At 45.3% G+C, this 67802-nt stretch overlaps 1 long non-coding RNA gene across 2 annotated transcripts; it reads right to left on the bottom strand.

Annotated features, from left to right (window-relative positions):
• Positions 1-14810: 14810 nt before the first annotated feature.
• On the bottom strand, positions 14811-43859 carry LOC144233141 (uncharacterized). Of its 2 annotated transcripts, XR_013335604.1 has the most exons (7): positions 43417-43859; positions 42108-42222; positions 39889-40156; positions 21158-21226; positions 20389-20474; positions 16401-16568; positions 14811-15292 (listed from the first exon to the last, which is right to left on the bottom strand). It is a non-coding gene; the product is annotated as an uncharacterized LOC144233141 (long non-coding RNA). The 2 variants fall into 2 exon arrangements; XR_013335603.1 differs by lacking the exons at positions 39889-40156; positions 42108-42222; positions 43417-43859 and adding exons at positions 28867-29102; positions 30720-30823.
• Positions 43860-67802: the final 23943 nt, after the last annotated feature.

Below are 67802 nucleotides of genomic sequence, written 5' to 3' on the forward strand. Positions count from 1 at the left end.
GGCCCCATTCATTTCCCTTTATCCCAAGGAATTTATCCCAAGGAAATAATCAGATAAGGTATGAAGATGTGATATGCAGACATTCGTATCAATAATATCCAAAGGAGATGAAAATTTGCATACAACCTAAATATCCAACTGTAGGACATTGGTCTACCTAAATGAATAGATAAACATATAATTTATGACATGCCTGTATTCTGGGCTTTAAAACGAGGATGAATAGAAGTTGGAATGTGTACAACGGCTTAGCTACAGTGGTGTTTATTGCAGCTTTCTTTCAAAAAGCAAAAAGAGGGGCTCCTGGGTGGCTTAGTCGGTTAAGCATCCGACTTTCACTTAGGTCATGATCTCGCGGTTCATGGGTTCAAGCCCCGCATCGGGCTCCGTGCTGAATGCCAGCCCAGAGCCTGGAGCCTGTTTCAGAGTCTGTGACTCCCTCTCTCTCTGACCCTCCCCTGCTCACGCTGTCTCTCTCTCTCTCCTAGAAATAAATAAAACATTAAAAAAAATTTTAAAAAAAGCAAAAAGAATGTAAAGTTGAATGTCCAGCAGCAAGGGTTTAGGTTTGTAAACACACTGGAAAATTATATTGTTTTTTAAAGTAATGGTGCAGGTGGATATTTATGGACATGAAACGAGGTTGGGGCGCCTGTGTAGTTCTGTCAGTTAAGCGCTGGACTTTGGCTCAGGTCATGATCTGGCGGTTCTGGGTTCAAGCCCCACGTTGGGCTCCGAGCTGACAACTCAGAGCCTGGAGCCTACTTCAGATTCTGTGTCTCCCTCTCTCTCTCTGACCCTCCTCTGCTCTCACTCTGTCTCCTTGTCTCTCTGAAAAATAAATAAACATTTAAAAAGAATAAAAGAGGTTGACAATATAGAAGTTAGGTAGATGATTCAGGGCAAAGACTATGCATAGCATGGTCTCTCTCTTACACTCTATAGATCTGTAAGAATATATGTGAAAACGTTTATAAGGGTTATCTTTGGATGATAAACAATTATAATTAAAAGTGTTTATGATATGATAATAATTCTTATCATCATGCTTGTACTACGAGTTCTGTGTGTGTGGCTGTGTGAAGCTCACAGAACTGATCTCTTCTGAACGCAGCCCAGCCCCATGAGGCATGTATTACTGCATGAAGGGGATAAGGACCCCAAGCATGGGGCTGGCCTAGAAGGATGATGGAGAAGAGGCAGGAAGGTCCCTAACTTTGACAAGCACCCGCTCTGTGCCAGGTACTTAATATACATCATCACATGAATTTTGCACTGACTATTCAGAGTAAGTGTTACCTCCCACTCACATATGTAAAAATGGAATCTCAGAGAGGTTGAATAACTTCCTTGAGGTCACCCAGCTTGCAAGCCAAGCCTGTGTGGCTCCAAAATGCACAAAATCTCCACCTTGCTCTATTGCTCAGAATATCTACTTCTCCTTAGCAACAAGGCCATGGCCAAACCCACAGACAAGCAGAGGTGCTAGGGGTTTGGTAGGGTCTGTTTCACATCGAGTCCAGCCTTGCTGTACAGTGGAGCTGGAGGAATGGTCTGGTGTGGGATCTTAGTATATCCTTATGCTGAGCCCAGCCTCTGTCCTCTGGGGCGGTGGTAAATTTGCAGCTCCCCAACAGTGCCTTTGATTTTGGAAATGGAGTCATGGTAGTAACACCAACTTTGCATAACAGTGAAGATGGACCCTACCTCTTCACCTTGCTGGGTCCCCTGATAATCACTTTACCTCTTAAAGCCTCAGTTTCTTTACCTGTAAAGTGGAGTCCTAATAATTGTCTTTATGGAGTTTTCACGAGGTCAGAAATAATATTTGCAACAAACACCTGACACTCATAATTTACAGGGGTTTTTTTTTTTCATTCTAAAATTATAGGGACGATAACCCTCAGGGAGTATATACCCTTCTGAAGCTAGCAACGTAGGCTAGGCAGATATGCATGTGTTTTGGAGCCCCAAGGAGAAGCACTTCAAATCTTCTTTGCCAAATTAAAGTCAGTTCCACCTTAAAATTTTCCTCTGCAAATGCTTGCGAAGATGGTATTTAATTGATCATAACATCCTCAGACTCTCAGGCAGGCTCTTTCCTCCTCTTGCTCATCACTGCTGATTACTCAAGATATTTTATGTAAACAGAAAATGGTTCCTGCATAATTAGACCCATCCACCCTCCCGCTTCCCCCCATTTGCTCTGCTTCTGGCTTCCTGGAGCTGCCCAACCACCTCTGAGGCTCTGATTAGCCTCAGAGGTTGAAGGTCTGTGAGGCTGCTGAGATGCTCACTGGAGGGGCCATCATCTGGGACCATGGAGGCTGCTAAGAGAGAGGCAAAACTCTGCACCCTCTGTTTCTCTCTCTTGGTTCCCTCCAGTGCAGCCACCATGACACTGCTCCCTGTGCCCAAGTGCATCTGTTACACCCATCCAGAGAGACTCTCTTTTCAAACGCACCTGTCCTGTGTCTCTGACTTTCTGTTAGGTAACTCCAGAGGAGAAGGTGTTAATCCTAAAATAAGCGATTCTCTGTTTGTGGATTACATCTAAGTGATGTGTTCTTTCCATGGTAGCTTCCTTGGGCATACACAGCATTAGAATTCCTTGTTTCCATCTTGGTCTCCCTGGCCCCTGCCACCCTGCTAGACTGTTCCATAGACCTCATGATATCATTTAGGGCAGGGGGTGGACTGTACTTCCTCTTCATCCTCAGTTCTGGGGATTAATAGGTGCTCTGTTTGGGGACTTCAAGGAGTCTAGTCCAGAAGGTGTGGTCTACACAGGTAAGTGAGATTGGATTGTTGAGAGGTTTGGGCTTCATCTCAAAGCCCTTGAGGAGTTTTAAGTGGGAGGAGGGTGAATAACCAAACTTGTGTTTTAGGAAGATTGCACTGGCTGCTTAGGCGCAGAGCAGGCAAATGGAGACATGAGGACAAGGAGGTTGTTACAATAATTCCAGAGACTGTGGCCTGGATGGGATGGTGGTCCAGGTGCAAGAGCTTCCCCCAAGCTTTGCAGCCTTCTCTGCTTACTCCAGGCAGATGCTGTCGCTATCGACCCACATCCTCTAGGCCTATCCCTTAAACTGGGCAGTTTCTGTGCGCTCTCATGACTTCCTGTGTGCTCCGATGACTTCCTGTATGTTCTCATGCCTTCCTGTATGTTCTGATGGCTTCCTGTGTGCTCTGGTGACTTCCTGTACACTTTGGTGACTTTCTGTGCACTCTTGTGACTTCCTGTGTACTCTGATGCCTTCCAGTATGCTCTGGTGACTTCCTGTGTGCTCTGGTGACCTCCTGTGTGCTCTGATGCCTTCCTGTGTGCTCTGATATCTTCCTGTGCACACTGGTGACTTCCTGTGTGCTCTGGTGACCTCCTATGTACTCTGATGCCTTTCTGTGTGCTCTGATATCTTTCTGTGCACCCTGGTGACTTCCTGTGTGCTCTGGTGACCTCCTGTGCACTCCTGTGGCTTCCTGTGTGCTCTGATACCTTCCTGTGCATCCTGGTGACCTCCTGTGTACTCTGGTGTCTTTCAGTGTGCTCTGATGCCTTCCAGTGTGCTCTGATGCCTTCCTGTGTGCTCTGATGCCTTCCTGTGTGCTCTGGTGACTTCCTGTGTGCTCTGATGCCTTCCTGTGTGCTCTGATGACTTCTGTGTCTCTCAGCCTGAGGGTATCCTCTGGCTATGGCAGTGTGCTGGTACCTCTCAGAGGAGGCAGGAAAAGCCAGAGACATCTCAGATGTATCCCTCAACTGATGAATAACAAAAAGATATAGACAAATAGCCCAGCTTCCTTGCCCCTCAGTGGGACAGTCTTGCAACATGTTTCTACCCTGCCTTCTAGAAGTCCCAGTCTACCCAGTCCGTCTAGAAGAAGGACTCAGCCTCAGCAACCCACAATAGTAAACAGCTCACTAATGTGCTCCATATTGCTGTCTTCCCTTCCCTATCTCATGTCCCCCCTCTCTCATTGTGCCTCCTGGGATCATTCCCAAATCAACTCCTTATACCCAAATTTTCATCTCAGGGTCTCCTTTCAAAGAAACCCAAAATACAATGGTATTTTATAATGAATGGAGAACTATTCATATACATTCATTCATTCAGTCAGTCAGTCATGCTATACCTCGGTATGTGTATTTTAACATCTATGATTCCTTTAAGAAGAGTAGTAGACAGTTGTCCAGGACCCTAAGACCTACTCAAACTTTCTCATGTACAGCACTTAAACGTTAACATGATCATCATGAACACATTCCGAATGCCAGGATGAAGCACAAAAATGTCCCTGGTTTTAAATTTCAAAAGTTAAGATGCAAAGGGTTCTGAAGAAATGAAATGCCCATTCCAGGAGGCCCCACTGATCAGCCCTGCTCAGTGATGTTGGGGCAGAACCTGATAGAGGGTAGGACCTGATGGAGAGCAGAAGTGAGGACCTGGTGACGGTGTCACCATTTAAGCTTCCTTTGCTTGGAAGAATGCAGATGAATTGTCTAAAAAGAGTGAACTTAATGGGGAGTTGATATTATTTCCTTTTTGTTTCTTAGAAAGTACCATGGTCTTTAAAAACAGGACTCCACGGATACCTGGGTGGTTCAGTCGGTTAGGAGTCTGACTCTTGATTTTGGCTCAGGTCATGATCTCATGGTTCATGAGATCAAGCTCTGTGTCAGGCTCTGTGCTGACACCTCAAAGCCTGCTTGGGATTCTCTCTCTCTCCCTCTTTCTCTCTGCCTCTTCCATGCTCATGTTCTCTCTCTCTCTCAAAATAAATAAACATTTTTTAAAAATGACTCCAGTTACCCCAATGTTAGTGGCAAAGGGATGCTCTATATTTCAAATTTATTGGGCAATTTTGTAGGGCTGGGATAAGAATGTGTCAGTCATCCAGAGTAACCCATGGTTCGAAGAGGGATGGCTTTGCTCCCGAAGGACACTTGTCAATGTCTGGAAACATTTCTGTCATAACCAGATGGAGATTCTGTGGCATCTAGTGGGTAGAGGCCAGGGACGCTGCTAAATATCCTACAAAGCACAAGCTGGGCTCCATAACAAAGGATTATCCACTCCCTAATGTCAATACTGAGAGATGCTGCTCTAGAGGAATTTCTGCATCTCAGCTTCTAGTTTTCCATAGAGGCTTTGGGGGTGGGGTGGGGGAAGGACCGAAATCATGGGGCATTTCTGGGGATTCCAGCAAGGGGCAGTCGAGGATGGTGCTCAGGCAGTAATGGTGATGGTGGGGGTGGGGTGGACACAGAGCCAGCATCATTGTTAAGGGGCTTGTTTGTTTCAAGTTGGCCTCAACTGTGGGAAGTTTTAACAGCAACTGAAGCTTATTATAAAAGGAAATTTGATATCATTACCATAACTTAAAAAAGCGAGTCACTTGTCATGATTGGAAGATATTCACAATATGAATCCAATGAAAGATTCAAATATTATTGAACATTGGGGAGCTGAGCAGGCTGGGAATCAGAAAGTCCTGGGAGAGTCCCACTGCCATCCTGGGTGGTGGTGTTCTCAGCTATAAAAAGGGACTTGGCCAGAATAGCATTTCCCCAAAAGTGGTAAAGATAAAACATTTTGTGCAGAGGAGATAATTTGTGGTTATACATGGAGGCAGTGTTAAATAGCAATGAATTGCTTGGTGAGAAATTAATCCCCTTTTTTATTTTTATTGTTTTTTTATTTTTATTTATTTCTAGGAGAGAGAGAGAGAGACAGCGTGAGCAGGGGAGGGTCAGAGAGAGAGGGAGACACAGACTCTGAAACAGGCTCCAGGCTCTGAGCTGGCAGTCAGCACAGAGCCCGACGCGGGGCTCGAACCCACAAATGGGGAGATCATGACCTAAGCGAAAGTCGGACGCTCAACCAACTAAGCCATCCAGGCGCCCCTATTTTTATTGTTTTTAAAGTTTATTCATTTATTTTGAGAGGGAGAGTGTGCCTGAGCACACACGCGCTGTTAGCACAGAGCCCACCATGAGGCTCCATCCTAGATCTCTTAGATCATGACCTGAAATCCAGAGTCTGATGCTTAACGGACTGAGCCATCCAGATGCTCCATTAATCCTCCTTTTAAAATTTCCTTTCAATCCATCTAAACACAACAAGGAAAAAAATCTCAGCTTTGGAGCTTACCTGTCTTTAACATCTTTAAAACACTTGCTAATTTTTCCTTTCATGAAAGACAGAGGAGTCCACAGAGTCAGGGTGTTGGTCAAGTTACAGTAATCAGAATTTATTAACATTCTGTAATTTCACTGTATTTATTTTATGCTTACCTTCTATTCCTGTAAAGTGGTACTGGTTTTCCATTTATAGAAGGTTATAGAAGCTTCCTCTTCAAACACATTTATTTAAGTTCTGTATGTTAATCAATTTAAAAATATTAAAATAGAAATGAATAGATGGTATGCAAAAATGGGAAAGATCGTAAAATTAGCAGATATTTTAATAGGAGGAAGTCAGGCTGTCCCTTCTAGGGATGACCTTAAAATTGCTCTATTTTTTAATTTCAAAGTTAATAATTTGCAAATAAAATGCAAACACCTGTGCTTTAAATATTATCTTAAAATTACATAGGACTTTTAAAGTGAGCCAGACTCTATCCATGAATGCTGCTAGCTATATTAGCCACCCATCCCTTACTGGGCTCATTCACGATCTTTTTTTTGTGAGAAGTACTTTTCCTAGACCTAACACAGTACTTGGCACACAGTAGATGCTTAATACGTGCCTGTTAGAAAAAACGCGTGCAACCGGGAATCAAAAAAGAAGCTTTCATTTCTTTTTTTTTTTTTTAATGTTTTTTTTTATTTATTTCTAGGAGAGAGAGAGAGAGAGAGAGAGACAGCGTGAGCAGGGGAGGGTCAGAGAGAGAGGGAGTCACAGACTGAAACAGGCTCCAGGCTCTGAGCTGGCAGTCAGCACAGAGCCCGATGCGGGGCTTGAACCCACGAACTGCGAGATCATGACCTAAGCGAAAGTCGGACGCTTAACCGACTAAGCCACCCAGGCGCCCCAGAAGCTTTCATTTCTGCACAAAAAGAAAACAATCAACAAAACTAAAAGGCAATAGATGGAATGAGAAAAGATATTTGTAAAGGACATATCGGATAAAGGGCTAGTATCCAAACTCCATAAAGAACTTACCAAACTCAACATCTAAAAAACAATCCAGTGAAAAAATGGGCAGACGTGAATAGACACTTTTCCAAAGAAGACATCCAGATGGCCAACAGACACATGAAAAGATGCTCAATGTCACTCATCATCAGGGAAATACAAATCAAAGCCACACTGAGATACCACCTCACACCGGTCTGAGTGGCTAAAATGAACAAATCAGGAAACTACAGATGCTGGCGAGGATGTGGAGAAACGGGCACCCTCCTACACTGTTGGTGGGAATGCAAACTGGTGCAGCCCCTCTGGAAAACGGTGTGGAGGTTCCTCAAAAAATTAAAAATTGAACCAACCTATGACCCAGCAATAGCACTCCTAGGATTTTACCCAAGGGATACAGGAGTGCTGATGCATAGGGGCACATGTACCCCAATGTTTATAGCAACATTTTCAACAATAGCCAAATCATAGAAAGAGCCTAAATGTCCATCAACTGATGAATGGATCAAGAAGATGTGGTTTATATATACAATGGAATCCTACGAGGCAATGAGAAAGAATTAAATCATGCCATTTGCAGCAACGTGGATGGAACTTGAGGGTGTTATGCAAAGTGAGATAAGTCAGGCAGAGAAAGACAGATAACGCATGTTTTCACTCATATGTGGAACTTGCAAAACTTAACAGAAGAGCACGGGGGAAGAGAAGGGGAAAAATAGCTACAAACAGAGAGGGAGGGAGGCGAACCATAAGAGACTTTTAAATACAGAGAACAAACTAAGGGTGGATGGGGGGTGGGGGAGAAGGGAAAATGGGTGATGGGCACTTGTTGGGATGAGCACTGTATGGAAGCCAATTTGACAATAAATTATATTTTTTTAAAAGAGAAGCTTTCAGTTACTAAGGACAGACAATCCACCTCAACCTGGTTAAACAAAAAAGGGGAGTGTTCAGAAGTAAGGTGGCTGTGGCATGTTTGGGTCCATAAGTTCATGGTGTGATCCAGGCTATGACTTCATTTCTCTACAATTGTCTCAGATTTGCCATCCTTTGTGTCCTTGTCCTCAAGAAGTCTTGCCTCATTACAGTAAAATTAGCTGCTGCAGAACCAGGTCTCATACCCACACACCACAAATCCAGGGAAGAAACGTTTTGAGATTCACTCCAATTGGCTAATTGGATCATCTTGGGTCACATGTCAACCCTGGAATCAATCTCTGAGGCCAGTGGGATGGAATTCAGTGATTGGCTTCTCTCAGGTCACATGGCCTATGCTTATAGCCAGGGATGGTATCATCCTCCCCAGAGAAACATGGGTCCCCAGATGGGAATTAAAAGCAGTTGGAAAGAAGTGAGAGGAGGAAATAGATGCCAGGACAGCATGGCCACATGATGGATGCCAACTCCGTCCGTGAATGGGGGAAAACACTGATAGAGTCTACATTGGTTTGTGAACTGCTTGTTATTTGCCATGACAAGGTAAACACAGAAATCAAGGGTGAGCAGTTAGAAACATATAGAGCAATTTAACGAATTGTGTGATAAGTAGACTCATTATGTTGAACAGAGTATAGACCACAAGTATTGGATTATAAAGGATTAGGAAGATGAATTAATCTTTCACAATAATTTTAGAAGCATTGATTTAGAAATCACTCTTTTAGCAGGTTGGAAAGTCTGAGCTGAAATCCCCAAGATTCATATAAAACGGATGGGTGCAGGACATTGGAAATTGGGGTTTGAATGAGCCTAATGCCAAGATGTTATGAGCATCATGACTCATCTAGAGCTGTTTCCAGACACCCATAGGTAGGTGCTGTGGATCACAAGATGCCAAGGACCTAGAGGAAGAAAGCATCAAGGAATTGAGAATGATTGGGAATGAAGTCTGGATTTTCAAGCTAACTCCTTTTGTCTCTTCCGAGAATGTCCTTTATGTTATTATGGGTTGCTATAGTGACAGCAGAAGTAAAAGGGATTGTTCAAGGTGGCATCGCAGATTAAGCTTCACAAAACGTGGCTTAACTTTCTTTGTGGGAGTTTAGATTTAAACATCTTGTTGCCTGCTGCCATGATACCATAGGTTTTCCTGAGGACAATAAAGCCTCCTAAAGTTGTGCTGATATGTTTGCCTGTGTCCTCATTTGTCAAAGATCAAGACCTGGTAAGGAAAGGTCTGGATTCTGCTAAAACTAATTGTTATTTTCTTGGGGCTAATATTCCAAAGAATGTTCATTGAGTTGAGCCCAAAGCCATTGGTGAGGTTGGCCCAGCATTATAGAGAGAGACAAAGAGCTACTTCTGAAACCAGGGGGAACTGGAGAATGAAAACTCCCATAATCCTGAGTTCCAACCACAGAGAGGACTCCCATGTGCAAAGGCAACGTGTTAAAAAGGGCTTCCTACTTCCGGATGAGTGGGAAATCCTCCAGAGGGTGGGATATAGATGAAACGAACTTGGCCAAATATGATGGGTATGAGGGATTCATTATGTCTTTCTTTTATGAATCTTTGAAATTTCCATAATAAAAAGTTAGAAAGAGGCTTTAAAGTTCTAATTTTTTCACTAATGTAAACAATACAGAGACTGATAGTCATTTAACAAATAATTGTTGAGGGTCAATTATGCACCAGACCCTTTGGCGCTGACCTTCGGGTGATCTCCCCGCCCCCCCAGCCTGCCCCCATACACACACCAAGAAGATAGGGATAGATTCCTATTTGGTCACCTTTTATAAAGTCCACTAGTTGAAAAATCCTGTGAACAAGAAAAAAAAACAATTGGCTTTCTAGTTTTTTAAACTGATGAATATGTTACATGACAATATTATTTATTTATTTGGAGAGAGAGAGAGAGAGAGAGAAAGAGAGCACGTCAGAGAGCAAGAGATCAGGGGAATGGCAGAGAGAGGGAGAGAGAGAATCCCAAGCAGGCTCCGCACTGTCAGTGCAGAGCCCGATGCAGGGCCCAAACCCAAGTACTGTGAGATCATGACCTGAGCCGAGACCAAGAGTCAGATACTTAACCGACTGAATCACACAAGTAGGTGCCCTTGTTACATGACATTATTATATGTTAGGACATACAATGATTGGCCAACATTTAAAAAAAATCTTTAACATGAATATACAAAATTAACACACAGAAATCAGAAACTTGATGAAAACAGAGATGACAGAGGAACAGAAAACTAAGTAAAACAAAAATAAAAGTAATACAAAATTCTTTTTTAGTTCAGAGAAGGTACTACATCCACAAAACAAGAAAATGACATTATCAAAAGGATCAGTAAGAGTTAAAGAAGGAGTTACTGAAGTAATTTAAAAGAAGATGGGTGCGTAATGATGAATCGCTGAGGTACATCTTTGTTTTGTGTACTTTTCAATATGTATGTTATATTTTACAACTTAAAAAAGGCTTGGAATAAAATGTACTGCTAAAAAAATATGGAGAGCTGGAAATTAAGGAGGAAGAAGTACAGACATTAGAGGTTTAGTCTAAAAGGTTCAAATTCCAAATAAAAGAAGTTCTAGAAAAAGAATATTTATTTACTTATTTAAATATAATTTATTGTCAAATTGGCTTCCATACAACACCCAGTGCTCATCCCACCAAGTGCCCCCCTCTATGCCCATCACCTACTTTCCCCTCTCCCCGACCCCCATCAACCCTCAGTTTGTTCTGTGTATTTAAGAGTCTCTTATGGTTTGCCTTCCTCCCTCTCTGTAACTTTTCTCCCCTTCCCCTTGCCCGTGGTCTTCTGTTAAGTTTCTCAAGATCCACATATGAGTGAAAACATATGGTATCTGTCTTTCTCTGCCTAACTTATTTCACTTAGCATAATACCCTCCATTTCCATCCACGTTGTTGCAAAAGGCAAGATTTCATTCTTAGAAAGAGAATATTTTTAAAAAGAGTAAGATCATTAAATAAACAGTGTGAGAAAATTTCCAAGAACCATAGGATATGAGATCCAGATTAAGAGGGTCTATTGAGTGATCTATCACAAAAGGGAAAATATATCCACACTAAGGCATAACACTGTGCTGTTTTAAAACTGAAGGGATGGGGCATCTGCGTGGCTCAGTCGGTTAAATGTCCAACTTCGGCTCAGGTCAGGATCTCATGGTTCATGGGTTCGAGCCCCTCATGGGGCTCTGTGCTGACAGCTCAGAGCCTGGAATCTCNCCCTCTATGCCCATCACCTACTTTCCCCTCTCCCCGACCCCCATCAACCCTCAGTTTGTTCTGTGTATTTAAGAGTCTCTTATGGTTTGCCTTCCTCCCTCTCTGTAACTTTTCTCCCCTTCCCCTTGCCCGTGGTCTTCTGTTAAGTTTCTCAAGATCCACATATGAGTGAAAACATATGGTATCTGTCTTTCTCTGCCTAACTTATTTCACTTAGCATAATACCCTCCATTTCCATCCACGTTGTTGCAAAAGGCAAGATTTCATTCTTAGAAAGAGAATATTTTTAAAAAGAGTAAGATCATTAAATAAACAGTGTGAGAAAATTTCCAAGAACCATAGGATATGAGATCCAGATTAAGAGGGTCTATTGAGTGATCTATCACAAAAGGGAAAATATATCCACACTAAGGCATAACACTGTGCTGTTTTAAAACTGAAGGGATGGGGCATCTGCGTGGCTCAGTCGGTTAAATGTCCAACTTCGGCTCAGGTCAGGATCTCATGGTTCATGGGTTCGAGCCCCTCATGGGGCTCTGTGCTGACAGCTCAGAGCCTGGAATCTCCTTCAGATTTTGTCTCTCTCACTCTCTCTGCCCCTCCCTTGTTCGTGCTCTGTCTCTCTCTGTCTCAAAACTAAGTAAAACATTAAAAATGTAAAAAAAAAAAAAAACCTGAAGGGATAAAAAGAATATCATAAAAGCATCCAGAGGGAAAAAAATTTTTAAAGCATAGTTGCATACAAGAATCTGAATAGGATGTCAGCCAACAGCAATATTGGAAGATTGAAATCAATGCATCAGTGTCTTATAGGGAAAGAAATGTGAGAGGTGGTCACGATGTAAGAGAATTCTCATCCTTCATAATATAAATATAATAGACAACGCTTACAGTTGATAAGCCAATAAATAGCAGTATTGGTATGTTAAAATATGGAGATAAGTACCAGAAAAGACAGCCCCAAGTATTGAATGTAGTTACATGGAGCAGGACTGGGGTGTTATGGTAAAGGAGGAAGCAGAAGGGACTCCTGAAAGTTTGTCATCGATTTTATAATAAAATTGGACTTTGTGTACATGCATTATTTGTGTTTAAATAAAAGTCAGTTTTATTTTTAAATATCCCCTCTAGGTGCTGTGGGGGCCGTGGGCTGCAGGGAGGGAAAGTGGAGGCAGAAAAACCAATACCATCATTTTGAGTCTTTGCCAGAAAAAACATACTCTCTTACCTTTAGCTGTTGTTGTTGTTATACTTTTTGGCTTTGTCGGTCAACCTTGAGTTGGAAATCACAGACCGCATTAATCTGCTTTATGAACAGACTTGGTACCCTGCCGCCTTGGTCAAACCTGGGATCCTGCCATCCCTGAGCTTTCTTCTCCATTACACTTCCCTCACAGTCACCAAAGATCCCTGCCATGTGAACAGAAGGCATTGAAATTCCAGTCGCGTCTCTCCTCAGTGCGGTCTGATTTTCCGAAATTGCAGTAAATCAGTGGCACTGAAAATTGGCCTATTTTTTTTTTTCTGGGGGTGTTGGTTTGGCTTGATGAGAAAGCAAAAACAAATGGAGTTTATAAATGTAACTAATCAGGAAGTTAAAGAGAGGTTAAACCTAATGGATTAATCAAGTTTTTCGGGGAAGTGGGAAGGAAAGGTGAGAAGGCGGGAGGAAGCGAGTGAGGAGCAGACTTTTGTCCAGACTGATGTAAGAAGCCCTTCACTGACTGGAGTCAGTTCTTTGAGGGTCTTGGGTTTCTTTCTCCCTCTCTCTCTCTCTCTCCCCCCCTTTCTCTCTCTCTCTTCCCTTCCCTCCCCCCCTTTCTTGTTGGGAAGCAGAGAGTCTCCCAATGGTTAATGGCAGGCATGCTGAATGGAGAGAACAGGGTACCACCTGCTAGGAGACTCAGCCCTCATTTCTGATTCTGCCGCTTACTAGTTGCGTGACCTTAAAGATATCCCGTCACTCTTTGAGCCGGCATTACTCTTCCCGTAAAATGGAGTGAGTATTCTCATTTTCCAGCATTGTAAGGCTTGTCAAGGTCAACAGAGGTAATTCAGTAGACTGTGAGAGCTAGATGCGGTGATGGAAGTGGGTGGTCGGCCGGGGCGCCTGGGTGGCTTAGTCGGTTAAGGGTCCGACTTTCGCTTGGGTCATGACCTCGCGGTTCGTGGGTTCGAGCCCCGCATCGGGCTCTGTGCTGACTGCCAGCTCAGAGCCTGGAGCCTGTTTCAGTCTGTGACTCCCTCTCTCTCTGACCCTCCCCTNAGATAGGATGACCCATTCCACATGTTCTTTATGCCCTAGTGGCTTTCAAATCTTTAGCTCCGTTCGAGCCTTTTCCCTCAGTTTCATGCTTGTGTATCCAGCTATCCTATAGTTCATATTGTTGTTCCCCAGACACTGAAACTCAGCATATCCCCAAACAAACTCTTTTCTTCCCCAGATCCAACTTCCTCTATCCCCCTCCACCTCCCAGGGTCTCTTTGTCAGTGGAAACCGTGGCAGAAACTGCTAGCTTCCTCCCAATATCCGTGCTCCCTTCATTCTCAGTAACAGAATCTTGAGCAATATGCCTAGCAAATCCCAACTTATTACATTTCCCCACCTCCCCCACAAGTAAGTGTGGCCATGTGACTCCATTCTAGTTGATGAAGATACACATGGAAACTTTGCTTCCAGGAAAGCTCTTGAAGGGGGCTCCATTTTGCACTTCCACTTGTTCTCCTTCGTATACTCTGAAACACAGGTGTGATGGCTAGAACTCCTGCAGCCATTTTGGACCCTGAGGATAGAACTAATGTGACAGGGTGGTGAAACAGGTAGAAAGAGCCAAGTTCCCTAAATATTGAAGATCTGTCAAAAAGCCTTGGATTGTACAGAGAGAGAGAGAGAGAGAGAGCTGAGTAAGATTCTTCTATCTTGGTGAAGCCCCTATAATTTTGGGTTTCCTGTTACTTGCAGCTGAACTTCATCCCAAGTGATAGCCAGAACCCTGGAACTTCTTCCCTATATCTAGTCTTATACCAAGTCCTGACTTCTGGCTCTCTTTCCAATCCATCCCCTTTTCTTATTCTTGTCTGAGCCACATTATCTCTTACCAGAATGACTGCAAGAGCTTCTTCACTGACTCCCTACTTTTAGCCTCTCCTCGCTGATACCTACGCCCAAAGAATTTCCATTTTTTGGTTAAGTAATCTTTCTAAAATTCAGATATGACTGTGTGACTTGCAGGGAATCATGGAATTACGGACACATAATATAAAGAGCTTAAAGGGCCCTTAGAGGTCATTTAATCTAGGTTTCTTACTGTTAGTTTGGCTTGATGAAGCAAGAAAAAACAAATAGAGCTTTCTATGGGCCTTCTGCAATAATTTATATACTATTCCATCTATAAAAAGTAGAAGTGCATTCCTCTGGAGAAGACCCAGAATTCTTTTTTTTTTTAATTTTTTTTTTAAATTTTATTTATTTCTAGGAAAGAGAGAGAGACAGCATGAGCAAGGGAGGGTCAGAGAGACTCCGAAACAGTCTCCTGGCTCCGAGCTGACAGTCAGCACAGAGCCCGACGCGGGGCTCGAACCCAGAACCGCGAGATCATGACCTAAGCAAAAGTCGGACGCTTAACCGACTAAGCCACCCAGGTGCCCCAAGACCCAGAATTCTTAGCAGCTTCTCATAGGTGTTCACCACAAGTTAAAAATCTCTGGTAAGTCTGACTGCCTTAGTCTGTAGATGGGGATCTCAGGTCAACAGAGGTTAAGTGACATGTCCAAGGTCACAGAAATTCAGTGGCCGAGCTGGAGCACAGGCTCATGCTGTCTTCTTCAGACAAAGCTGCGAACTGGCAGTCGATGCAGAGTTAGAGACTTCATATTCCTTTCCTCGAGGACTGAGTGTCCATTTTCATGCAGACTATGCAGATTGGACTCACACCGATAAGGACCGGGCTGTGGTTAGAACCTGTGAATGGAAGAAGCCGCAACAGAATTGTTAATTTCTGTTATATACATTTCTGTTTACAGGAGAATAATACTGTTAGCCCCATTAAGCACCATTATCAATGTGTGATCTAATAATTTCAACGTAATGAAACTAATACATTTCAGAGTAATGGAAGGAAATATTCCACATCTGCTGCAAATTGGATTATTCTGGGCTAGGAAGTCCTTGAGGCAGTATCATTAATTATTCTGATTTTCGTCACATCTAATTGGTACCGTGCTTTACAGTTTACCTGTCATTTTCACATACCTTATTATCTTATTTCGTTATTCAAGAAATTTGGGGGCGGAGTAAGGCAGAGCATGCAGAGTGTGCTGGTTGGGAATATTGTGGTTGCAGGCAAGAGAAAAGTCCAACCCGTACTAGCTCGGGGAAGAAAGACACTGGGGAACGGGGTTGGGAAGATTGTTGGCTCATATAACTGAATTGCTCTGGGATATTCTGATTCAAGAGTGGTTTGATCCAGGGGTTCATGCTGTCATTAAGGCTCTGGCTTTGTTTCTGGATGATTCTCTGTGCTGCCTTGTTGGCTTCCCTCTCAAATGGACTCATTGCAGCCTCCTATTTACATACCCTCACATGGCAATGCCCAAAAGGGACACAAATGAGTTGTTCTGGTAAGTCTCTTGCAGGGCAGAGCACTTGTCAGTCTCCCAAACCTCAGAAAACCTCTCCTTATATCTTATTGGTGGGAACTGGGTTAGAGGTCTATCCATCAATCAATCATAGTACATGGGCAGGTAGCATGCACTTGTTGGCTCACGCCAATCAGGGTCCACCGTAGAGCTGAGAGTGGGATCAATCTCATTGGAAACAAGAGAGCTGAAGACAGTGGGGTTGAAGTTACTCACAAAAAGAGGTGAATGCTTTGGTGGAAAAGGGGGAAGTGATCTGGGGAAACAAAAGGAAGTATTCGTTACGCGGTAGCTCAGAGAGGTTAGGAGACACACAGACTCTGGCTTTTGGGACTAAGATACAAATTCAGGGGTTTGGTCTCACAGCTAATGCCATAAACGCCAGGCCTCTCTAGAAACCTGAAGAATTATCCAACCACCTTCATACTTACCTACTAGCTCCGTTCTTAAAAACAACACCGGGAAACTGGTGACCATCATTCTGAGCCAGGAACTTCCTGTCCATGCCCATTCCAGACATAGATCCCAAGCTCCAGATAATGAGGGGAGTGATCCGGTACTTGACATTGTCTTGAGTGCATAGGAATTCCAGTGTTGTCCTGGGAAGTAATATGGAAGCAAGTTTCAGGCATTTTGTTTAAGGCCCCACACCTAAGCTTCTAAGTCAAGTTGACTCAAGTTTAAGGTGGCACAAATGAATTCTTATGTCACAAATCAGATCACTGTGACTACCACAACCCCCACCCTGGCCACACTGCTTTTTCCAGGATTCCAATTCACCTCCATAAAAATCTCTTATGCCTACAGTGCCTGGAACTAGCTAACAATATACCTAGCTACCGATAAGGTAGGTAATATTAGCACCTCTATTCTACAAATGATGGCACTGTGACACATAGAGCTATAATAGCTCTTCCAAAATCACTTCCTTAAGAAAAATCCCATTTTCCCCTCCTGTATGTTTCCTTTACTACCCACATGGTGCACTTCACCTCAGACACTGTTGGTCACTAAATATGTGGAGGTTTCTCCCCACACCAAGCAATTCTCTATATGACACCAGCGGGGTGTCCTAGTATTTAACTCCGTTGTAACACAACTACCTGGATTTGGTGTCAGATCCCACAGGTTAAGGGCACAGTCCCACAAGACTCTCCCCAACTGTTGGGAGCCATTCTGAGCCTACTAGTCGAGAAAACTCCTGGTGAGGTTAAAGCACGTTGCATAGTCTCTTGCCATCAGATGATGACCAATATCCACCCCCACTCAATTATTTCTGCCTGAGCACCGACCCCTAAGGTACCTTGTTGATCAATACCGGGAGTGACTTGTCCCCTTATTCTGGCCCTGGTATGACGACTGCACCTTGTGAAAGAACTTATTGTGGGAACTTCTTCTTTTATGATTATGGGAACAGACATCGTGTCTCAGGCAGGTCCTGTTTTCCTTGATACTTCCCTTGAGCTCTGAACAGACGAATGCCCCTTACTCATAAAAGATTGACCTTTATGTATACAATTCTGCTTCTACTGTTGCGTTAGTACAAGAGGTTCATACAGCTCAAATCAACTAACCAAAAATGTTTCTCATGCCCTAGCTATTCAAGAAATTGTAGACAAAAAACTAGACACAAAGGTAAATGTATTGGAAATGAGCTAAACTCTTTAAAGGTATGGTTGGCTCTCTGGTGCCATAAAGAATATAACTGGACAATTAAGTCTTGCCTGGAGACAAAGAGCTTAACTTAGAGAGAAGGAACAGATAAGGGCAGAACATAAGTTGCTACATATACCTTTGCTAACTGATGATGTATAGCAGTCCCTTTCCTAAGGCCTACATTCCACAAACACCTTCCCTTACACTGGCAGCTGTGTTGAGGATGGATAAGAGTATCTACAACTTAGCCCATGACTTAATCTTAGCATTATTCAAATGTGTATGTTATCCTGTTTTTCACTAAGAACACCTGTTATTTTCTTAGTTACTCAACCTCACTATAATTGGGGCAGTTCTGTAAGAATACTTCTGTAAAACCTGTTTCTGTACATTTTCCAAAACTTCTTATCACAGAGAACAAACCATTGTAAAAATTCCATTTCCTGATGCCATGTTAATGTTTGACCTATAAATAAAGGCACCAAAACCGACAGGACAGAGATGCCTGCTTGTGATCAGAAAGAATCTCGGGGCTCTCTCGCTCTCTCTTGCCGACACCGTCCATCCTTCAGGGACCCCTGGACCCGGACAGAGCTGGACTCCGGCACCCAACCTACTTCAGATGCCGACCACAAGTAGTAGGTCCCCAGGTTACCCACAACATCTATTGGGCTTGGCTGTAAATAGGAGATTCCCCTGACTTCCTCCTCAGGTGTGATTAATTTGGAAGAGCGGCTCCCAGAACTTGGGGAAACACATTTATCGGCTCATTAAAGGACACAATAAAGGGTGCAGATGAAGAGACACACAGGGCGAGGTGGCGAGTGTTCTAAGTGGCTTGCGTCACTCCAGCGTGTGATGGGTTCACATCTGGAAACCCATCCTTCCAACCTCCAAGCTCCCCAAACCCCATGGGATTTTGTGGAAGCTTTCTCACGCAGGCACGCAGTTAATGATTAGTCATTAATTCTGTTTCCTGATCCTCTCCCTTTGCTAGACAACGAGGGGTTGGGGCTGAAAATTCTAAGCTTCTGATCATGGCTTGGTCTTTGTGGGGACCAGCCCCCATCCAGGAGCCCATCCAGAGTCACCTGATTAGAACAAAAGATGCTCCTGGTGCCCTTAGCGCTTAGGAAATTACAAGGGTTTTAGGACCCTTGTGTCAGGAGCTAGGGGCAGAGGCCAATATATACGTATTTTCCATGATCCCATAGCCGCTCCACTTCTGAGTGTTGAAGGTTGGATTTAAGCTCACGTGTGTGGCTCCCACATGCCCTGCTCATCACCAGGCGCCCAATGCAAGGATCTATCTTGGTCTCATTCGGAAGCGGGCAGAAGACGGTCAGTTGCCCAATTCTCTCCTGCCCGGATTTGACATCAGAACTCCCTTTCCTGTTGTCCATCGCTCATATCCAGGAATAAAAACTTTGATTGAAAGGCTTGTCCAACAATGCAGCCCTAACAGGCCTTTCTGCTCAGGACACAGAAAGTACAGACAGGAAACATCTGCCCTAGAAACACTGGAGCTTCTGTTGATTGAAACGTACAGAGAAGCTGTCCTTGAGGCCTGGGAAATTCTGAGCTGAGATTACAGTATTGTCAGCCATACCCCGCCAAGACTGAAAGTGAGAGAAACTGGGTGGTGAGAAGCAGCTGGGACCCTCTTGGTCATAATAACAACCAATCACCGATAAATACTGTTATGTGAAGGAGTTTGGAGGAGCCCTGGGGTGTTTTGCCAAATGGGTAATTGAATTCCCATCGAAAAGAGCAGCAGTGGCTTGGCTCATCTCACGTTGAATCAAGGGTGGTGTTTCCTGAGTAAACCATGCAGAAAAGCCAAATCTGCAGAACATTTTTATTTCTGTGTGTGTGTGTGTGTGTGTGTGTGTGTGTGTGTGTACCCCCAGGGTACTTCAAATAGAATTTGGGTTACAAAATCAATTGGGGTTGAGTTATCTGCAGACTTTCAGCAGTATGCATACTGGGTGAACTTTCCTCCTTCCGTCAAAGGGGATGAAAATGGAGCGATTGAAGGAAGTTTGCATATAAATCGTGCCGTTTATTACCGACTGCCCAAGAAACAATAGCCACTTGGCTTCTCTAAGCCCAGGTTTACTGGACTAAAAGCTACCCGTGGGCCCTGGTAAAAGTGAATTCTAAAGATATCATTTATTTCAAGAGGAAACCAAAGGGATTGTCACACTCTTTTCCATTCCTGGCCTCATTGCAACCTGTAGCTATACACTGATTGGTACAGTTCATGGTTTAATGCTCCGGCCATCTGGTTGACCATAAACTCCCTGATGGCAGGGACTGTGTCTTCTGCAGTTCTTTTCTGTACTCCCAGCACCCAGCAGGTTCTGGCCATATAGTATGTGTTCAATCATGGAGCCAGACTGCCTGAGCCTGAGTCAAAATCTGGGCTTCTCTATTCACTAGCTGTGTGACCTTGGTCAAGTTACTGAACGCTTCTGTGCTTTATTTTCCTCCTCTACAAAGTAGGAATAGTATCTCCCACAAAGGCTTGTGTTAAGGGTTAAATAAACTACTATTAGCCAGTCTAAGGCACTGCACCTGGTTAGTGCTTATGAGAGTTAATGATTACCATCACTACTCTGATATTGTCTCACATTTAATTAATAATGTTATGGGATGCCAGCACAGCACACAGGTATGAGCCTGCCTCTGCCTTCGGGGAGCACTTGTTTCTGTGAATCGTTCGGAGAAAGATCCGAGTTTGCAGAGAGCCCGGCAGCTCACCTAAGCAGAAAAGTAGAAGCCAGAGTGATTTCTTGCTGGAGGTTCACAGGGGCCCCCTGGGTCACCAAACAGCCTTTCTCTCTCGCCTGGAAGAAATGAAAATTGATTTGAGGCTTGTCCCATCTGAAAAGGTCTGTCGGTAGCCAGCACCACTGCATGTTGTCAAGGATGCTTTGGGTTTTTGGCCCAGGGAGGAAGTGATTCACGATGATTCGCTTTTCCAGGGAGCGAGACAGACCCAGTGGAGACACAGAATGAGGTCCCAGGGGCCCACTGGTCTAGACTGCTTCCCTGAGTAATAGCAAGAGAGGAAAACTGAGGGGCTGATAAGAACTGATAAATGAGGAGAGGGGAGACCCACCGAGAACAATTTCGGGGGATAAAAGGGAATATTGTGGGGGCGTCTGGGTAGCTTGGTTGGTTAAGCGTCCGACTTTTGCTTAGGTCATGATCTCACGGTTCGTGGGTTCGAGCCCCGCATTGGGCTCTGTACTGACTGCCAGGTCGGAGCCTGGAGCCTGTTTCAGTCTGTGACTCCCTCTCTCTCTGACCCTCCCCTGTTCACACTGTCTCTCTCTCTCTCTCTGTCTCTCCTAGAAATAAATAAAAATATTTTTTAAAAAATTGTTTAAAAAAAAGGGAATATTGTGCAGAGGGGACAGAGGATCAGAGAGGGACGGAGATAACAATGTAACAACAACAATGGGAATAATAATAATTGTAGCTGCCACTGACTGAGCACCTACTGTGTGCCAGATATTTTACACACCTTAGCCCAGCTGATGCTCCTGGTGAGCCTATGAGACCACATAGCCCGTGTGTGTCAGGCCTCATCAACCTGTGGACGATAAAAAAGGATCACACTTTCTGTATTCATTCATATCATACCTTCATTTATTCATTCAACAAACGTTTACTGAGCACACAGCATATGACAGGCACTGTTCTAGGTGCTGGGAACACAGCAGAAAAGCAGACAGACTGGAAGACCATGTTCCCTGCGCTCCTGGAACTGGCATTCTCATGGGCTGATGGTCCATGGATGCTAACAAGGACGTCTGTGGTATGTTAGGTGATGAGAAACATAGAGCATGGGATGGGGGTGGCCAGCGTGGGGGTAGGGGGAGGTTGCCTTTGAAGTGTGGCCAGGAAAAACTCCCCTGTAAAGGTGACATCTGAGCAAAGACCCGACAATATTTGTCAACATTTGGGTTTCAGTGTCAATTCCAGCATGGGTGGGCGGGGGTTACCACACACCGCTAAGTGATTCTCAGATGCCAGCAGGGTGTCTGAGGATTCAACTCAGTTGTGACACTATCCACCATCAGATCCCACAGGTTAAAGTTTCAGTTCTACGAGGCTGCCCCCACCCCTCTTTTGACTCCAGGTCGTTACCCTTACTTCCGATGTAAACCAGAGGATCCCAAGGCCTCCTGCTTGGGTTTGAGTGATTTGCTAGAGCGGCTCCCAGAACTCAGAGAAACATTTTACTTACTAGACCCCTGGACTATTATAGATATAATAAGCAGGGACAGCCACGATGGAAGAGATACATGTGGCAAGGGTTAGAGAGAGGATGTTTATGCTCTTTCTGGGCATGCCTCTCTCCCCAAATCTTCATGTGTTCATCAGCCTGGAAGTTCTCTGAAGCCCCTCCTTTTGGGTTGGCCTCACTACATAGGCATGATCGATCAACTCATTGGCCACCGGCGATTGATTCAAACTCCAGCCCTCTCCCCTCCCTGGAGGCCATGGGTGAGACTGAAAGTTCCAACCCTCTGATCACACGGTTCCTTCTCCTGGCAACCTAAGGTGGGGGTCCGAAAGGTACCTTGTTAACATAAAAAAAGGCAGCGGGAATAGTCTCATTACTTAGGAAATTCCAAGAGTTTAGGGGCTCTGTGCCAGAAATGAGGATGAAGACCAAATATATGTATTTCTTATTATAAAGACAAAAAGTGAACCATGGGGAAATTTTGGAGAAGAGTATAACGGAAAGATAAGAATAGCAGGTGCAAAGGCCCTGTGGTGTGGTTTGGGGACTGGAAAGGAAGCCAGTGTCCAAGAACATAGTGAATGATGGGGAGAGTAGTGGTAGGTGGGGGCAGAAAAGGCACATGTGTGGGCCTCATGGCTACTGCAAGGACTCTGGCTTTTATTCTGAATGAAATGTTGAACCGTTGCAGAATCTGCAGTTGAGAAGTCATTCTGTCTGATCTAGGTTTTAACAAATCTGGCTGCTGTGTTGAGAACAGTCTATGAGAAGCAAAAGAGGAAGCAGGAGGCTGATGCAAGATCCAGGTGACAGATAATGGTGGCTCAGACCAGGTGGCCACAGTGGGGGTGATCGTGGAAGAAGCGGTGGGGTTCCATATCCATCCTGGGTCGGCAGGAGTCCCAGCCGACTCACACAGGATAGAAAGCCCCTGAGCCGTGTTCTCCAGCTCTAACCTGTGCTCAGAAGCCCGAAGGGCAGGTTCATTCAACACAGGCTGTTCTCTTCTGTTCTGGCTCCACATGCCCTCAGCCACTGATGCCCCCCAACGTGGTGACATGTCCCCGATGTGCTCATTAGGAGAACATAACGTCCATGTCAGGGATGCACCTCAAAGCTTGTGGCCTTGGAGATGCTAGGATGGCAGCGTGTGCCACGCAGAGACTGGGAGAGAGGCCTCTGGGCCTCGCAGCTGTTCTGACTGTGCTCACGTAGCACAAACGCTTTTATCAATGTTTCCATCAGCTTCTGGCCTCGGGTTCTGGGGGGGGAACCAGACCCCTGGTCATCTTCTCCCGCCTCCCCGCCAGCTAAGCTCATCCTGCTTCCCTGGGTGTGAGCAACAGATTCTGGACGATGGCAGAGAGGAGGAGAGAGAGAGAGAGAGGGAGAGAGAGAGAGAGAGATGTGTGATGTGGTGGGAGCTGAAGAAAGCATCCTGGCCAGTTTACCGGTGAATTGATACAAGCTCAGAAAGCTTGAGTGGTTTGCCCGAGGCCATCTCTTGTGCATCCAGGTCCCCTAGGACTCCCTTTTCCTTCGCAACAGAAAGACCCCAGCCCCATACCACCCATGTTCCCCCAGATCCAAAACGGCACAACGTGATTTGCTAATAGAACAGAATATGCAAAACCGAATGTTTGCGTTTGCCACCTTGGATGTGCTATGTCTGTATCTGTGGCCGCCATTCATTAAAGTAAGCCAGGCTTGAGCCACCTAGAAAAGGGTCATGTGTTCCAAAATAAAGGATTGAGATCCATGCAGNTGAGGCCATCTCTTGTGCATCCAGGTCCCCTAGGACTCCCTTTTTCCTTCTCAACAGAAAGACCCCAGCCCCATACCACCCATGTTCCCCCAGATCCAAAACGGCACAACGTGATTTGCTAATAGAACAGAATATGCAAAACCGAATGTTTGCGTTTGCCACCTTGGATGTGCTATGTCTGTATCTGTGGCCGCCATTCATTAAAGTAAGCCAGGCTTGAGCCACCTAGAAAAGGGTCATGTGTTCCAAAATAAAGGATTGAGATCCATGCAGTTCATGGGGGTCGGGTAGGGACAGGCATATTTTGACCATAAAACAGAATCTTTGAAATCCAAGAAATCTGGGGGAGGGCTATTTGGTCAACCTTCTGTCCACTCAGCAGACTGGAGCTGCCTGGAAACTGGGGAATCCGATTCATCATCTCAAGACTGTAAATCCCCCTGAGGTTGGAAATGGCACTTTCAGAAACTTCTTTTCCCTACAGGACCTTGAAAATAGTTAGAAGCTTCATACAGAGACAGGCGGATTCCTGTTAATATTAACGGCTAATGTTTATTGAGCACTTGCCGTATTCCGGGAACCACGCTAAGTGCTTTAGTAATCATTACCTCAGTAAATCCTCAAAAACAAAATGAAAAACAAAGCCCAGATGGTAAGTGCTATTGTTATTTTATATTATTATTACCATGTTATAGAAGATAAAATTGGGGGCTCAGGAAAGTTGAGTAAATAATGTCCAAAGTCACAGAGGTCTTGGGGGGGGGATCTGAACCCAGATTTGTGGGTGTCCCTTCTGTTCTTCTGACAGGATGCTGACCTTGGCGTCAACTTGGTTTGGGTCAAAGCTCCAGCCTTCTCGTCTCTGCTGTGTGACCTTCAGCAAGTCACTTACCCTTTCTGAGCTCTATTTCCTTCTTCCGTGGAATAAGAATAATAAAACATCCCATCGAGTTGGTGAGAGAAGGAAAAAGAAAATATGGAAGGTGCCTGGCATTGTATCTGTCAACAGCGGCCACTCCCAAAATATTAGCTCTTTCTCAACACTTAACAAAAATTGATTGAGAGAATGAAGACTCCCCTTTCCGGCATGCAGAGGGTTAACTCAGAACCTCAGGCTGTTAGCATTTCCTCTAATCTTGGCACTAATTATGTACAGAAATCACTTTGTTTCTGCCACATATAATGAAAACGATTGTACAGAGATGGAATTTATCATGCTATGTGTGTTACGACTGGCTTTGTTTTGTTGTTGTTGTTTTTTAAATACTACCTCCATTTCCCCACTTTTCTTCATTTCCCCCTCTCCTTGCCAGATAATCAAATACAAAAGTTATATTAACCTCCCAACCACTTCAATTAAAATGCTCATCCAAAATTTGAAAACAATTAAAAAACCCATTATCTCAGATTTAACGTTCTCTGATTCCGTGTCTATTTTCTGCCGTGGCATGAACGGCAGGTAACATTATCACAGTAGGTGCCTTCTAGGAAGCAATGGCTCATTCTCTGCCAGTCAGTCCCGTGGCTGCTCCCCCCACACAGGCCTTATTAAAAACCCACATGCCCTGGTGTACTTTGTCATGTCCAAATGCATCAAAATAATTGATTGTTTTAATGAGCCCTCCATCTGTCTTATTTTCTTCTGTCTTTCTCTACTTGGTAGTGGGTTTCAGAGAGAAGAGAAGACAGCTCCCCTCCTGGGAAGTCGTGGACTCAAGATGGGAGGGTCTCTGATGTGGAGCCACACCCAGGGGCTTCCATGGTTCTCTGAGGAAATTAGAAATGTTTTTTTTTTTTTCAGAGAAGACCTTGCTGGGAGGTATGTTAGGGGCTGTGGTGGCTGCAAAGAACACAAGAGCCATCGACTGAGCTCAAAAGAAAGAAGACTCTTCAATCACTCCTGGTGATTTTGGTTTGGGTCAACAAGCATGTATTGAGTGCCTGCTGTATACTCAGCCCCAAGCCAGACAGTGGAGATATGGTCTGCAAGATCTGGTAGAATCAATCAAAACACAAACAAACAAACACACACACACACACACACACACACACACAAAACCTCCTTGGATCAGACACATTCATATACTACTGGTGAGAATATAAATTTTTGCAAACTTCCTGGAGTGTAATTTAACAATATCTATCAAAAGATTTAAGAGATGTGCATGCCCATTCACCCAGCAATTAGCCTTCTAATCATTTATTATAAGAGGATAATCACTTATGTGTTTGAAGATTTAGCTACAGCTGTGTTCTTTGCAACATTATTTATAAAAGCGAAAGATTAAAAAAAACCCTTGAAGAAACTAGTTGTCCCTGACAAGGAATTACATAAATTAATGATGGCGTACCCTTAGAATAAAATCATTTAAAAGCATATCTGAGAAGAATTTGTATCGAATGGCAAGAAGTCTATGACATATTGGTAGGTGAGAGAAACTCAATAGAATAGCAGATAGTATGACCTCAGTGTTATGGGAAAAAAAAAATATATATATATATATATAGTGCCATTCTGAGAAGATGAGAATGAGGGTTATTTTTACATTCTTTCCTGAGCTTTTTCTGTTCTGACTTTTTTTTTTCTGTTCCGAAAAGGAAAAGTTATTTCCAAAAGGGATACGTGTGAACTGCAGCCAGAAATGGAATAAGGACATTTGGGAATTGAAGCCGCTTTAGGAACTAGCTGAGTCCTCTTCAGGCACGGCTTCTTTTCTCTGTGTTCTTCTCTCACTGTGCCTTCCGCTTACCCATCATTCTGCTTCCTCAAAGCCTCTTCCTGCTCCTGGTCCATCAGAGCCTCCCCTCCCCAGCCAGAGACCCACCCCCACTACTCCAAGGCCAACGTCTGACTATTTCAGTCTCTGGATATACGTTAGTTAGTCCACATTTCCAGGAGAGAGGCTGTGAGGTGGCCCAGCTCATCTCATTTTCAGCAGACTGTGGCCCTGTGTCACCAGCCAGTCTATATGGTCAGGTGGAGTAGGTCTAATCAGGTGTGGTCCAATCAGCAGACCAAGGTTGCCCCGGGTCCATCTCTTAACCAGGGGATGGGGGAGAGGCATTTCCTTTTATGAGGCTCTGTGGCTGGGCAGTCACAGTGATGGACATCTTCCACGCAACGGTCCAATCGAAGAACATGAATAATTCAGAGCCCACGTATCTACATGGGAACCAGATCTTATATCTCTGTGCTCTGCTTTGATCAACTAAATTAAACCATTGTTGATCCTGATGATCTCTGGACTGACATCGGCTCACACAATTTGTTTGGGGTGGGCGTGGTCAGGGTATACCCTGATACAAATATCTGACCGAGGCTTTATTGAAGCTATAGATGCAGACAAGGCAAAAATCGCACCTGGATCACGATCAGAGGAGTTGGAGCAGTATAGCATTGCATGTTAATAATACTGACAGAGCCATTTTTCATCCAATGGCATGTAGTTCACTACACACCAGGCACCAAACCTCACAGGTGTCATCCTCGTGACTCTTCAAGCAACCTCGCAAGCCAGGTACTCCTGTTAATTTCATCTCATAGAAGAGGAAACTGGAGGTCAGGGAGTCCAAGTAATTTATCTCAGGTGTAGCTGGATCAGAATTCAAGCCCAAGCCTTTTCTAATTTCAAATCCTGCAGCTGTCACCACCCCTTGATGCCACCCAAATAATTTCTGTTCCAATTCCTTCTTTTGTAATATTAGCAATAACTATTGCCACCTCTTGCCCCACTTGGCTTTTTTTTTTTTTAATGTTTTATTTATTTCTAGGAGAGAGAGAGAGACAGCGTGAGCAGGGGAGGGTCAGAGAGAGAGGGAGTCACAGACTGAAACAGGCTCCAGGCTCTGAGCCGGCAGCCAGCACAGAGCCCGACACGGGGCTCGAACCCACGAACCGGGAGATCATGACCTAAGCGAAAGTCGGACACTTAACCGACTAAGCCACCCAGGTGCCCCCCCGCTTGGCTTTTTATCCAGATCAAGACAAGGCTCTGTGGCTCAAGACCAGACAAGCCAGAGAACTGTAATAACGACAATGCTTTTTGTTTACAGACGATGGGAATCCAACATGAACTGGGAATTCAGTAGTTCAACCATTGAGCAGCCTTCTGCTTCTAGTGAGGATGGGGTAACAGGGTTGGGATTTATCTTTCTGCCTAAAAGAACCAAAAAAAAAAAAAAGGGTATAAAATATGCTACAATGATCTTCCAGCTATTGGAGCTCAGGAAACAAAGCATAGTGACCTGCGGGAGGCAGGAAACGAATGACGAATGATGCGAGCCCTAGGTGTGCCCCAGTTTCCTCCGTGACGGGGTTTCCAGGTTGCAGTATGGGGAGGGGGTGCCCGATGAACCCCAGAATTGAGAAGACAGAGCTGAGAGTCTGGGGAATCTGTAGTGGGTAGAGTTCCTAGCTATAATACTGGAGAAACAAGGGTCACACAGAGAACTTCAGAGATGAGAGAGGGTTACTGATCAGCCCGTGAGTGCAAGGAAAGTACCCAAGGCCAGAGAAGCACCATCTGCAAGGATCAGAGATAACAGTGCTGGACATTGACATTGGGCTGAGACCATGATGGTTCCCACTAGGCAGAATGGAAAACCTCGTGAATCTCCAGGCACTGGAGAGAGTGCAGAAGGGTCTGGACTCATTGGTGGGGGATAATTAGCTCTTGCAAAAAAAAAAAATCTGTCTATAACGTCGGATCCCCACAGCTGGCATATTTAATAATAAAAGACTGCATTCTTTCACCTAATAGCAGAAACAAGACAAAGATGTCCCTACCCCTTGTCTATTTAACAATGTCCTTGCCAGGGAAATAAGGCAGAGACAAAGAAATAAAAGACATTCTAATTGGAAAGGAAGAAACAATGATCTTCACTTGCAGAAAACAGGATCATCTATGCAGAAAATAATATGGAATCTGCAAAAACGCTCCTATATTAATAAGTGAGTTTAGCAAAGACCTATTAACAACACCAAAGAATCATCTGGCCTAACATATCAGTAGTTTGAAGGTGGAGGAATTCTGTTCTAGAAGAATACATAGGAGGAAACTTTTGTGACCTTGGTTTAAGCAAAAGCTTTCTTAGACGTGACATCAAAAACACAGTCTATAAAAACAAATGAACAAATTAGACTTCATCAAAATTAAAATCTGCTGCTCTTAGTCTGATGGGGATGTCATAACAAAGTACTACAGACTGGGGGACTTACAAACAACAGGAATTCATTTCTCACAGTTCTGGAGGCTGGAAGTCCAAGATCAAGGTGCCAACAGTCAGCTCCTGGTGAGGACCCACTTCCTGGTTCATAGACTGTACCTTCTCAATGTGTCCTCACACAGGGGGAGGGGAGGGGGAGTTGTCTTAGAGAAGTGCACTGATCTCATTCATCAGGCCTCTGTCTTCATGACTTCATCACCTCCAATGATGTGGAGCTAGGATTTCAACCTATGAATTTTAGGAGGACATAAACATTTAGTTCACTGCACACCCTTCAAAGGCACTGTTAAGGAAAAGACAAGCCACAGATTGGAAGAAAATATTTGTAAATTGTATATCTGATAAAGGATTTGTACCTAGAATATAAAGAACCCTCAAAACTCAATAATAATCCAATTTAAAATGGACAAACTAATTTTTAATTAATTTTTTTTATTATTTTTAAGTTTATTTATTTTGGAGGGCAGGGAGGAGCAGAGGGAGAGGGAGAGGGAGAGAATGCCAAGCAGGCTCTGCTCTGTCAGTGTGGAGCCAGATGCAGGGCTCAAACTCATGAACTGTGAGATCATGACCTGAGCAGAAACCAAGAGTCAGACACTTAAGAGACTAAGCCACCCAGGTGCCCCTGGACAAACTATTCGAGCAGAAGATCCAACATGGGGGAGAAGTGCGGGGACCCAAAGTTCCCTTGTCCCTCAAACACAGCAGTGTTGAGGCCAAAGGACTTTGAATTCCAAGAGTCTGGGTGTCAGAGTAATAGAGACTTCTCCAGGGGCCCACGGGGACAACCTAGTGGGCCATAGGTGCCGGATTGCAAACTGGGAGAGAGAAAAGGGGCAGTGTAGGCACGGAGGGGAGAGCTCCCCTTCTGCAGAGAGACAAAGGGAAGAGAAAGACAGGCTATGCACATATAGGACTATATTTGAACAGACAATCCACCCAAGAAGCTATGGGCATGGCAAGGATACTCAGCAACAGATGCTCGACATCACTAGTCATCAGGAAAAAGCACTAAAAAAACAATGAGATACCGTTACACAACTATTAACGATGGCTAAATTCCAAAGACTGACCCTACCAAGCCCTGACAAGGAGTGAAGGAATTGTAACTCTTAGATGCTGCTGGTGGGAATGTGACATCACACAGCTTTTTGGGGAATAAGTTGGGCATTCTTAAAAAAGTAAATTATACCTATTCTATGATTCAGCTTTGTACTTCTAGGCATTTACCTAAGAGAAATGAAAGCATATGTCCATGTCGAGACTTGCCCATAAATGCTTGTAGCAACCTTGTTTGTAATAGCCCTGAACCGGAAACAACCCAAGTGTCTGTCAACAGGTGAACGGATGAGCAAACTGAGGTATCCCTATGATGGTACAGTATTTAATCATTGAAGGGAATGGTGTGTTGATACACGTAACAGAGATGAATCTCAAAATAATTGTGCCGAGTGAGAGAAGTGAGATGAAAAAACAAAAAGATATATACCGTTTGATTCTTTATATAAAATTCAGGAAACATAAAGCTTATCTTTAGTGATAGAAAGCAGATCAGTGATTGCTCAAGGCAAGGGGTGGGAGGGAAGGATTAAGGCAGGCGGAAAGAAACTTGGGGGGTGATGGATAATGCTCTTATCTTGATTGTGGTAATGCTTTCCCTGCTGTATGAAATATATTAAAATATCAAATTGTACTCTTTAAATCTATGCTGTTTATTGCATATTATACCGCAATAGAGCCCTTAAATTAAAAAAAGAAAAAAATGTGAGTACACAGATTTAAAAAACTTGAAGAGTCAAGAATCAGGCTCCAAGAGTGTCTGAAAGAAAAAAAAAATGAGCTCACATGATATCTTCTTTGTGTAATTTTCTGTCCTCTGGTTGTGCGGCCTCTCCCAGAGGGGCCCACCTCATGTGGCCGACGGGGCTGCCATGACTCCTGGACTTCATCCTTCTACATTCAGACCCAGAGAAAAGAAATCAGTGTGTTTTCCCCAAGGGTTGGTCCTCCTGCAGCTCAGAAACTCACTCTAATTGGACCACTTAGGTCACATGCCCATGAACGTGCAGCCAGGGGACCGTGATGCTCAGAGTGTCTCAGATCTGAGTTCCGTTGAGTGAGAGCAGGAAGGGGACACATTTTTAAAATGGTTCGGGACTGTGGTCACAAGAAGGGCCATGGGGACGGTGGCGATTATAAGCATGCACCTCTCAGAGCTCTGGCTGCAGGGAGCATGGTGGATGAGCGGCTGTGCTCTGAAATCCACGGTCTTGTCTGTGCCTAGGTCCTGTTTCCCTGGGGCGGCTCCCAGCCAGTGGCTGAGTGCAGAAGGAATACACAGCCAGGCTCATTCCCAGCTGCTTTTTCGGGGCACCTGGATTAACACAGGTGCCAGGGAGGCAACTAACAAATCTCTACCTTTCATCAAAAGTTCTTGGCTTTGCCCAATAAGTTCTTCCCCCCATATCTTATTTGACTTGTGGCTCTGGTTACAGAAACTGCTGGGGACGCAAAAGCCTTGAAGTTGATATAACAATATTGACTTACTGGCCGATAACCCTGCCTACTATTTGCCAAGCACTCAATGATTTACAAAGCCCTTTAAGGTACAGAGCTTCATCTGAGCCTTACAAAAATGCAGTGAGGCAGGTGGAGCTATTTGATGTTAGTCATAGGAGACTGGTATTCCTAGAGGTTAAGATGAATTGTTTAAAGTCCCGTACATTTATGGCACTATTGTGCCTAAGAAATTTTCAGTGGCTTCTCACTGCCTTCCAAATAAGCACCAAGCTAGTAATGTGACACAAAATAGCCCTGTGCTTCAGCACTAGACATATTGAGCTATGTTCGGTCTTCCAAAAAGGCCACACACGATTTGGCCTCCTGGCCTTTGCACGTGCTGTTCCCCCTTCCTGAAATCCTGTTCCATACCTTTTTCTGGTATCAACTAACTCTCTTCCTCTAAGAAGATATTCTTTTCTTTATTTTCTTAAGGTTTATTCATTTTTGAGAGAGAGAGAAAAAGACAGAACACGAGCCGGGGAGGGGCAGAAAGAAAGGAAGAGACACAGAATCCAAAGCAGGCTCCAGGCTCTGAGCTGTCAGTACAGAGCCTGATGCGGGGCTGGAATCCATGAACCATGAGATCATGACCTGACCTGAAGTCATATGCTCAACTGACTAAGCCACCCAGGTGCCCTAAGAAGGTATTCTTTTAAGACTGGATCATGTGTTCCTTTGGGTTCACCAGCAAACTGGAATTATCCATTTCATAGCACTTGGCAAAATATATTGTAACATACCCTGTAATTGCCTGTTCTCATAACTCCACTAAGTAGGACTGATTATTATCACTTTCCAGAGGAAGAAGCAGAATTGGGAAAGTGGAATGCATTAGTCAGTGTTCTCCAGAAAAACAACCAGAAGGAGATAGATAGATAGATAGATAGATAGATAGATAGATAGATAGATAGATAGATAACACAAGGAACTGGATCATGAGATCGAATTCGGAGGCTGAGAAGTCCCAGGGTCTGCCATTTGCGGACCGAGGAGAGCCAATGCGTAGTTCCAGTCGGGAGAGCCAATGATAAATGTCTAGCCTGAAAGCTGCAAGGCTGGTGATCCAAAAAAGCTGATGTTTCCATCCAAGTTCGAAGGCTACAAAAGACTAACATCCTGGTTCGAACAGTCAGGAAGGAGGGGTTCCCTCTAACAAACTTTATTCTGTTCAGGTCTTCAGTTGATTGAATGAGGCCCACCTACACTGGGGAGGGCCCTCTGCTTAACTGAGTCGTCTACTGATGCAAATGTTAATGTCACCCAGAAACACCCTCACAGACACAGGTGGAATAATGTCTGGAGAAATGTGCCGGCACGCAGTGGCCGGTCAGGTAGACACATACACTTAACTATCACGTGGAGTAATTACCCAAGGTTGCCTGACAGCCAGTGACAGAGCTGGATTACAAACTCTGTCTCTCAGGCTTGTTTTATGCAGGCACGGTGCTGTCCCTTTGGACAAGACAGCCTTGGGCGGGTGACACTTGCATGAACCATCTGCATTTCCTAAGGATGTACGAAGCGTCAGGCTGCGTGCTTGGCATTTTACTTATATCCCCGTGACCTTGGACTCTCGTTGCTTCCAGATGCATGGATATTTGTGGAGTGAACAAATCCCATTTGCCGGAGAGCGTAACCCGCGTATCATGGGATTCAAACCCAGGACCGTCTGACTCCACAGCCAGTGCTCCTGACATCGCATTGTCCTTCTTGAAAAGGCTTTGTTTTTCCAACCTGATTCCTCCCCTCCCAGAAACATGTCCTTCTGGGGGCATGACTTTGGCCCTCCAGCGGGCTGTAGGCTGGGCAGTGCCTATGAGGAGGTCCAGGAATTAAAATCACAGCTGTCCCAGGAGCATGCCTAGCAAGGATGCAGCATCCCTTTCCCAGAGCAGATTTCCCCAGCGCTCCATGGCGTTGCAGACTAGGCAGGTGACTCGACCCTGGGGGCTGGGGCCTGGCCACCCACCTTGCAGGTCAGCTGGCTTGTGATTTGGCCCTTTCTACCCCAGGATCCTCAGGTGCACGGGGGTTTGCTGGGTCTGCAATGCCAAGCAGGAGCTCTGTTAAGGGGATTTATATTTTTCTTCTTTTCCTTTCTCTTTTAAAATCTCAACAGCAGCTGCTTCTCTGTCCATGGCGGGTTCTGAGTATCTCAGAGAGGCGTCAATATTGACAGAAGAGGCCCCACTGCCCAGCAGGGGATGCAGTTTCAGAAGAGGAGCTAAGCAAGCTCATTAGGATGGTTTCTCGGCACCCTTTGGCAGCCTCAATTACTTGGCTCTGAGCAACATGAATATGGATCAGAGAGAGGAATGGGATCATGTGGATTAGGTTTTTTGTTTTTTTTTTTAAACACATAGACAGTATGGAGTAGGATTTAAGGTCACTAGTTTTGCAGTCAGAGAGACCTGGCTTCCAATTCCATCCAATTCCGTTGCTACCCATGTGACCTTGGGAAAGAGCATTTGCTACTCTGAACCTCAGTTTCCTCATCCGTAAAATGATCCTTATGATAATAAATACTGCAAAGGTGTGTTATTAGGATCACACACCTTAATGCATTTAGCACAGGGCCTGGCGCACTGTGAGTGTCCGATAAATATAGCGGTTCCTCGTGTTCCGGCGAGAAATGGTCACGTCTGAGCAACTGGTTTCTTCCCTGAGAGTGAGGAAGCCTTTGCCATGAGTGTCCCCGCATGCAGACTTTCCCTCATGGTTCACTGGTCAGAACTGGGTTCTATGCACATTCCTGGGCCAGTCATTTGCTAGAGGAAAAGAACTTCTATGATTGGCCCAGGCCAGTGGATCACATGATCACTCCTGACAAAATTAAGTCACATGACCACTTCTGACTGACATCCAGTTGAAGGTTACCAAGCATGGCAAGAGGCAGGAGAACACAATTCATGATGAGACAAATCAATCAACTGAAACGGACCCGGAGCAGACACATATGTCAGAATGAGCTAACGAGGACATTAAAACACATGTTCTAACTGTATTTCATGAGTCTCAGATGTTAGGCAGGAATATGAAAGACATAAAAAAAGGCCCACGCTGAACTTTAGAGATGAAAACTATGTGTGAGATGAAAATCACACCGAGTGGAATTAAGAGCAGATTAAATGCTGCAGAAGAAACGATTCATGAAGTTGAAGACTTCAGCGATAGAAATGATCTAAAGTTGAACACCCAGAGGAGAAGGAATTTTTAAAAAGTGAACAGAGCATCGGTGAGCTGTGGCATGACTTCAAACAGCCTAAAATATGTTTAATTGGAGTCCTTGAGGGAGAGTAGAGGATTATTGAAAAATATGAAGAAAGAAGGGCTGAAAATTTGCCCTAATTAGATGAAAAGCTTTGGCATCCAGTATGGTCAAGCATCCTGGCTCAAGATGTCAAGTATGCCACTTGACATCTGTGTGAGCCTGGGCACATTAGGCTCCTGTTCTGAGCTTTGTGCTGAGTCTGGATTCGCTGAGGAACCTACCTCACAGGGTCGCTGTGAGGCCCACAGAGATGCGGTTTATGAAGCACTTTGTCAAAGTGCCTGCACATGATGGCCCCTGTTACTGGTCTGCTATTACTGTATTACAGTGTTTCCAAGCGCTGGCCTGTGTGGTTTGCAGAGATTCCAATGTTGATCCTTTGGTTCATTTAATAATAAATGACATTTATGGGGTGCTTATAATAGCTCAGGTTCTGTGCTGATTGCTTTATTTGTATTAACTTACATGCTTACACCAACCCCTGAGGAGTGTCTGTTTTTTACACCCATCTCCATTCTATAGATGAGAAAACTGAGGCACACAGGGTTAAGTAAGTAGCTTGTCTAAGGCCACAGCTGGTGGAAGACAGTTATCTCTGTCAATGCCTCAGAGGCTCTGACCGTATCTGGCTCAGCCTCCTTGTTTTATAGTTTATTAAACTGAGGCCCAGAGAGGCTGAAAGTCTTGCCAGAAGCTGCACAGAAAGTCAGTGGGCGAACCAGGGCTAGAACCGCATGCCTAGTCCAGAGTTGGTTTCATTCCCCTCTAGGAGCCCTCTAATAGCGCTTTGATTCCCAAACCTTCTTAATCAATATACTTGTCTACATCTCTAACCAATTTCCTGAGCTCAGGCTGGAACGTGGGGCAAAGCGTCCTTCCTTTCCTTCACTCTATCTTCCAGGGCAGTAAGCAGCTCACTTAATGTCCTGTCTTCTTCAGCCAGCTTCCAGGAGCCTTAATGGAATAATTCATGCAAACATCTTACTTTCAGGGCCATTTGCATTCAAAAGCACTGCTGGGAGTGAACAATACTTAACCTAAAGTAATGAAGTTCCGGTGGCAGGATTTGAGGTATCTGTGCTGGAGAAGTTTTTGTGATGGGCCTGGAATCTCACTGGCACCCCTAAATCACACTAATCATTCATTCCCTCTTACTTTATTCATTCACTTTTTTTGGTTATCTTTCTGGACACTTCCAAGGGCCAGGGACTTTGCTTGGTATTGGCAAAAAGGAAGTAAACATGGGTAGGGGATTACCCCTGCCTTTGGGGAAGGCAGGGAAAGGAACAGATGACTACAACTGTGGTTGAGTATTATGACAGAGAATGGACTGCCTATCTCGCTACTTGGGCCCATCAGGGCAGGCTTCCAGGAGGAGGTGACCTGAGTTGTGTTGTGTTACTCCCTGCAATGTGAGACAAAAGCATTACTCAGAGTCCATTGTTTGGGACAATGAGAGGCCCAGAAGGACTCCACCAAGAACTCCCTTAAGCAAGAGAGGGCTGGGTGCAGCGCCCATCTGGTTAGTTCTCTTGTATTTACTGAGGATTGAACAATAGAATGTGGAAATGAAAATAATGTGGACATGAAAAATAAGTTATGAGGCACACTATGACTCTACGTATGTGACCTCATGCATATACGTTAGCAAACTCAGGAAGAATGCATGGGGCGTCGTAAGGGGTAAGGGTGGGCTCAACATTCCTTAGTAACTAAGTATTTCATCTTGGAAGGAAAAGCACTTCTCCGGTTTTCAGCATGCCTTGTTTTTTTCTTGGTTAAGCAGCTACTGTGCTGCATGTGCTGCGTTCAGCATGGACTGCTCTTGCCTTACTTTATTGTCTCTCTGTCCTCTGTATGCTCGCAGAGTTGAGTTTTGAAGGACTAATGCAATGTCACCTCTTCCCACTAGAAAACGAGCTCTATGAGAGTAGAGGCTTTGAGTGCATCCTTAGCAGGCACAACAATGCCCAGCATTGCAGGTGCTCTGTAAGGATCTGTTGAATGACTGCACAGAAAAATAAAGGTCCAGGAAGGGATTCCAGGCAGGAGGAATAGCCATGTGCAAAGGCATGAGAGTGCAAAAAGATGCAACACATTTGGGAATGGCAGGAAGCTCACTGTGGCTTTAGCATTGGGTACATGCTGGGGACGGTGGGCGGGGGGTGGGGTGGGGAGTGGTGGATGAGTCAAGGCTGTGGATCTGAATAGGAAGGTCTTTGAATCATAGACTGAGTTTGGACCTGGGTATAGACTTGGCCCTGAAGGCAAAGGGAAGATATAGATGAGTTTTAAAGCAGGGCAGTCACATGATCAGCTTTGTGCTCCAGAAGGCTCATTCTGTTTACTGAGTGGACAAGGAGATGGGGGTAACGGAGAGATGGGGTGTGGGGCTGGAAGCCCAGAGAAACATCTGTTCTCCTAGTTTGCACAAGGACCCCTAGCAAGAAAGCCAAGCTTGACCGAGAAAGCACAGGATGGGGTGGCTAGCGAGGCTTGAGAGAGGCCAGTCCCAGAGACAACTTCCCTGGCTTCCTGCTGGAAGGCATGTGGTCATGCGGAAAGCCCATTACCATCCCACCAGGAGAAGCTTCCCCTTGTTAAAATTCTGGGCCACGGTGTCTTGTGTTAAAGCTGATATTAAGCCATAAAATGTAATATGTTATGACACCATAAAATGCAGTGTAATTGCTATAAAACCATAAAATGTAATGTAACAGGCACAGTGTCCATTACACTGTTTCACAGTCTAAAACAGTTAGCTTCCACTCTGCTTTTAGACAAACAAACAATTCCTATTCATGACTACCTCTGGAGAAAGGTATAGGAAAATCAACCCAGATGAGCATGAATTGTAACACGAACATCGAGGGAGGAGGCAATGTGCTGTGCAGGAAAATCTCCAGGCTTTTAGTAAGACAGAACCTAGCTTCCAAAGCTGTCCAGTCATGTCTAGACCAGGATCCCCAAAAGCAGAACGAGAGATGGGAATTCAGAGTAGATTTCTCCTGAAACCACATGTGCCCAGCTCCTTCCTCTGCGCAAAGCTGCTCCTCTCACTCGCCTTCTCCTGTAAAGTAACTGGTGGGCTCTTGTACCCCCACAGCAGTCAGCAGGTGGCCTCAGAATCTCCCCCCACAAAACGGATGCACCTTCCAGGCATCTCTGAGCAAGGCGTGCAGGTGCGAGCTGTTAGCAGCCAACACTTGGAGTAGCTGGTGACCACGTGTGTGGGAGGAAGGGTGGTGTCATCAGTACAAGCAACAAACTTACAATTTGTAGCTTCCTTCTGGCTGAAAGACTTTCCCCTCTAAGCATGTACTTTGTCTGTGTAAGTTGAGGAAAGTACCATCTTATTGTAAGGGCCTGTGCAAACTGAATGAGATTCTAAGGAATCCTGTATAGTTCCAGGCCTATACGAAGCACTTTGAGATGCAGACAGCCTCTGATAAGTATACCCACATACATGCAGTGTCATACACGTGTACTCAACGTATTTAGAAATCACATAATGCACATAGTACGGGAAACACTGACCATGTGTGTTTAGAGAAAGAAGTATGCGAATAGAAATGAATGCACATCTAAATATGCATATAGAAACTATATGAGGTACTTAATAAAGCTGTGCTAACTAATGAAAGGGGTGTCTGGATAAAATAACTCAAGGCAGAGTCAATCTTCTGGATTGGTGTGCTACAAGGGATTCAGTGTGGCTGCATCAGAGACTCAGGTATCTTGCATCTGTTCATCCTGAAACAGGAGGAGGAATCCTCGTGGGTAGTCAAGGGTACGTGATAGATGGCAGGTGCTTGTGCTGGTGTGTGAGGAAGGGATGGGCCAAGTACTAGCATAGTACTGGAGAGGCCTCCAAAGAGGTGATGGGGAGCTCCAGGAGTCTGCAGTGAAGATCCCATAGCAATTAGGGAGTGGGGGAATGACTAAAATACAGGATAGCCACCCCGATTCCCCACCCTGAAGGAACTCTGTTCAGGTGGAGATGCCTTACTGAAGCATAATGCAAAGGACTGTTGTGTGTGTTTGGATTCAGGGTATATGTGTGATTGACTCATGGGATGGCGATTGATCGTGTAGTATCTTTCCCTCCTCTTCTACTCTTTTAAAAAAAATTTTAAAAGCATTTTAAAATTTATTTTTGAGAGGGAAAGAGACAGAGTTGAGCAGCGGAGGGGCAGAGAGAGGGTGGGGGAAGGCACAGGATCCAAAGCAGGCTCCAAGCTGTCAGCACAGAGCCCAATGCGGGGCTCGAACTCATGAACCATGAGATTGTGATCTGAACCAAAGTCGGACACTTAACCCACTGAGCCACCTGGGTGCCCCGCTTCCCTCCTACTCTTAACCGTGCAATATGGTGGTGCCTGTTGTATCATTTAGGATCCCATTCAGCTGCAAGGAACAGAGACAGAAAAATATTGGCAAGCACCAGTTAGAAGTTTACTCCCTTTCACAAAAAAAGAAGCCCAGGGGGAGAAGAGTCCAAACTCCAAGTTCTAAGGGGACCAGAAAGTAATGTAAATAAGCCTATCTAAAGGGGGCAGTGGCTACCCAGATTCACCCAATTGCTGCCATGAGGCATCACCTAGTTTCAGCGCTGCCTGATCTTTTGATCTTTTAAGAGAAGCTTAAAACCTGGATTTGGTATGTGTCACCGGACTTCTAAATGTTGAAGCACCAAGAATCCAGTAAAATCCACGAGTGTGACATATTTAATCCAGGGCTGCCAATTTGTGACTGCTGATCTAGTCAGAACGATATAGAAATTCACGTGTGTGCACATACACGTGTGTGCATCCTGTGTGAGTACATCAATATTGTGACGGAGGACGGAGCTTTCTTACTGAGCTATTTTCAAGTGGTGGGTGCACCCTCAGCCTTGGGGATTCGGCAGTGAACAACTGCATTAACCTAAAAGTTGAGAGCTGGACTCTTGTCTCCAGAGAGGTTCCAGGCTCTGCCACAGGTTGGAAAAGCAGAACCATGATGAATTATGAGTAGACCTTATGTGATGATGGGAGTTGTCAGGGCTGCCCGTGTAAATCTGTTGCCCCTGAATGGGTGCTGAGCCTAAAGTCAGCGGGGCTGCCAATCAGAACATATGTATGTGAAATGCAAGATGGCAAGAGCAAAGTCAAACTCATGAAGATGAGCTGGGATCCCCACCTGTCTTTCTCTGGGACCCATGTACGGCTCTCGGTGCGTCCAGATGTCAGGGCTGCTGTGATCCTTAGGAGGACCCTGGAGCTTCACCCAAATCTGACCTGGGATTTGGAGAAGGTAGAAGAGAAGATCTGGCAAGAAATGGAGGCGCCGCCCACCTGCTGCCCCCAAGCCTCCATCGAGATGGGCCACAGGCTCCATGACTGTGGGTGGTAGTAGCAACAGCACTGAACTTGCATTGATGCTCCCAGCACAAACGGGATGGCTGTTGCTTCATGTTGTCAAAGATCATTAAAAAAAAAAAAAGTAAAACCAATGAATTACTTACCTAGTAATTGCTGAAAGTTTCTTGTACTCCCACCAAAAAGATAGTTTGCAAGCCTGGAGCACTTAAACCAAAACATGTAATGAGGTTCAGGGATACATTGTTATAACTCAGCCTGTACAGTGTGCAGGCAGCGAGTGGTTATTCTATACACTGACTGGGCACAATATTAGAATTCTCTTAAATAAGAGTGAGTTGGTTAGTGGTTACCTCCTATAAATTTGGGGGAAATACTTAAGGGTCACTTATGACTTTCAGAGCCATGAGCAAGAAATGACCCAGGTCAAGTTAACCCCACTTGACTTGCAAAATAAGCTGAATTGAGCTTTGCTTCTATGACTAACTGCTTTTGTCTGCTCGGGGAATTCTCAAGTGTGGTCTCTGTGTTTGCCTTTAACAACGTTCACCTTTCAAATCTCCCCCAAGTCTCTCCTACTCAAATGCAGAACCCTACAGGGAAGGTAATTTGGGGAAAAGGCTGGCACTTAACTAAGACACCATGCACGGCCACTGCAGACAGGGAAGAGAAAGGAACTGGCAATACCATTGGTGAGAGTTCTGGAAGACGGAGGGAGGGGGCCTGTGGGCACTTACCCAACAGAGAGCAAGAAGTGATGCTAAACTGGAGGAGCAAGGGGGAGGGAGGAGTCAGCCCCGTGAGATGGGTGTAGTGGAAGCAATTCTTATATGGAGGAGGGGGAGACAAAGCGGGAGGAGAAGAGGAGGAGGGGGAGGAGGAGGGGGAGAGTAAGAGAAAAAGGGAGAAACAGAAGAACAGAGACAGTGAGAGAAAAGCATACAGAGAAGGCCAGAGAGATTGGAAAGAATTAAGGAATTTTAGAAGCACGTGTACTTAGCACAGAGAATGGAAGAAGAGTGGTATGAAACAGGCTAGAGAAATAAGCAGGGACCAGTAATATAAACATATGCACATGTGCATAGAGATCATTACGTGTATATAACACACTTGGATGTGCACAACTCACCCAATTATCACATAGTATACATCCACATCTGTCCATACAGAGACTCAAAAAGACCTAATTCCTCCACTGATTCCCCTCCTTTCCCCTCACACCCAGAAGCAGTGGGGCTAATGGTGGTCAGATCCTGGAGGTGTTTCTGCCACTGACTTGGCTGATGGAGAGGTGGTGTGGACACTCAGCCAACCACAGCCATCCCGCGGGTGGGTAGCCCTGTTAGACATCTCGGTTTGTTCTGGGGGAAAAGCTGGCCCTTCTGACACAATAACAAAGCCCGACTGGCAGACTCAGGCTTGGCTGCTGGAGGCCTCGACATAAGACCTTGTTTCTGATACATTTAATGGCTCACTTTATGGTGCTATTAACGAATATAACAGATGATAAAAGCAGGGAGGAAATGAGAGAGCAGAATGTCCCCACTGTGAATTTGGGTGAGACACCCAAAGCATCGGTGAACGGGAAGGTCACAGAGCCGTCAGCCAGGGAAGTGTTGCTGGGAGCTGGATTTTCAAAGCAGAAAGGAGCAAACCCAGGCTCTTCCATCACAACTCTGCTGTCTGCATGCCTGAGTGTGTGTCCATGAGGAAGAATCATGTGGATGCACATCTGTAGGTGCCCATTGTGTCCGTATTTGTATCTGAGTATATGGGAGAGGGAATCTAAAACCCCAGGAGCACACTCAGGTTTTCTCAAGCTCGAGGAAAATATATTTTCCTCTGCACCACCAGGTCCCTCCCTTCTGCTGACAGAGGGAAAGGAAAACAGGATTTCAAAATTTCTGCTAATTCTTAACATCAAGGTGGAGACCTGGGTTAGGTGGGTCTTTCTTCTCTGAGGATGTGCCACCAAGAATTTTGAATAATGCCACGGAAGGTCCTGGAGCTGTGTGTGATGGAGATGGGGAAAATACTCACTTGCTTTGCAAAATAGAATAAAATTTTGCAGATGTCCCCTGACGCCGGGAGGTTGGAGAAGGATGTAGATCAGGGGAATGAGAAGCCGTAAACAGAAAAGGTATCAGGCAGGGACCTACGGGGAAAGACAGTCTGTGAGACTTTAAGGAGATTTAAGAATGGAGACGTTGAGTGTTACATATTTGGTTGTTTCCTGTTCCACACTGTGCTGGAATTCACTCCTGATATCACTAAACCTTCCATAGAAGTCTGTGTATTAGTTGAGGTAAAGGTTAAGCGGCTGTAACAAAGAACCCCCCAATGCAGTGGATTAAAGAAGACAGAAGTTTATTTCGTATTTGTGAAGCTGTCCTGAGGTGAGTGGAACTGGGATATGTCAGGCCTTCCTCCACACCCTCGGTCAGGGACCCAGCTTCCTTCCCTAGCATTGCCTTTATCTGTGTGGTTCAGTTGCATCCAAGCACATTCCCTAGGCCTTTGTATAAAGGGGAAGGAAGTAAAAGAACATGATGTACAATTTTCTTTTAAGCAAATGTGGCAGTGCTAAACATAGCACTGCCATGCACATTCCATTGGCTAAAACTTAGTCACGTGGTCCCACGATGCCCCAGGGGAGACTGGGAAATGTAGTTTTCAACCTAGCAGCCATGTGCTCAGCTCTTATTATGGAAGAAAGGGAGAATGGAATTTGTTAGAAAACTGACAATATCTGTTGCAGTCTTAGTCCTGCTCTGAATCACCATAGTGCCTTACTTGGATTATTGTAATCGTCTCCCACTTGCACTCTGGCTCTGTTCAGTCTATTCTGAAAGCAGCAGCTACAAGTCCTGGAAAAATATGTTATTCTCTGCTCAAAAATCTCCAGTGGTCTCCCATATGTTCTGAGTAAAAACCAAAGTCTTTGGAATTGTTTACTAAGCCCTGTATGATTCCTAAATCCCACCTACTCCTAACTTCATCTTCTAATCTTTCCCTCCAGGCACACTAACCTCTGTCTTCTTAAAAAATGTCAGGCATGCTCCCACCTCAGGGCCTTTGTACTTGCTGAACCATCGCCTGAAACACTCTTTCCCAAGATATCCATGTGGTTCATCCCTTCACCTCCTCAAGTCTTCACTCAAATGTCACCTTCTCCTCCAGGCCTTCCCTGACTGACCGCACTCCATTTAAAATGACAACGTTCTTTCCATTCTCTTTAACTCTCTTCCTCTGATTTTTCTCCACAGTACTTACCATCACACTATACATCATATAAAATGTACGTGTTTATGTGTTTGTGGCACAAGAATGCACATTTGACTGTCCTCACCATTCGAATATAAGCAACAGAGGGCAGGGATGTTTGTTAGATCCACGTGTTCATGCCTTCAGAGTCATACCAGATGAGGGTGAAGAGGCTGGGTCTTTATGCTCTTACAACGGCCAGTCTCTATGCCAGCTGCCTTGGAAAGGGAATGAGGCATCGGGCAGCATACTCTCCTCCAAAACTTGGGAAATGAGGCTGAAGGGGGATCTATCTGGTCAGTGTAGCACAGCGTCCCCTGCTGCAGTCGTTCTGTGCATCAGACGAAGAAAGAGTTGGTGCAAAAACAGAGAGACAAGCCAGAAACACCCGGTGGAGATGTTATGCCCAGATCGCGAGACCCCAAAGACCACCGAGGAGCCGATTCCGATGGAAACACACGAGGAGGGTCTTTATTCAAGCTGGAGCAGGGACTCCAACGCATCCCAACGCAGCGGTGATGGTCTGGAGCCTGGACTCAGGGTCGGGGGTTTTTATTGCGGTTACAGTGGAATTCGGGGCTGTCCAGCTTGGCAGTCTCCTGATAGGCTGATTTTTAGCACGGGCTCTCTGGTCAGTACCCGATTGGCTCGGCCCATCTGGCCTGACCGCAAACGGCCAACAGGAACGTCTTGGGACATAGGCGCCTCTTTTAAAGTGATCGGCTGTTGCTGTTGCTAGGGAAGTAACTAAGGGCAGGCTGCCTAGTACTTCCTGCGGTGTTTCCTGGATCTGGGTTCGGGCCTAGTTCATCCTCAAGATGGAGGCTTTTTCTAAACTGGAGTCAGTTAGGTTTAGGGCTCACAGAGAATGACCTTCCAGGTTGGGGATGGTGGGATCCCCAGTAACCAAAGGTACAGAAGTGGGACGGCTCGAGGGATCTTCACGGATTGTGAAGAGCTGCCCTTCGTCTCAGGGAACCTTGAGAGCTGCGTGCAATGAAGGTTTGGGGCTTTGCTGTTAGTTGGAAACCAGCCGCCCCACCCAGGGAATGAAGCACTGGTCCCCACACTCTGAGGCTGTCTCTTCAAGACCCAAAGGACAAAGCAAACCAACACATGCATTCTTGGCAACCAGGTGCCTTCCAGCTAGTCCCCAGTTTCTGATAAGCTGTGTCACAGGATTGATGGAGTGATTAAGCTTTGTGCTGAACAGACTCAGGTCCTAAATAATGTCTCTGCAAGAGACCCGCTGCCTGAGATGCCAACTGCATCTGTCCTGTGTTTCGTTGGGGCTCCCAAGGTAAAACAGAGCCCAGTGAGTGGGGAGAGGTCATGGTCTGAGCACTTTACATTCTACGAGAATTCTTCGTGGTTCAGCAAAAAGGTCATTGAATTGGGGCCTCAAAACCCGAAGTGCCGGGCAGGAATAGTGACTTACTGAGTGGCTTTGGGCAAGACAATTCCTTCTTGGGCTTCATTCACCCCATACACAAACCAGTGCAGAAAGGGGGACTTTCATTGGTCCCTAATGGCTCTTGAATGTTCAAAACATTTTCCTTGCAGGCAGTGCTTACAATGTGCTGAGCACTTTATAAGGATTATCTCATTTAATCCTTACAAGAATCCTGTGAGGTAAGCATTTTAATGTTCATTTTACAAGTGGGGAAACTGAGGCTCAGAGAGGGTAAGTAACTTGTTCCAGGTGACACAGCTATTTAGAATGCTGGCAGTGGAGCTTACCATCTAAATCCCTCTGTTTTAGCTTTGCTAACAACACTCTTAAAGGTTTAGACAATTTTTAACCTTCCAGTCTACGGGAAGATTGTTTATCCAAGGTCACATACAGTTAGGTCTGTAACTTCCAAATGTCAGCCTGATGCTCACCTTGCTCCTCTGTCCTCTGCACTGTCTTGCCCTTGGGCTGGAATTGTGTGCAGGACTCTATAGAATGTACTTTGATTGGCATTGTCCCAAGAGGGCCAGAGTTTGGAGCAGACGTGTTGGGGAGGTCTGGACTTGACTCTAAGAAAACTTTTCAACCGTTATTGACAAATCTTAGCCTGGCAAAAAGCCAGATCTCGTCCTGCCTCAAGGTTCCCTGGACTCTCTGCCTCTTAGATTCTCTGCAGCTGAAGCCTAAGGACACAGCCAGCTTTGCCCTTGCTTCCTGCTCACACAGCTAGCTACAGCAGGCGGAGAGTCCCTGAGGACTTAACACTTGGAGCAGGAAAGAAAACTAATACAAGAAGCCGCATGGTCATCTGTGAACCTGGATGGAGTTTCTGTGTTGATCAGGGTTCAGGGAGAAGGTTGCTCATATTTTCTGCGGGTGGTGGAAATAGATACCATCCTGGAGGAAAATTTTGGCCACTTGCATTGAAGTGAAGCTCTTGAAAAATGTGCATGTTGATGGTGCTCTCATTAAATATATAAATGTATTTGCATGGAAATGAGACTCGAAGTTTAACCATGGAACAGTGAACAGTAGTGGTTTTTGCGTGGTGGGTTTTTATGGATATATATTTCAGTTAATGGGTAATTATTTGAGCAATTTTAGATTTACTGAAAAATTGAGCAGAAAGTACAGTTTCCAGTACTGCTCTCTCTTCCCCCCAGTTTCCCCTATTATGGAAATGCATCTTCCATTGGTGTGGTACATTTGTCCCTACTGATGAACCAATATTGGTACGTTATTAATAAGTGAAGTCCACAGTTTACATAGGGTTCACTCTTGGTGTACATTCTATGGGTTTGACAAAAGTATAGTGACATGTATCTACTACTATGGTGTCATACAGAGTAGTTTCAGTGCCCTGAAAATCTCCTATTCTCAACCAACTCATCATTCCCTTCCTCCCTCCTTCCAAACCTCTGGCAACCACCAATCTCTTTATTGTCTCTCTAGTTCTGCCTTTCCCAGAATGACATACAGCTTGAATCATACAGTATGACGCCTTTTCAAATTGGCTTCTTTCACTTTGCAATATACATTTAAGGTTCCCCCATGTCTTTTCACGGCTTGACAGTTCACTTCTTTGTAGCACTGAATAATATTCCTTCGTCTGGGTGGACCAGAGTTTGTTTATCCATTCACCTGTTAAAGGACATCTTGGTTGCTTCCAAGTTTTGGCAATAGTGAAGTGCAAATGTTCAAGTGCAGCCTTTTCTGTTTTTGTTTTGTGGAGATGAGTTTTCAGTTCATTTGAGCAAATATCAAGGAGTGCAATTGCTGGATTGTATGGTAAGAGTATGTTTAGTTTTGTAAGAAATCTTCAGGACTGTCTTCCAAAATGGCTGTACCATTTTGCATTTTCACCAGCAACGAATAAGCATTCCTACTGTTCTATGTCCTCATCAGCATTTGGTGCTGCCAGGGTTCTGGGTTTAACCACCCTAATAGGTATGGAGTGATATCTAATTATTGCTTTAATTTGCAATCTTCTAATACCCCATGATGTTGAGCATCCTTTCATACGCTTAGATGTCATCTGTATATCTTCTTTGGTGAGCTACCTATTCAGGTCTTTTGTCTATTGTTTTTATGTGAATTACTGTGTTTATATTGTTGAGCTTTAAAAGCTCTTTGTATATTTTGGATACCAGTCCTTTATCAGATATGTGTCTTCGGAGATTTTATCCCATCTGTGGTTTATTTTTTTCAATCTCTTAACAATGTCTTTCACAGAGTGGAAGTTTTTAATTTTAATGGAGTCCAACTTAGCAATTGATTTCTTTTCTGGATCATGCTTTTGATATTGAATCTAAAACATCATTGCGAACCCAAGGTCTTCTAGATTTTTTTCGTATTATCTTCCAAGAGTTTTATAATCCTGCATTTTACAGTTAGGTCTATGATCCGTTTTGAGTGAATTTTTGTGAAAGGTGTATTATCTCTGTTTAGAATCTTTTTTTTTTGTATGTTTTTTGTGTGTTGTTCTAGCACCTTTCGCTGAAAAGACTAGCCTGTCTCTATTGAATTGCTTCTGCCTCTTTGTCAAAGGTCAGTGGACTATATTTGTGTGAGTCTATTTCTGGCTCTCAGTTCTGTTGCATTGATCTTTTGTCTATTTTTTCACCAATACTCCACTGTCTTGATTATAGTTGGTCTATAGTAAGTCTTGATGTCAGGTAATGTCCATTCTCCAACTTTGACCTTCTCCATCAAAATCATGTTCACTATTCTGGGTCTCTTGCCTCCCCGCATAAACTTTAGAATCAGTTTCTCAATAGCCACATAACTTGCTGGGATTTTGAAAGGGAATGCTTTTTCTTCCTTTTGCTTAGTCTATATTTTCTAATATTTCTTCAAAAGTATGATGATCTAGAGCATGGCCTTCAGAGCCTTCAAATCTGGGTTTGGATTCTAGTTCCGGTATTTATTAACAGACTTTGTGTGTGTGTGTGATGTTAGCTATGTCCTGGGCATTGTTTGAAGCACTTTACAAATATTAGCAAATCTAATCCCTGCTCCAACTTTATGAGGTTGGCTTATGGAAGTAGGGTATCCTTTTTATAAGTAAGGAAACTGAGACACAGAAAGGTAGATGTACTAGGGAGAGGATGTATGGCAGATGGATAAGACGGCTTCCTTCTATGATGGTGCTACTTCCTGGTGTTCCTAACCTGTGTAGTTTCTTCCCCTTGAGTGTGAGTAGGATCCATGACTCACTTCTAATGAATGGAATATGACAAAGATAATGATGTTACATTAATGTCCACCCTGCTAGCATACTTTCTCCCTTGTTGCCTTTGAAGAGCCAACTTGCCATGTTGTAGAGGCTCATATGACAGAGAACAGCCAGAAACTGAGGCCTCAGTGTGACAACGCTTGCCAACAATCACATAGGTTTGAAGGCAAGTCCTTTACAACATTCTGGTGAGACTCCAGCTCTGGTCAACATCTTGATTGCAGCCTTAGGAGAGACCGCGAAGCAGAGGACCTTGATAAGCCATTCTCAGTCTCCTCACTGCGATGTAATAAGTGTGTGCTGTTTTAAGCCTCTAGGTTTGTGGTAGTTTGCTTTGTAACAATAAAAAGCTACTATGGGATATAAGCCACGCTTCCTGGCTCCAAATTCCATTCACTCCACCTTTTCACCTTGTTGCCCTCCCTCCTTCCCAGCTACGTGGTTTTGGGCAAATTTCTCAATCTGCTGAAGTCTCAGTTGATTCATCTATACAATGGAGATAATGATAATTACAAATTCATAAGGTTGTTGCCAGAAATGAAGTAGAAAATCAGAGATCCTGATAAGGTAGGGTGGCCATTCAGTAGAAGTTACCTCGCTGTTGAATCTCACAGCATCTGGAAAGGGCACACCAGTACACAAAGAATGGGATCATATGTGAGGCTGGTCTCCAAAAAAGGCAAGTCCAGAGACCAAGGCAGTCAGTTCCCTTAAGGTCCTCTAGAATCCCACTCAACTGTGTCTTTTCTCTTGGCTTTTGTCCATCTCCTCTCCCCTGTTCACATTCCCTTACATCTTTCTACCTTCTTCTGTCCTCCTGTGTTCCAGCTCTATCCTAAATCTGAACAAAAGGTGACAATCTCAAACTGAAAAATTCAAAAATTCAAGATTCCCTTTGAAAATCCCTTAGGAGCCATCATATTACAGAGCTACATGCTGTCTCTCACTAAATCTTCCTCCAAAGTTGGAGTCGATGACTATTTATTGGGTTTCTGTTAGGAATCATGTTGGGCTATATCTGTATTTCTATCTATCTATCTATCTATCTATCTATCTATCTATCTATCTATCCACCTATCCATCTATCACCTATCATCTATCTATCACTCATCTATGATCCATTGATCTAAGTAGACATGTTAAACATATCTGTGTATCTTTAACTTTTAAAAATATTTATTTTTGAGATAGAGAGACAGACAGAGCGCGAGTGGGGAGGGCAGAGAGAGAGACACACACACACGCAGAGTCTGAAGCAGGCTCCAGGCTCTGAGCTGTCAGCACAGAGCCCACTGTGGGGCTCCAACTCACGAACCATGAGATGATGACCTGAGCTGAAGTTGGCAGCTTAACTGACTGAGCCACCCAGGTGCCCCGAATCCGTGTATCTTTAAACTTTAGAACCACACTCAGTGTGGCAAAGATGTCTTCACCCTGAGAGACAAGTGGGAAATGACATCAACCCGGAATTTGATGAATTCATGTTTCCCATCTCATGCCTATTCTGGGGCATACACTTACTGAGTGGAATAAGGAAGCATAATTAACAGCACACTTGTGTTGATATTTCTCTTTTTATTTTAACTTGTGAGGCTCCCATTAATCATATTTCATTGATTTTAAGAGGCACACATTTTCTAATTTTAACCTCTCTGAAATTGAGATGCATTCTCCAGCCTGCTGCTGGCCAGCCAGCAGGCATGATGTGGTTCCGTTCCCAGTGTCCAAGCAAACTTGGTCATAGCCATTCATTCTGTCGTTACTTCCACTGAGTTACGCACGCTGTGGGTCCTTCACAGGTTGATTTTTTTTTTTAATTAAAAAAAATCTTTTTAATGTTTACCTATTTTTAAAAAAAATTTAAAGTTTATTTTTGATAGAGACAGCATGAGTGGGGGAGGGTCAGAGAGAGAGGGAGACACAGAATCTGAAGCAGGCTTTAGGCTCTGAGCTGCCAGCACAGAGCCCGACGCAGGGCTCAAACTTACAAACTTTGAGATCATGACCTGAGCCAAAGATAGATGCTTAACTGACTGAGCTACCCAGGCGTCCCTAATGTTTACTTATTTTTAAGACAGAGAGAGAGAGAGAGAGAGAGAGAGAGAAAGCAGGGGAGGGGCAGAGAGGGAGACACAGAATCTGAAGCAGGCTCCAGGCTCTGAGCTGTCAGCACAGAGCCTGACACAGGGCTTGAGCCCACAAACCGTTGGATCATGACCTGAGCCAAAACTGAATGCTTAACTGACTGAGCCACCTAGGTGTCCCCACAGGTTGATTTTAATTGCTGCTTAAAATATCTTCAAAAAGATTACACTATGATATGGTTTGGCATTGAAGTGGAAAGTTTCCGTGCCTCCAAGCAGAGCCATGGGGCTGAGGTTTCATATTAGTGAAGCAAATGCTTGCCTTTGGGGGCATGACTCCAATTTTATATTTTTTTGCAAGGTAACAATCAAATTTTACTGAACCCCTAAAAACTAGGAAACCACAGTGGATGAGGCTGTCTTGCACTTTGTCACCGAGATAGCTATGGAAGGATTCCTTGTCACACACCAAGCCAGGCAACAAGAGGCAAGAGAAAGTTCAAATCCCTCAGAAAACATGAAGGGAATTTCAAATGAGGCATGAAGTGACCAACTAAGGCATTGAAAGGGCTATTAAGGCATTGAGTGGTAACGTAATTGCAAAAGTTTATTAAAAAATTTTCTTAATTTTATGAAAAATAATTGTACATCAAGATCAATGAGGGGAGCACTTGGCCAGCTCAGTTGGAAGAGCATGAGACTCTTGATCTCCAAGTCATGAGTTTGAGCCCCACATTGGGTGTAGAGACGACTACACCCAATAATAATAATAATAATAATAATTAATAATAATAGGGGCACCTGGGTGGCTCAGTTGGTTATCAGACTTCCACTCAGATCATGATCTCCTGAGTTCCTGAGTTTGAGCCCCACATCTGGCTTGCTGCTGTCAGCACAGAGCCTGCTTTGGATCCTCTATCTCCTTCCTCTCTCTGTCCTTCCCCTGCTTGTGCTCTCTCTCTCTCTCTTTCAAAAATAATTAACTCATTCGTTTAAAAAACTACAGTCATTTTTGGGCCCACCAGTAGAATGTAATGCATTCATAAAGACTTAATACATTAATAAAGAAGCACATATATTGGGGCACCTGGGTGGCTCAGCCGGCTAAGTGTCAGACTTCGGCTCAGGTCATGATCTTGCATTTTGTGAGTTCAAGCCCCACATCGGGCTCTGTGCTGACAGCATGGAGCCTGGATCCTGCTTCAGATTCTGTGTCTCCCTCTCTGTCTGTCCCCCCTGCCCCGCTCATGCTCTGTCTCTCTCTGTCTCTCAAAAATAAATAAACCTTAAAGAACAAAACAAAAAAAAGGAACAGGAAGAAAAATAATAGTAAACTAAAAAAAAAATCAATGGTGGATTTACTGAAAGACAGTTGGACTCAAGTTAGTAAAATTTCTGTGATGCAATTCCAATTTCATGATAAATGAAATCCCACAATCTAACATTGAAGTGTTATTATATTTTTCAAAACGTCTGAACTATTCCTTCTGTCTTTCGGAAAATGTCTCCCAACAAGAGGTAGGAAAGGGGGAAAAGAATCCTTTTCGTTCTGAAACCAAAATATATGCATATGTTTTATGGACATGCAGTAATAGTCAGCAAAAGTGTCTATTTCCATTAATTCAGAAATACGGATCCTAGGAATTTATCCTGAGAAAGCCAGAGTGAGGGCAAGTATTTAGTTGCTGGGATGCTTACCTCAGCTGTGTTTATAAGAATGAAACATTAGAAATCATTTACACGTACGTCAATAGGAAAGAACTTAAATAAATTATAAGACATCCATATAATGGAATAGTGGAGTCGGCAGACATCCAAAACGAAGTCAGTGTTTCTTGGCATGGAAAGGTACTCATGATGTATAATAATAAAAAAGAAGATACAAGCCAAGCTTGATACCGTTTTTGTAAAGTAGTAATTGTCATAGTGGTAGTAATAATCAATAATGATAAGGTCTCTGTCTATTTAATATATGAATGTGGGAGAGAAAACAAATGAAATATAGTAGTGGTTACCTTCTCTAAAAAAGAGGAATGTGGGTGCTTTTTATTTTCTTCTGAGTTTCTGATTCTCCTTCAAAAAACATTTTTATATAGGGGCCCCTGGATGGCTCAGTCGGTTGAGCGCCCGACTTCAGTTCAGGTCATGATCTCAAAGTTCGTAAGTTCGAGCCCTGCGTCGGGCTCTGTGCTGACAGCTCAGAGCCTGGAGCCTGCTTCGGATTCTGTGTCTCCCTCTGTCTCTGCCCCTCCCCTGCTTGTGTTCTTTCTCTCTCTCAAGAATAAGCATTAAAAAAATATTTTTATATAGGGAAAAAATAATAATGAGAGAGGGGAGAAAAGAAATTGATGTAGATCCTGTGAGAGAAAATGAAGACAAGCCGCCAGTGTAGGCTTCCTCTGGGATGTCTCTTTAGATGTCCGCAGGCTCCTATTCCAGTAATGACTTTGTCTGCTGAAAAAAGAAAATCCTCACCATACCACTAATAAAAACATTTTGGTGGCAAATATGTTTAGTTTAGTAAACTCTGCGGTAGTGGGAGCCTCGGGTGACTGTGTGCATTTGGGTGGGAAGTCAGGGAGGGCTTTGCCAAGTTGCCAAGTTTGTAAATACTCCCTGCTTGGGTGAATATTTCTTTCTTTTGTTTTTCCTCTCCATCTCCTGTAGGAGGGAGGAAGCTTTTGTTTTGGCCACCAGCAATTTCTCTCTCAGTGGGTGTGCGTAGGAGAATGTAGCAGGGCGGTGGTGATGGCTGGAAATGGCTGAAGGTTTGTGTCCCTCACAACATTCATATGTTGGGGCCCCGACCCCCAGGTTGGCTGTGTTTGCACATGGGGCTTCTAAGGAAGTAATTATAGTTAAGTGGGATCATAAGGGTGGGACCCAGATCTGATAGGATTGGTATCTTTATAAGCTCACTCACTGTGTGTTTGCACACACATGCACACAAACACATGCACGCACACGCGCACAAGAAATGCCATGTGAGGACCCAGCTTTCTGCAAGCCAAGAAAGCAGGTCTCACCAGACACGTAATCAGCAGCACCTTGATCTTGGACTTCACAGCCTCCAGAGCTGCGAGCACTGCATTTTCAGTGTTTAAACCACCTAGTCTGTGGCATTCTGGGTCATCGTGCATCTATTTTGGCTGCCTCTCTCTGAGACACTGAGATTTCTTCCTGCCTGAAGGCAGAGATCATTATTCCTGATGAACACCGACAATGTCTGGACCCTCATCCCCTGTGCAGCTCCCTGCTCACCTTGATTCTTTACTTGAGTCTCTCTCTTCAAGCCAAGAGTGTTTCGCCAAACCATTCTCGCTAGTGCCTTGTTTTGCAAACACTGGTCTCTCAACCTGGGGTGTCACCCCCTTCTTACCCCTTGTCCCCAGCTGACGGAAGTCTCTCCCTACCCTTGCCTCATGACTGTCATAAGATGTGTTTGCCTGTGTCAGGGGACCCTTGAGTTGGTTTGCTCCCTGCCGGGAACTGTGTCTTCTTCCTCATTTTATCCCCAGGATCTAGAAAAGTCTGGCACATAGGAAACACTCATTAAATGTCTGTTGTAGAATAAATGAAGATGAATGAGCGACGCATGATTGCCTGGCCCATAACAACACCAGATTCTTGGACTTTTTGAAATACTCTAACAGTTTCCAGACTCTAACAGTCTCTGGATCCCTTGACACTCTTAAAAATTGCTGGGGACCCCCAAAAAGAGTGCTTGTCTGGTTATATCTGTCATTACTTACCATATTAGAAATTAAAAAGGACAGACTAAAAATATGCCTTTGGGGCGCCTGGGTGGCTTAGTCGGCTAAGCGTCGGACTTTCGCTTAGGTCATGATCTCGAGGTTCGNTTAAAAATATGCCTTTATAAATCCATTTAAAAACATTAAGAGGCCCATGAAGCGCTCAGAGAGGTTATGTCAGTTGCCCAAGATCGCACAGCTGGCTAGGAGCAGAAACTGGGATTCAGACCCTGAGTTCTGTGTTTGAGTTTTGGCTCAGTCCATTATCCACATTCCAGGAGCATAACTACATGCTTGTGAGTTGAAAAAAAAAAAAAATGAAGAGGACAGGCTTCTCTCAGAATGCAACCTTCCTGCAGAGCCCAGAGTGGGGAGAAATCCCCCAGAGGGTCAAGGGCAGAGCTGGAGGGTCAGGACTCTGGCCAAAGTTGGAGGTGAATCTTGGTGGACTTCCCTCAGATCTCATAAGAAAGGCTCCGAGGCCAATCCACCAAAAATCAAGTCCATGGTACGCAGTTCTCTGGAAGATCAAGCTGCTAACGGCCTATTGTTCAAATCAGTCAAATTTTCCAATTTTCTAAACTTTATTTAGGAAAATTCTTATCAAATATAGTTAATGAATATCAATATACTTCTTATGAATATAGCCAATGACTATATTCTTCTACTTAAGGTATTTTAATATGCTCACTGATAATACTCAAGGAATTTATACTTCTTGAATACTCTTATCAAAAAATTTATTCAAGGTATTTTAATTATATTCAAGACTCTAAGATATTCAAGAATATATTCTTCATTAGAAGAGAGTCGTAAGAGAGCTAAACAGCTCCCGTGATATTTAACTTTTAGACAAAGTGAGCTGCTGAGAATATATTTAAGACCAATTTATTAAGAAGGCCATATTCGTAGTCATTGGAAATCTTCAAGAAAGCTAGTCTTTAAAGCATGTTTGGTAAATTTAGCAAGCTGGTGAGTCCGTGATCTGGCTGTCAGCATGTAATGGTCCAAGGCTTTCCTGCCCATCTGAGACCGTGAATCTCTCGATTCTGGGGAGACGTGGGAGGGACAAGTCCTCTTACAAGGATAAGAAAACACTATGTACCCAAATACCACCTTGACCCTTTGGTCACCTCTATGAGAGGAAAAAATACAGAAGAGAAAAAGGGAGAGAGGGGCTCATGGTGGCTACAGTATACTGTCAAGGACTTTGTAAACATTATTTCTTTTAATTAACCCAGGGAGTTGGTTATGAAAATTGTCCCTTTTACTAGTGAGAACACTGAGCCTCAGACATGAGAAGTGGCTTGTCCAACATTATCCAGGTATTCAAGGGCAGAGTGGGGTTATGAACTCAGGTGGAGTGGGGAATATGAACTCAGAGTGGGGGTTACAAACTCAGGCAGAGTAGGGGATTTGAACTCAGGCGGAGTAGGGGATTGAACTCAGGCACTGGGATTTCAGAACCAGGGATCTGGGCCGTTGGACTGCACATTCTTCCACAGAGATGAAAAAGCATTCGTGAACAGAGAAACAAATGTCTGGAGACATGGGGCTTTGCAGTGAGGAAATTTGGGAGCCGTAAGGGCATTTGATGTTGTGTCTGTCTGGATATTGGAGGAACCAAAAGGGAAAGCAGGAGAAGGAAATTATGAGTCACATGGACAAGCCCTCTTTCCCTTCTCTTTGCCATCTAGAAATGAAGATGATGGAAATTCTGATGACCTACTTGTCTATATATTTGTCCTATAGTCCCTCAGAGCTCAGCTCCAGCTATATTACATTCCCTGAAACATAAGAAAAAGCTAAGCACAAAGCACTGTGGGAGAGCAAAGTTAGCCACTGGTGTAGAAGCTTGCCATGCTTCAAGCAGCAACTTTATAGAAGTTTTCGAAAATACTTCATTCTTCCAAGGGGGGGAAAGCCCTTTTATTTTGTTCTTTATTATCCAAGTAAGACACACATTGCATGTATATTGCTGATAAACAAACAAGATACATATAAGCTAAAATAATAAAATAGAAATCACCAATAAATCTTCCCTCCCTTACTCCAAAAAATCATTGTTAATAATGGACATATTGTCCCCCAGGGCTTTTGTTTATATGCAAGTTGCAAATGGGATCACATTGCACATGTTATTTTGTAACCTGATTCCTTTCATTATTATGATCCTATTAAAAAAAAACAACAAAACCAACTTCGCATCATCTTTATTAATTGCAGATTTCCCATTGTTGATGATTTTTATTCCCTGTCCCCAAAATGGTGAGAGATGGGGATGAGGGCCTACCTGGGGTGTGGGCTTGCAGAGTCAGGGACCCTCAGATGGGACCTAAGAGGGTTTAGTGGGCGGGACTTTGAGGAGGGGCCACCTACAGTCTCTCCCTGGCTAGTCCGGGCTCAGGAGTCTTCCTACTGGGAAACTTTGGGGAGCCCTAACAATAATTTTCCGCCAATGGCATGAGGCTGTGGGCAAGTGCCTTCCCCTTCTTAGGCTCCTCTGTCAAATGGGGCTGTTTTGAGAGTTGTATGTAACAAACACAGTGCCCGCCCCTTCTCCCTCTGAGCTCTGTGGATCGAACACAGACGTCTCTGTTGACAGTAGACCGTCTGCAAGCTCCCCCGAGGACAATGGGATTTCAGTAGGGTTTGGCAGCACGCGGCAGAACTTGGCAGAACACTGTGACCCCGCTGGTCTGAATGGCGGGAACTTGGCTCTGAGACCCTGGTACCCTGAGCCTCAGCACCCTTTCTCTCCCCACAGTCTGGCTTTCCCATCCTCCTCTTCTGCCTCTTGTTTGGTGTCCCTTTATGGATCCCAGCTGTGTCTGGGAAGCCTCGATGCGGTGGATGTCTGACTGGTGATGACGGGAGGTTGGCGACCGGGGGCTGGACCACCTTTTCTTAGATATCATTTAACATTTGAGAACAATTGCAAAGAACAGACGTTCTCCGGGGCGCCTGGGTGGCTCCGTTGGTTAGACATTCTCCGGGGCGCCCGGGTGGCTCCGTTGGGTAAGCATCCGACTCTTGGTTTCTGCTCAGGTCTTGGTCTCTCGGTTCATGGGTTTGAGCCCCCTGCATCGAGCCCTGTACTGTCAGTAAGGAGCGGCTTGGGACTCATTCTCTCCCTCCCTCTCTCTCTGGCCCTCCCCTGCTTGTACTCTCTCTCTCTCTCTCTCAAAACAAATAAATAAATAAAAACTTAAAAAAAAAAAAGAATAGACATCCTCCAAGTAGTCATTTTCCTATGACTCCTTGACAGTAACTTATTTCTAACCTGTTAGTGAGATAATGTTTACTTTAAATGCTCACCGCAATGCCTGGCACATAGGAAGCACTCCATATGTGCTATTATTATAAGTATGATCATTTTTTTAAAAGTGTATTTATTTTTTTTGGGGGGTGGGGGAGGGACAGAGAGCGGGAGATGGAGAATCCCAAGCACTGACAGTGCAGAGCCTGACTCGGGGCTTGAACTCACAAACCGCGAGATCATGACCTGAGCTGAGATCAAGAGTTGGACACTTAACCAACCGAGCCACCCAGATGCCCCTGATTGTGATCCTTTTTATTTTTATTTATTTTTTAAAATATTTTTATTTATTTCTAGGAGAGAGAGAGAGAGACAGCGTGAGCAGGGGAGGGTCAGAGAGAGAGGGAGATACAGACTCTGAAACAGGCTCCAGGCTCTGAACTGGCAGTCAGCACAGAGCCCGACGCGGGGCTCGAACCCATGAACCGCGAGATCATGACCTAAGCGAAAGTCGGACGCTTAACCGACTAAGCCACCCAGGCGCCCCTGTGATCCTTTTTAGAGGCACGGAAAGCATGAGGATCTTGCATCTGGGCACCGGTTTCTCCCCTCCTACCACCCACTCTGCTCCCCCTCTTCCCACCCGAACCAGCCTCGGGCAGGGTGCATGCTGGGGAGTATTTTCATACCCCCTCTCACCGCCTGAAGATGGCCACGGTGTCACCAGGCAGATAAATGTGCTCGTCCTCTCTTGCTGAAACTGGCACGTCCGGTGTGGAGCTGCGATGATTTATTTACCAGTGACAGTTCTGCTCAGGGGTGGAAGTCCCTGGTTTGCTGACTGGTTCATTCATTTGTCTTTGTTGGCAGCGCAGGCCCCTGGGACCCCCACCTCCGCCCCCACGAATGCCTTATTCCTTCCAGATCTTGCTGCTCACACCGAGGGGGTGGGTATGAGGAGCTCGTGCCGTTCTTGCCTTCCCACCTACAGACGCACCCTCTTGGGTCCGCTTCGGGTGGGGAGGTCCCTGGGGGCGGTGCTGGAGGTGGAGGGCATCCCTGGCATTAGAGAAACCACATCTGACAATCGTGGACCTTTTTAAGAGGCCACAGAGGTCAGACTGCTCTGGGCTCAAATGCTGTCTCTGCTATTTATTAGTTGTGTGGCCTCAAGCAAATGGCCTGATCTCTCTGATCCTTGAATTCCTCATCTGTTATGAGGAAATAATAACACCCATTTTCCTCTATCTCGTGAGAATAGAATACGTAAAGCACCTGACACACAATAAAGTGAGCCTGACATATGTAGGAAGCTCTTAATAAAAGACACGTATTATTCCTATCTGTATCCTCATTATTATTCCCCTGGGCTCACAGCTGGTCTCTGGAGAAGAGGGAGTGTTTCCTTTAGGCTTTTGAGATACCTGAGCAGGCAGCAACTTCTAGGAAAAGTCAGAAAACTGGGTTGAAGCTCCCTACACTTTCTCTAGGTGAGATCTTTTTATTTCCTTAGTTTATTTTTATTTGGAGAGAGAGAGAGAAGTGGGGAGGGGCAGAGAGGGGGAGGGAGAGAGAGAGAGAGAGAAAGAGAGAGAGAGAGAGAGAGAGAGAGACTCTCAAGCAGACTCCACACTGTCTGCCCAGAGCCCCAGATGCGGGGCTCAAATTCACGAACCATGAGATCATGACCTGAGCCTAAACCAAGAGTCCGACACAACCAACTGAGCCTTATCTGTGTGAGGTCTTGAGACAAGATACTCTGAGCCTCCGTGTCCCCCATCTGCAAAACAGAGATGATAAAATGAGCTACATCATGGAAAGTATACGGCCTCCAGGGCATTTCATGAAGATCCACTTTCTTCTATCTCCAGTTATTCACAAAATGCTTTACAATCTACAAAGGGTTGTGACAGTCATGTGATTCCCACTGGATCACTTGAGCCCCAGGGATGGATCATAATCCTGCTTCGTGGACAGGGAAACAGGGGCTCAGGGAAGTGCGGCCACTTGTCCCAACTCACATTCATTCATTCATTCATTCACTCAACAAATATTTATGGAGTGCCTGCTGCATACCAGCTTCAGATGTATTAGTGAACAAAACAAGCAAAAAATATCACTGTCTCTATAAGTGCTTACATTCTAAGGGATAACAAACAATGGAAATAATAAATGCATAAATTATATAACACCTTAGAAAGCAGCAAGTCTTAAAGAAAGAAATAGATCCTGATCTAGGGTCAGGAATGACGGATGAAGGGTAAGAGAGCTGCAGTTTAAAGAAGGTCTGGGATGAGCCTCATTGAGAATGTGAGCAAATGCTTGAAGGAGATGAGAGTGCCAGCCACACAGAAGGAGGAAGAACATTCCAGGCAGAAAGAAGAGCACATGCAAAGGACCTGAGGCAGCATTTTTTTAAATGTGCCTGAGGTGTTCACAGAACAGGGAGGGGTGGCGCTGGGAGACTGGGAAGGGGTGAGGTTGGAAGGGCACAGTGTGTGTGCAGAGAGAATCCTTTAGGGCTCTGTAGCCATAATATGGACTACAGCTTTTATTCTGAATGAATTAAGGAGTTTAGGAGGGTTTGAATAAAGTTGAGTCATGGTCTGAGTAATATGTTCCCAAGATCACTCTGGCTGTTGTGAATGAATTGACTGTGGGGTATTCAGCAGCTAATGGTTATGTAAGCAAAATGCAGCCTATCCATACAATGAGATATTATCCAACCATAAGAAGGAATGAAGTTCTGACACCTGCTATGGCAGGGATGAACTTGAAGACGTGACGCAAAGTGACAGAAGTCAGACACAAAAAATCCTACACACAAATATTGTAGGATTCCACTTTTATGAGCTATCTAGAGTAAGCACATGCACAGAGATGGAAAGTAGGAGAGAGATTACCAGGGACTGGAGAAAGGAAGAGGAATGGAGAGCTATTGCTTAATGCCTGCAGAGGTCCCTTTGCAGTGATGAAAAGGTTTTGGAAATAGGAAGTGGTGATGGTTGCATTATTATTTTTTAAGTTTATTTATTTGTTTTGAGAGAGACAGGCATAATGCAAGTAGGAGAGGGGCAGAGAGCGAGGGAGAGAGATTCCCAAGCAGGCTCTGGCACTGCCAGTGCCAAGCCCCGCACGGGGCTCAAACTCACGAAACTGTGAGATTAGGACTTGAGCCGAAACCAAGAGTAGGAGCCTTAACCGACAGAACCACCCAGGCGCCCATGACGGATGCCTTATTATTAATTCTGTGCATCAATGCCACTGGATTGTGCACTTGGGTTAAATGACAAATTTTTTAATATACTTTATTTACCACCATGAAAATATTTTTTAAAAATTGGCTGTGGGGATAAGGGCGGAAGTGGCCTATGCTGTAGCATCCATGGGCTCAGATCAAGGTGGAGGCGGAGAAGAGGTCAGAGGTGCTCAGATGCTGGCACACTTGGGACTTATGCATTTTCTGACACGTTGCAGGTAGAGCTAGTGGTTCCCAGGGCCATGCTGGAACTGGGGTCTCCGGAACCTTCCTTCGGATCCCAGGAACACACAGCAAGTGTTTTGTGCTCACTGCAGGTCACACGCTCCCAGCCTCCCAAAGCTTCCCACTCCGGTCGCCCTGCCAGGACTGGATGTTGGATTGCTCTGGGTGACTACACAGAGGAGAGGTTTCTGGGCTGGAAACTTTGTGAACGTCAGCGGCCCCCACCCACCATCACATCCTGGGCTTGCACCACCAGTCCTGGCCTGGAAGCTGATCTAGGACTTGGCAGGTCCCCTCTGTTTGTTGCATCACTCTGGTTGTCTAGGAGATGAGCTCCAAGGTCATGAGCCCAGATTAGGAACTGGGTGGAGCAAGGTGGGGCAGATGAGCTCACGGACAACACTGTTGCTGTTTGCACGGGGAACCTTAGTAACTGGCCAGAGACAGACTGGCCCAAATCTTGCTCCTCTTGAATTCGGGCACACGGACAGGGGTTCCTGGGAGAGCTGAGCATGGGTTATGGGCTCAGACAGTCCCAGGTTCAAATGCCAGCTCTGCTCCTTACTTCCCGTGTGACTTTGGGCAGACTGCTTCTCTTCGCTGATTCCCCATTTCCTCCAGATGAGGATACTACCCACCTCTGGGACTTCTTTTTTTTTTTTTTTTTACCTCTGGGACTTCTAAGGGCTAAATGATAAGCAGATGGATGAATGTTGTAAAGTGACCGCATCTAGACAGATAAGACTCATATGACAAAGGACGTCAGAGTATGGACAATGCCTGATGACCGGCTGACAAGGGCGAGTGTATGCTGGCGTCTTGTTCTAAAGCAGCAGAGAAAGGGAGGGAGCAGTCTGCAAGAAGAGATACTGAATTCTTTTTTGCGTGTGTGGAGTTTGAGACGCCCCTGCATGGAAATGTCCAGGAGGCATTTGGAGCTCCGTAGAGCTGATCTGGGCCAGAGAGAAGGATTGGGCGTGCTAGCTTAGGATGGCTAGTGGGGCTATGGAATGTGTAGAATAATCCCAGGGAGATGCGCAGGGAATTTAGGACAGGGTTCCCGGGGCCACTGCATCCTTGGGATGGTTTCAGGCGACAGAGGATCAAAGGAAGAGGTGGGAGGACTTGCCCCGGGTCACAGAAGGAGTCAGTCATCGAGCTGCACTACATGTCCGGGTTTCACCTTGCAGGTGGTAGTGGAGATACCACTCACCCACCGTCTGTCCCTCTCCTTTTCTCTGTCCCTCTCCCTGTCTCACTATAATAGCAGCTGGTGTTTGTCATTTTCAAGTGAAAGAAATAGACTCTACCTAATTCAGGGGGAAAGGATGTGGTATAGCTCAAATAACTGAAAGAAAAGCGAGGCACTGGACCCCAGGAAGGCCAGGAAGTAAGAAAAATGAACAACTCTTCAGGATACTGTCACTGGGATGAATCAGCTTCAGCTACTTCCCATCCCAGAGTCTCTGCAAAAATGTCAAATCCCCACGAGAAAGGCCCTGATAGGTTTAGCTTGGGACAGGCCCTTTGATGGAAAGTCCCTGCAAAGCCACACATAATCATGGGGACACCCCCAAGAGATATTAAGGGGCTGAGATCAGAGGAAAGGGTCACGGATGCTGCCAGGCGGAAGCCCTAGGTAAGCACCCTAGGGACCTGCACAGGGATTCCGGGGCTTCCAAAACGGAGCATAAAGGGCATCCCTGGAGACTTGAGCACGGATGAATCTGATTGGGCGACGTGATTCATTCTCCACTACCCACTTATGCCTGGCAGGGCCCCGAAGGTGGGACAGGGTAGGTTTAATGAGAGCAGGAAGCACAACACAAGACCTTAGCCATTCAGACTAGTCATTAGATGGAGGGCCGGGTAGGGAAAGGCATCTGCATTGCCAGGCCTTTTATGTGCCAGGAATTGCTCTAAGTATTTTACATATCTTAACTCACTTATTCCCCACTGCAGCTCTACAGGACATTCTCTCCTCACCCCTATGCCATTGCCTGTGAGCTGGAGGCACAGAGAAGTTAAGACATTTGCCCAGGGTCACCCAGCTAGTAAATGATGGCGCAGAATTCGAACTAGGGCAGTTCTCTCTGCAGTGTGTGTACATAATGATCTCACTCTACGGCTCTGCAAATGCCACGTTGTATCAGAGGAAGCAAAATCTGCAGCAGGTGATGTATTACATCAAAGTGTCCTTACAAGAATCAAATCTTAGATTTTAGTCACTCGGTTTGCTTTTTTTGTCTCAAAGGCAATACATTCTCTATGCAGAATATTTGGAAAACCTAGAAATGCACAAAGGAAAAAATATAACTTGAACACCTACCTTCTTCTTAAAAAACAAACAAACAACTTTTTACATGTTTGTTTGTTTTTGAGAGAGAGATAGAGACAGAGCAGAGAGAGAGGGAGACCCAGGATCCGAAGCAGGCTCCAGGCTCTGAGCTGTCAGCACAGAGCCTGACGTGGGGCTCGAACTCACAAGCTGTGAGGTCATGACCTGAGCCGAAGTCAGCAGCTTAACTGGCTGAGTCACCTGGGCGCCCTCCAAAATAACAACTTTCATGCAAATTTATAACAACTACATAACTAAAAGTCAGCTGCAATTTTATATTTCTTTTAAATGGAAAAGAACTGATTTCTTTTCAATGGAAAAGAAATGTACATACTGATTATCTGAGATCAGCTTTTCCCATGTGCTGTTTCCGTGACACTAAATCATCTTCAGGAGCTTGGGAATTAATGGCTGCATACTTGTTCCCATTTTATGGAAGTACCATGTGTATCTAACTAACCCGGAGCCATTTTGTCATTTCCAATTCTCTGTGAGTATGAATGCAGCAGACACTGCCAGTGGTCTGCTCAGGTTCCTTCTACACCTTTTCCCGTGTGTGCACACCTCTCCCGCGCACACCTCTCCCGCGCACACCTCTCCCGTGCACACCTCGCCTGGCTTCTGGGTACTCTGTTATATGGATTTGCATATGTGAATCTTCTTTGCTGAACCGCCCTGGGGCTACTAGAACTACTTTGCTCACAGGGTCAAGGAGCTTGATGCCTGCACCCTCCACTCACATCCTAGAGCAGACCTTGACCAAGGAGTAAAGCCCAGATCCCCTGCCTCAGGTTGGAACAAATTCTGATCTGCTCTAGGTTCCTTGACAGTGGGGCCCACCACAGCAGAAGTGCCAGCATGCCATTTTCAAGGCTAGATCACAAAAGATATGCCAGCCTCTCTGCCTCATGCTCCCTCTGGGGTCACTTGGTCTGAGGGAAGCTAGCTGCTGTGTCTTGAGGACACTCAACCAGCCCCATGGGAGGGCCCACGTGGTGAGGGACAGAGGTCTCCAGCCAACAGCTGTTACAGCGAGCTCAGAAGCAGACCCTCCAGCCCCAGTCAAACCTCCAGATGACTACAGCCCCGCTGACATGTTGACTTGATGTAATGAGACACAGACCAGATCTACTCAGCTGAACCTCGATTCCTGAACCTTAGAAACTGCAAAAGTGTTTATTGTTTTAGGTCAGTACATTTTAGGGCTAATCTGTTATCCAACAAGAGCTATTGGCTGTGCTTGCCATTTGCAGTTCCCAATGCACATTGCCAGACTAAAGAAGGACATTTAAGGGGCGCCTGGGTGGCTCAGCCAGTTGGGCAGTGGACACTTTGTCTGTCTCTCTCTCAAAAATAAATTTTAAAAAAAGGACATTAAATTTTTAAAAAATATTTATTTATTTTTGAGACAGAGAGAGACAGAGAAGGGGAGGGGCAGAGAGAGAGGGAGACACGGAATCGGAAGCAGGCTCCAGGCTCTGAGCTAGCTGTCAGCACAGAGCTCGATGCAGGGCTCGAACCCACAAACCGTGAGATCGTGACCTGAGCCAAAGTCGGATGCTTAACCGATGAGCCACCCAGGTGCCCCTAAAGAAGGACATTTAAGTTGGTCTACCCCAGCACTTTCCAAAATTATGTGGGGAAGCTGAACCCACCCCACTTCTTTTTCTTTTTATGGAACTCACTTGGGGCGCTGCCAATCTAGTGTGAAATCTTGGACATATCCAGAGATTCTCAATTTCTGTCACTTCTGCAAAGATATTATTTGCCCTCCAACAACTGTGTCTGTGCCGGCTCAGATCTGAGGGTCTGGTGGGCATGTGCGCGCACAAGCATGCACAGCTCTCGGCAGGAAGCTCTGTCATCCTGTCTACTGTGGATTTTCGAAGCTGTCCCTGTCAGGACCAGAACAAGTCAGTCTGTCACGCAGCTCTGACAGAGCACAAACAGGCAGAGGAAAAATGAAATCGTCCTGTGGTATCAGGTCACCAGGCTTGTTTCCAAGACAGCTGGCCTTTGCCTTTCCTCTGCCTTCCCTGCTTTCCTGAGCTGCCAAGGGGGTGTCTTCTGTAGTTTCTAAACTTTTGGCTCATCTTCCCAGCCACCCTCTGGGGGATATTCAGGGTGGCAATGAATGAGTCCCACTTTACAGATGAAGGCGTGGAGGATTAAGGGTTCTGTTTTTTGTTTTTTTTTCAAGACATGTCTACTTGAACCCGTGTATCTTTCCCACTGCCACAAACTCTTCCTCCTTCCTACCCCAACTGCTCCCTGGCTTAGGTAACACGCTGATCTGGCACCCCTCTGCTGGTGACCAGACCGATGGTCTTAGCTCTTGGACCACGTCCCAGCTGCGGGAACTTGGGTACATTTCTGGATCATTGTAGTCTGGCTACAGATTAAATGGAAAACTGGATGTGAAAAGCATAGACCGTACACATTTGATAATGCTGTTGTTGTTCATACTAATCCTTCGGGTTTCCACCTTTGACATCGTTTCCCCCAATTCACCCCTGATAACCACTCCCAGCCTCTCTGGGCAGCTCCGGTGTGGCCCCTGTGCCAGCGCCCAGCTCTCCAGTGGTTCCTAACCCTGGCAGCCAATTAGAACCCCTGGAGAGCTTTTTAAAAATGTCCATGCCCAGGCCCCATCCCCCCCCCCCCCCCCCGCCNTAGAGCATGAGCTCACCCTTAGCCTTCCCTTGGGCCAGTGAGAGGTAATGGAGGCTGGGCATCTGGGCTCCAGGCTAGGAGAGAATCTCAGCACCTCCGCTCGGGCCCTGGATGGGGAAGTGTGAACCCAGCCAAGCAGTATCGCTCACCTGTGTCTGTCCTCAGTTTCCAAGTCTTCCGGGGGGAAATGCTATAGTCTATCATCAGTGTGTTCTCGGCCCTCTGTCTTCTCTTTTTCAAACGAACCCTCTCCACGGTTTTGCAGGACAACCCACACTAACAATGGTGATGATAATAGCCGATGTTCTGAGCACTCGCCGCGCCCTAAGGACTGTGCTGACTGCTGGAGAGGTTACAGACATCTTCCTCTTTCATTAAATATGCCACCGTTCAGATTTCAAAGTTGCAATGGCTGCTTTCTCCTGATGTACAATAGCAGGTTCGTTCTTAGGCAGGGAATGCACTTGGCCAGTAAGGTTGTGGAGATGTGGTGACCCGTTCCCTCCAGACCCCTGACAATGGAAGCTGATATCCCTTCAATGCCCCTAATTTCTGCTCTTCTTCTCCCAAACGGAGGCACTGAGCACTGGGAGGCAGAGGCTGGGGAAGCGTCAGCAGCAGGTGCAGACTTCAGGGTCTCCAGTGGCTCGGTAATCCCCCATGGGGAAGACCCTGGATTCAGTTTTTCAGGAGGGGCCTGGCTGAGGCCACCGGCTGCTCCTTGCTTATGGTGGGCTTACCTTGCACTAGCACCTGTGGGCTGAACACGTCACACACACATTGGATCCTCGTATCAGCCTCCCTCACCACCCGCCCCCCCCCATTCTTGTGGATAAAGAAACAAACACTTGCAGAGGTCAAGTGACAAGGTCACACACAGTGGTGTCAGACCTCATATCCCTAGTGCCCCTCTTACTTCCTGATCCCAGAGCCCATGCTCAGTCCCACCCTGGAACCTGCTATTTTCTTTGCTTACTTGCTTATTACCTGAAACCCCATTAGACCCGTGAGGGCAGATTCCCACATCTGTCCTGTTCTGCAGAGTCTAGTACTGACCCTGAGACAGAGTAGGCTGGGCAGGGCGGGGTGATATTCTAACTCTGTAACAACTGATAGGGCCAGGGCACTGACTGCTGAGAATGGCCACTGCTCCCAAGGCAGCTACTTATTCCCAGAGGGCCTGGAAGGGCGGGGGAGGTATCTGTGTTTTAGAATGTAGGTTTTACTATTGTTCGGTTATGGCAAGGCCAAAAGATCAGGAGACGATGGGCCACTGAAAAACTTGCTTGTTGTACTCGCAGGTCCCAAGAGGAGATCGCTTGTCACATTGCAGGGGCACACGTGGGGAAGCACCAGAGTCCGTTAAGAGGCAAAGGGAACAGGGAAATGTGAGCGGGAGTTTTCGCTCTGGTCTCTGCGGGAAGGTGAGGCAGGGTAGACATGCTCGTTTGGATAATTTCAGCCAGCTTTGGGGCACAGGGGCTGTCTCTCAGTGTCTGGCACCTGCCCTTGGATGATTAACGGCAGGTGGATAGTGGTTTAGACTGTAAGACTGTGATAAAGACTGTGGTTGGGTGTGGGGTCTGGATTTGTTGGTTTTCATACACAAAATGTGCCTGCAGGTGAGTCCTTCACTATCTCTAGGAATTAGCCAAGCTTGGGAGGGGCAGTCCCTCCAGGGTCAGCAAGTCCCCAAGTGGTCAAAGCATCAAATAAAAAGACATGCATGACACAGGCTAGGATAATGGGGTCACCTTAGAGGTGTAGGCGGTGTTTTTTTTATCAAGCGGTACTGAGCTATTTCAATATTTGGACACCTGATGCCACCGTACCTGGGCATAGAGTTGAATTGGCGCCGAGCTTGGAGAAAGGCACTCAGTAAATAGACCTGGAATTGCTGACCTGGGGGGACCGGGCCTGGAATCTCTCCCTTTCCTCATATCTCAGTTATCCTTGGAGAACAGCCATGGCAACGCGTTGCATGCGGCTACCCTTCCCTTTCCCTCAGGAGCCTCCCCGTCACTCACATCTGCTTGCACTCAGGAAGCCTTGGAGCTGGGGGTCAGGGGGACTTGCCCTGCTGCAGATAAGGGACACAGTTGGCCCTCAGTAACTAGGCAGCAGGTCCCTCAGCAGGTCTTGAGCCTTCCACCCCTTTTGACAATTCTCAGGCTCCGGACATTGCCGGAAGGA

Source organism: Crocuta crocuta, unplaced genomic scaffold (assembly GCF_008692635.1).
Source record: "Crocuta crocuta isolate KB4526 unplaced genomic scaffold, BGI_CrCroc_1.0 scaffold339, whole genome shotgun sequence".
NCBI lineage: Eukaryota > Metazoa > Chordata > Mammalia > Carnivora > Hyaenidae > Crocuta > Crocuta crocuta.